Here is a 72,089-nt window from a genome sequence, read left to right as displayed (position 1 = left end):
CAGTCATTTTACCCTATGAGGGTATTTATGTCATTTTACCCTTCGGGGGTAATTTGATCATTTTACCTTTCGGGGGTAATTCGATCATTTTTCCCTTCGGGGGTAATTCGATCATTTTACCCTTTAAGGGTAATTCAATCATTTTACCCTTCGAGGGTAATTCAGTCATTTACTCATGATTCGCACGTTGGGCTTACCACTTGAGCGAACACATGCCCATGTGGTCTCGAATGCTGTGTTAACGGCCTTTCGATTTTTCACCAAACTACAGTTGCAGTGGGTGATTATACACCTATTTATGAAAACGCACAACGATCGACGAACACCCAAAATCTGCATTCAAACACGTTTTCCATTAGTCGCTAAACAAAAAGGGGGTATTCTTCTTCCTTTGCAACCTTAACCAAAAATTGAACAAATACTTGCCTTGACTCGCAATAGTGACTTAGCCTACCTAATCCACTGACAAAAGTTGACTGCACTCTTCTTGACGGATATCTATATTGCAGATGGATCCATTAAACAAGATTGCTTAATCACGTGGTTGAAATCCACACATGATAATTTTCAGAACCATAGGACATACGACATGCACCTAGAAAAAAGGCTAGCCCATCTACTTACCTTGATCGAGTGATGAGAGAGAGGTCTCGATGACTGTAATATCACTTGATACTCCTTCACTTTTCGTGGAAATTGAACTGTAAGAAAATAGTTGTCAAGTCATAACAAAATTGAATAGATGAAGAGGGAGAGAAAAGCAGTATTCAGCTAAGAGAGAAGAAGAAAGAAAGGTAATATTCGGCCGCAAGGGAAAGAGGAAAAAACCAAAGGCTATTCGGCCAAAACAAAAAGGGCATAAAGGGAAAGGTAGAAAAACAAAACGAACAAACCCGGGAGATACTTTGAAGTCTTTGCAAGGTTCGGCACCAAAAGAAAAAGGAGAAAACAAAAATGCTCACCCACACCGAAGAAGATAGAGAGAAAAATAAAATAAAATAAAAACCAAGAGTCTCTAAAAAGCCGAAAATGACCCCAAAACTCCCTCTAGTTGAATTTCCTACACTCAAATCTCCCCAAACGGCACAACTTCCCCCTCCTAATCAAGTTCCTTGATTTTCTCCACCAATTCTTCCTCAACTCCCTCTCTATGACCAGTTCAAACTCTCCACTACTGTGTTTCATTCCAACACTACTGCCTACACAGCTCAAGCAGCAAAATAATTACTTCCTTGCACATCACAGGACTGGAACCTCAAACTTCAAGGATACGTCACAAGTCACCTACCACTAGACCAATAGGCTCTTTGTGTGATAAAACAAGTATTAATATATAAAAGGCATAAGTGCCAGTGTCTAGATTCATTTAAGAGAAAAACTAAAAATTGTGCCAAAGCCAATACTTGAACCCAGGCTTCTCAAACACTCCCAAACACACCCAAATCACTTAACCACTGAAGCAACAAGTAGTTGTGTCAAAACATGCAAAAATTAGAGACTTGAATTTTAGGGTGTTAAACATTTTGCTTTGCGTGCAGAAATCATTCGAGGACAATAATACAAAGTATATTAATTGTACTCAATGAATTTCTTTTATTAATCAACCTGTTCAAGGGCACAAGATCCAACACACAATGTCTCTACCTAACCCTCAACATCCATGGTCCAACATTTATTTCAAAGTGCATTTTAAGATTAATGATAGAAGGGTTGAGTTTCTAAATGCTCAAGGTTTCACAAATATAGGTTCATCAAGAAAGGATAATTTGATGCTGAAAGTATGGGAACTAAGGATAACATAGCATCAAGGTTAGTTATTTAGGCTCTTGGCTAATCAAACAATGTCTTAGGTTATTCCTAAACATTTTATAAAGCACAATTTCCAACATGACTACATTTACCCAAATGAATAACAATTGATTCAAGCATTATTTATCTATAAGAATCTATGCAATATATATATCAATTGACACAAATTATACATATTTACATACATAATAATTACCTCTAGTCTATTTTGCAATTTAACTTATTGAACTAACTAACCTACTTTTAAAAGAACCAAATTATCTAACACCGATCAAAACTTTTATGCTCAAAATTTAATAATACATCATCCAATATCAACAACCAATAATGCCAATGTGAACATATTTCAAGAACCATACAAAGATTAAAAAAAATAAAAGAAAATTTTATAGATTTTTGAAATTCTTTTTTAAATAAAGCATAAAATGAGTAAACATAACACATAAATTAAAATTTTTATGTACACCCCCACACTTAAGTTACACATTGTCCTTAATGTGTCCCCTACTAAACATTAGTTTGAGAAAACTCCCTCGATTTAAGACAAGGTGCAGCAAAATGATGGATTAGTCCTCAAACTTTGTTAAAGCTCTCAACGTTGTGTAGCTCTCGGTGGGTAGACCTACATAGAAAAACAAAACAAACACAACAAAAGAAAAATATGCTATAATAAGAAAATGAAAACAAAATAATAACAAGCAGTAAGAACACTTATCAACTTTCAGGCGATTTGTATCCCCTCCATAGAACTTCCAAGAGGTCCTCGACACCTTGAAGTGACATTTGTTCTTCATAACTAAAATAAGGACCCTATTGTCATTTGAGTACATTATTGCCGTCTTATTTTTGATCTTCTAAACAGCCACATCATGGGCCTCTTTCTTCCAAAACCTAACCAACTCCAAAGCTCGTTCTGGGGGCACTATGGCTTTAAGCAAAATGAACTCAATGTCATGTAAAGTCATATTTCCCCAAACTGCAGTTTCTGCATCAAAAGAAAAATACATGTGATTGTAAAGTACGTTCATTGGCTCTTCCAAAATGATAATCGAAAAGTTTGTTGGATCCTTTACACTTTCATTGAATTTCAAGTTTAGCTCTTCATTTACTTCTAATTCTACTCCAACTCTTACTCCTATATTAATTAGAGTGATGACACTACCTTCGCTTATTACAATCTCATCACGATTTCCAACTCTAAACTCTTGTTAAACACCTATGTTCAACTCATCATGCTCAAAATGGTAGAGTGGCCCTCATTCTTGAGCTCGGGAATATCATGCTCAACCTTTTCCATCGAAGTGTTAATGGCAGCTCGGCCTTGGATGGCTTCCAATTTTTCCTCCAACATCTTTAACATGGAGGGCATAGTAGCTTAGCATGAAGACATGCTCTCCTCCAACATTCCAGCCTATGTAGCAAGGGATGGGTCTTACATGTACTTGTCACTCTCTAAATTGCTTTTCGGATAGTAATACGGAGAATATGAATCTTACTTCAAATAACTAGCCATTCGCATACCCACACGACCCATGAGGATGCTTGTATAAATATTTGTGCCATCTATGATCACCATAATAGCTCCAATGGCTTGTTGAATCTCCATTCGCCGAACCCAACTGCTCTTCATAGTTGTATTGGTCACCTGACCACTTATATCCAATGTTATTAAACATGATTAAGGAAAATTAAAATAAAAACAAAAAAAAATAAAACACTACACAGCGAAATAAAAAGCACTATCTAATTACCCTATCTTTCAACTAATATTGCCTCAAAAGTAACTAACTTGGTTGCACAATTACACTGTTATAATCCCCAACAACGGTGCCAAAAACTTTTTTGTGCCCCGACATACGAGCACCGAGGCTGAGAATCAACAGAAGAATAATCAATAATCTAGTGGTGTACTACAAGTGTGATTGGTCGAGTTGTAATATTTTTAGTGTCACAATGGAACATTCAAGAATTCCAAGGATTGAACCCAAAAGAGAGTTCGGGGACTAAGTGATTCCTAACTGAAAAACATGCAACAAAGAAGTCTAGCTAACTACTCATTAGGTTTTATATTACGGTAATTCATGATTAAGGTTAACTAAGTTAAATAAAAACCTAACACTTTTAAGGACTAAATTGTAAAATTTTACAACTAATATATTAACAATCCAATAAACTATAGTGTTTGATTGACTTCTATGTTGTTGATTAGTCTTTGGATTAAGGATCTAAAAAGCCTAAACTTCTAATTGGCTCAAATTTACCTTTCGGTCACCGTATTACCAAATTAGACGATTTAGTCTGATTTATCTCTCAATCTCACCAAACTAATTCGATATAAATAAATTTATGCTCAATAGGATCTCCTCTCAGTCTTAGCTATCTATTGTTCCCTTAGAGGCATCAATTCTAAGTTTTAAAGTTTATTCAATTTAGTCTAGTTTTTACAATTGAGTCCCTGTATCAAAAATTAACCAAGCAAGATTTTTATTAACCAACCACCATAAATTTAGTTACCTAACATGTAACGCCCCAGGTATTCTTTGTATATTTATTTTTGTATGTTTGAATATTTGTCAACTTTAGTGGTTATGTGTTCTGGAAGTGTTTGGGAGGTCCCAAGTTCAAGCCTTAGCTTGAGAAATTTTTTTGTTTTTAAATGAATAAACCTCTATCTCTAATTAGTAGGCTTTTAAATAAATGTTGATAAAATATGTCAGAATGGGCTTGCTTGATGCCGTATAGGTGTTTGTGTGTTAGTAAAAGTCTGATGCTAGTGGACGGTTATGAGAGTGGGGAAGTTATTTTAGGAGAAAAATGTGGGATTGGGGGAATATCTGATTTTAATTAATTCTTTTCCCAAATTCGGTTTCATCTTTTTCCCAGAGTCCTTCCAACAATTCTGACGTTACTCTATTCCTCTACCATTTTTCCCTTTTTTTTTCTGTCTCCATAGCCGAATTCTGTCCCCTTTTTTTTTCTTTTCCCCACATCTTTTGTTTCGTTTTCTCTTGACTACAATCTCCCTTTTCTTCTCTGTTGACGATTACTTCTCCTTGTTTATACCAAAACTCCCCCCTCATCCTCTATTTTTCGTTGATTTTTTCCTTAATCAGTCTTTTGTCTTTTCAACATTGGCTGCGTCGGTGGGTAAGTTTTTTGGTAAGAGAGTTATGCTTCAATTGATTTGGGAAATTTCATTTGTTTAATTGTGATACGTTCCTAACCCTCCATTGTGTCAAATTTTGATTTGACAACATCAAATCGCATCGAACTTGGTTTACTTACGGAATCGTAGGCTACATCTTGTTGGAGTTGTGGGGGTAAGCAACATAGATGAAGTTCGATTGTTGTTGTTTTAGTGGTATTAATTCTAAGTGTGACTAATGTTGGGCATGGAATTGCCATTTGTTTTAGGTGTGTTTATCTCAAGAGCGTTACGTACCAAAAATCGTGTCAGGTGTGAAACACAACTCCGAAATTGGAATTTAGCAAGAAGCCAAAATAGGTGAATGTCAACGTCACATGGGCGTGCGACCGCCTGTGTAGTAGATCGTATGACCGAACACGGGCGTGTGATTGACGTGGCTGGCCATACAAGGGCATTTGGGCCTACAAGGGTAAACCACTCGTGCATATGGAATATTTGGGCTAGGTCGTGTGCTCCACACGACCAAGGCCATTTTGGCCTATGTGGGCCCACAGGGGCTGACAATATTTGGGCTAGATTGTGAACCTATCGTAGGGTCAGTAAGCTTACCTAGACCCCTAATTGACTGAGATGACTGTATGATTGATACGATTATGCATGTTAATAAGCATGATGATGTCTCACTGGTTTGTTACTGTATGCCAAGACTTTATGCATGATATTATGTTTTAGCATGTCATATATGTATATTGCATTGAATTGGGGTGGGGGTATTTATTGTTTGAAAGAGGTGCACTGAAAGGCCTTGAGCCTAATTTACTGGCAGTTCAATTGCAAATCACTGTCTAGTGCCGCATTCGGTACTTTTTGGGAGTGTAGGGATGGGTGGATTGATTATATCCCCACACGAAGTGTAGGGTTGAACGAGGTTAGAGTATAGAGGCTAGCTGGGTAGGATTTGATATTGCATATCTGTTACTGTACTGAACATAGATACTATAATGGGCCAAGGCCCAAATGCATGACTGCTATTGTAATGTAATGGGCTAAGGCCCTAATTGAAACTGAAACTGTTACTGAAGTGAGCTTGGGCTCAGACTATGATTGCTTTCTATCTGCTTGCTTATAGGGGGATTACACATTGAGTTTTCGTGAACTCACCGTTTTATTTTATCTGTATAGGAGACCCCCAGACTTAGGCGGATCGGAGCAGTGGAGGACTCTGCAGTGGCCACACGACCCATTTTTACACTGTTTTGTACTTAAGTAAGTTTTTTTAAAGTTTTATTCGGGGTATTTACTGTAATAAAGGCCTCTATGGATTTTTGCCTAAAATTTGGACTTATATTGTTTTATGTTTTATATCTGCTAGAGGTAGAACAAATGCGAGTTTTAAAAGAAATGCATGTGTTTTAGTAAAATACCCACAAGGACACAAACTGTTTTAAAAAGCTTCCGCAACGCATAATGTTTTGAAAAACTAACGACTGAATAAGAATCACGATTTTAGAATTAATAATAGATATTGAGGAATTTTAAATAGAAAATATTTTTAACAAAGCTACGGTTTTCTAGCACACTATCATGTGACATCGCCAGATTCGACTATAACGTCTAGGTCAGGTTTAGGGTGTTACATTTAGTGGTATCAGAGCCAACTTGTGAAACTCGACTGTGGATGTGGGTTTTTAAGACGTGATTTCTAAGAACTAATTTTTAAATATTTTTATTGAAAGTGTGGTACACCGAGTCTCTGGCACTGGTCCAATAAGTTTTCTAAAACTATTTTTGATAGTGTATCCTAAAATTACTATAGGTGATATATACTGAGACTATTATAGATAGACTGTACTAAAAACACTTAAGTTAGTGTATACTAATACTGTAGTAAAATCGATAGACACTGATAGACACTGCGTTGTACGAAAACAAACGTTACATTTCTTATTCTGTTTTCATAAAATATCTGCTAGTAAACATCAGAACAGTGAACTGATGCATAAAATTATAAATACATATTAACGTGAATAGACAATGAGCATAAGAGATACTCGCGGATGGGGTACAAAAGGTTGAGGTAGAGGTCGTAGAGATGTTCGAGCTGAGTTTTCGTCATCTGGCAATCTGCCTAATTTAGATACTAGTGAGACACCGGCTTCACCTGTGATTGAGACTGGGTCTCATGATCGAGCGACTGGGGACAACGCATTGTCTCATGCCATGTTGAGGATTTTAGAGAGGGCCACTGAACCAAATTCTAGAGCTGGAGGCCGCGGGTCGGTTACAAAAAGACTTCAGTCTAACAGAGCTGAGCTTTTCAGGGGTATTGTTGGAGTTGCCCCTAATGTGGCCGAGTACTAGATGAAGGCCACAGAGAGGATTATGGATGATTTGGACTGTACTCCTGAGCAGAAATTAAAAGGGGTTGTATCGTTGCTACATGATGAGACATGTCAGTGGTGGCTCACTGTTAAGGAGGGTACTCAGCCCATTCATTGACCTAGGAGTTCTTTAAGACCGCTTTCCAAGGGAAATATGTAGGGGCCAGCTACGTGGATTCCCGTAGAAGGCTAAATCTGGCTTAAGGAGATAGATCAGTGGCTGAATTTCTGAGATTGAGCCACTATGCGCGAGGTATGGTGGCGACTGAGTATGAGTGATGTGTTCGCTTCGAGGATGGCCTCAGGGATTATTTCAGGGTTTTGATAGCTCCACAGAGGGAGCGAGACTTTGAGGCACTGATTGAGAAGATAAAGATCGTCGAAGAAGTAAAGTGTGCTGAGCACTAGAATCGAGAAAGAGAGGAATAAGAGGGATTCAGAGCCCTCAAGTTCCTTTTAGAGGCTTAAGAAAAAGGCCAAAGTTGATGGGTCGAACAGAGTTTGGGCTCCCATTGCGGCTACTGGACATTCGCTGTGTACTGACCGTGGTAGACGTTATCAGGACGAGTGTCGGAAAAGAACTGAGGCTTGTTTGAGGTGCGATTCTTTAGGGTACCGTATTAGATAGTGTCTGCAGAGGTCTGATCTGATGTAAGCTTCGGGTACTAGTACTGTACCACCACCAAGAATAGTTCAGCAGCAATCGAGAGGCCGTGGTCAGATCAGAGGTGGTAATGGGTTAGGCCGTGGTTAGAGAGCACCGGGCAGAGGTGCTAGACATACTGAGGAGAGGTAGCCGACTCTAGTTTATGCTACACGTTGCCGAAAAGATGGTGATGCTCCAGACGTTATTACGGGTACATTCTTTATTTATAATGTACCTTATACTACACTGATAGATATATGATCCATTCACTCCTATATAGCTGGTACCGTATCTAAAAACTTAGGTATACTGGTTGAGACCACTACGAGTGAGGCCACTGTACTTAGTCCACTGGGACAATCAGTAAAGGTAAATAAGTTGTTTAGAGACGTTCCTTTAGAGGTTCAAGGGGCTATTTTTTTGGCTGATCTGATGGAACTGTCTTTTGGAGAGTTTGATCTGATACTGGGAAGGACTGGTTGGTCAAACACCGAGTGAGTTTAGACTGTACCACGAAAAAGGTTGTACGGAGAATAGAGGAGGACAGTGGGGTAATCGTAATTGGGGAACACCAGAACTACTTATCAAATGTGATTTCTGCATTGAGGGCCGAGAAATTGGTTCGTAAGGGATGTGAGGCGTGTCTGGCCTACATCAGTGTTTCAGATTTTGGAGATTCTTCGATTAAAGATATCAGGACGGTTAAGGACTTTCCAGATGTTTTTCCTAAAGAGCTACCTGGGTTACCTCCGAATCGTGAATTAGAGTTTAGGATTGAGTTCCTTCCTGGTACAGCTCCGGTGTCTATCGCCCCTTATAAAATAGCACCAAAAGAGCTTGTGGAGCTTAAGGCCCAGATTCAAGAGTTATTGGATCGTGGGTTCATCCGCCCTAGTGTGTCTCTGTGGGGAGCACCAATTTTGTTTGTGAAAAGGAAGGATGTATCCATGCGTATTTGTATTGATTATCGACAATTGAACAAGTTGACTATAAAGAATAAGTATCCACTACCGAGGATAGACGATCTGGTTGATTAATTTTGAGGTGTTTCAATTTTCTCTAAGATTGATCTTCGATTGGGATATCATCTATTGAGGGTTAAGGAGATTGATGTGCACAAGACAACATTTAGGACTCGGTCATTATGAGTTCCTAATGATGCCTTTTGGACTGACGAATGCACCAGTAGCTTTTATGGATATGATAAACCGAGTGTTCCAGCCCTATCTAGATCGGTTCGTGGTGATATTTTTTGATGACATACTGGTGTATTCGAGAATTGAGGATGAGCACGGTGAACACCTCAGAGTGGTTCTACAGATTCTGTAAAAAAATAACTGTACGCCAAATTTAATAAATGTGAGTTCTGGTTACGTGAAGTAGCGTTTCTGGGACATGTAGTTTCTGCTGAGGGGATTAGATTCGATCCTCGAAAGATGGAAGCTGCCATAGATTGGAAGCAGCCTAAGACTGTATTTGAGATCTGTAGTTTTCTGACACTAGCAGGGTATTATCGGCATTTTGTGGAGGGGTTTTCTCTGATTGCTGTACCCTTGGCTAAACTACTACGTAAGGGTGTGCCGTTTAACTGGATTGATTCGTAGCAAGAGAGTTTTGAGAAGCTCAAGACTGTACTGATTGAGACCCCTATTCTAATACAGCCAGAGTCTGGAAAGAAGTTTACTGTTTACAGCAACTAATCACAGGTCGGTTTAGGATGTTTGTTGATGCAAGAGGGTAAGGTGGTAGCGTACGCGTCTCGTCAGCTTAAGACTCATGAAGCGAATTATCCGACACATGACTTGGAGTTGGCCGCAATGGTATTTGTATTGAAAATCTGGAGGCATTACTTGTATAGTGAGAAATGTATCATTTACACTGATCACAGGAGCCTCAAGTACCTTCTCACTCAAAAGGAGTTGAATCTTAGGCAGCGTAGATGGATTGAGCTGTTTAAGGACTACGACTGTACTGAGCGGTAGAGCTATGACTGACCTGATGGTGATGTTTGCTCACCTTAGTTTTTTTGATGATGGTAGTCTGTTGGCCGAACTTTAAGTTAAACTGATATGGATAGAGTAGATTAAGGGTAAACAGATAGATGATTAGTCGTTGGGTCTTCGTTTCAGACAGGTTGAGAGTGGGAATACTGAGGATTTTAGACTGAATAGTGAAGGGGTGCTCTATTTCTATGAGAGAATCTGTGTACCAAAGGATACAAAATTGAGGCAGTTGATACTGAGAAAGGCGCATAGTAGCCCTTATACTATGCATCATGGAGGAAAGAAGATGTACCGTGACCTTCGTGAGTTATACTGGTGGCCAGGTCTTAAGCGAGAGGTTACCGAATTTATGGCTGAGTGTCTGACCTGTCAGCAGGTTAAGGCTGAACATCAGTTACCTTCGGGATTGTTGTAGCCAGTCAAGATTTCACTTTAGAAGTGGGAGCGTGTAACTATGGATTTTGTTAGTGGGTTACCCCTCACACTCACTAAGAAAGATTCGGTGTGGGTCATCGTGGATCAATTGACCAAATCCGCCCACTTCATACTTGTTTGTACTGACTATTTTCTGCAGAAGCTGGCTAAATTGTATGTGTCTGAGATAGTGAGATTGTATGGGGTACCAGTTTCAATAATATTTGATAGGGATTCTCGCTTCACATCTCAGTTCTAGAAGAAGCTACATGAAGCTCTGGATAGGGTGATTCACATACTGGAGGACATGTTAAGGAGTTGTGTGATTAGTTTCTGAGGCAGTTGGGAGGATTACTTGCTGCTAGTATAATTTACTTATAACAACAGGTATCAGTCTAGCATTCAGATGGCATCCTACAATGCATTATATGGTCGTAAGTGTTGCACACCTTCATGTTGGACTGAGTTGGGCGAGCGGCGTGTTCTGGGCCTTAAACTAGTTTTTGATACCGAGGATAAAATTAGACTAATTTGGGACCGTCTGAAAGTGGCATCTGATAGGTAGAAGTCCTACACTGACCTAAAGTGATGTGAAATTGAGTATTCTGTGGGAGACCTCGTTTTCCTTACGGTCTCGCCATGGAAGAAGGTACTGAGATTTGGTCGTAAGGGCAAGTTGAGCCCTAGATTCATTGGGCCTTATTGTATCTTGAAGTGTGTAGGACCAGTTGCCTACCAGTTGGAATTACCTCCGGAGCTAAATCAGATTAATAATGTTTTCCATGCCTCGATGTTGAGACGCTATCACTTAGATCCCTCGCATATTATTCTTGTTGAGGAGATCGAGGTTAGGCCAGATCTGACCTTTGAGGAGGAGCCAATTCAAATATTGGAGCGAGATGTAAAGGTTTTAAGAAAAAATCCATCCCACTAGTTAAGGTTCTTTGGCATAATCATAGCTCTGAGGAGGCCACGTGGGAGCCTGAGGATGCGATGCGATAACAGTATCCTCATCTATTTTGATTAGGTAAAATTTCGAGGCTGAAATTTTCTTTTAGGGGGTAGAGTTGTAACACCATAAAAATCCCTTATATATTTATTTTTGTATGATTGTGACACAAATATTTGTCAGCTTTAGTGGTTATGTGTTCTGGGAGTGTTTGAGAGGTCCCAAGTTCAAGCCTTAGCTTGGGCAAATTTTTTGTTTTTAAATGAATAAACCCCTGTCTTTAATCAATATGCTTTTAAATAAATGTTGATAAAATATGTTAGAATGTGCCTATTGGTCTGGTGGTTAAGGCGTGAGTTGGCTTGTGGGAGAACTGGAGTTCAAGTCCCTGCACTAGCAAGGGGGATATATTTTTGCATGATACCGTATAGGTGTTTGTGTGTTAGTAAAAGTCTGATGCTAGTGGACAGTTATGGGAGTGGAAGAGTGATTTTAGGAGAAAAATATGGGATTGAGGGGATATCTGATTTTAATTAATTCTTTTCCCAAATTCGGTTTCATCTTTTTCCAAGAATCCTTTTTTTTCTGACGTTACACTCTTCCTCCTCTACCATCTTTCCTTTTTTTTTCTCTGCCTCCAAAGCCGAATTCTGTCCCCTTTTTTTTCTTTTCCCCACATCTTTTGTTTTGTTTTATCTTGACTACAATCTCCCTGTGCAGCTATTGAAATCCCTTTTCTTCTCTGTTGGCGATTGCTTCTCCTTGTTTCTACTGAAACAACCCCTCATCCTCTTCTTTCCGTCGATTTCTTCCTTAATCAGTCTTCTGTCTTTTAAACGTTAGCTGCGTCAGTAGGTAAGTCTTTTGGTAAGATGGTTATGCCTCAATTGATTTGGGAAAGTTCATTTGTTTAATTGTGATAAGTTTCTAACCCTCCGTTGTGTCAAATTTTGATTTGACAGCATCAAATCGCATCGAACTTGGTTTACTTGTAGAATCATAGGCTACATCTTGTTGGAACAGTGGGGGTAAGCAACATAAATGAAGTTCGATTGTTGTTGTTTTAGTGGTATTTATTCTAAGTGTGACTAATGTTGGTCATGCAATTGCCATTTGTTTTAGTTGTGTTTATCTCAGGAGCGTTACGTACCAAAAATCGTGTTAGGTGTGTAAACACAACTCCGAAATTGGAATTCGATAAAAAGCCAAGATAGGTGAATGTCGACGTCACATGGGCGTGCAACCGCCCGTGTGGTAGGCTGTGTGACTGAACACGGGCGTGTGATCGACGAGGCTGGCCATGTACGATTCATGGGCGGGGCTGAATTGGGCTGTGTGAGCCCACACGCCACCAGTCGTGCGTATAGGATATTTGGGCTAAGCTGTGTGCTCCACACGTCATAGGCCATTTTAGGCCGTGTGGGCCTACACGGGTCGTCAATATAGGGATGTGGGCCAGTGTTCACTATTTTGACGTTAAGGTTGCAAGGGTCGCCCGAGATGACTGTGAACCTACCGTAAGGTTGGTAAGCTTACCTAGACCCCTAATTGACTTAAATGGCAATATGACTAATACAATTATGCATGTTAATAAGCATGATGGTGTCCCACTAGTTTGATACTGTATACCACGACTTTATGCATGATATTATGTTTTAGCTTGTCATATATGTATATTGCATTGCATTGGGGGTAGGAGTTTAAATTGTTCGGAGGAAGTGCACTGAAAGGCCTCGAGCCTAATTTACTGGTAATTTAGCTGCAAATCAGTATCTAGTGCCTTATTCAGTACTTTTTGGGAGTGTAAGGATGGATGGGTTGATTATATCCCCACATAGAGTGTAGGGTTGGATGGAGTTAGAGTGTAGAGGCTGGCTGGGTAGGATTTGATATTGCATATCTGTTACTGTACTGAACATAGATACTGTAATGGGCCAATGACCAAATGTATGATTGCTATTCTATTGTAATGGGCTAAGGCCCTAATTAAAACTGAAACTGTTACTAAAGTGGGCTTAGGCCCAGACTATGATTGCTTTCTATCTTCTTGCTGATAGGGAGATTACACACTGAGTTTTCGTAAACTCACCCTTCTGTTTTATCTGTATAGGTGCCCCTAGACTTAGGTGGATCGGAGCAGCTGAGGACTCTGCGGTGGCCACAAGACCCCTTTTTGCACTGTTTCATACTTAAGTAAGTTTTTTTAAAGTTTTATTTGGGGTATTTACTGTAATAAAGGCCTCTATGGATTTTTGCTTAAAATTTGGACTTATATTGTTTTACGTTTTATATCTGCTAGAGGTAGGACAAATGCGGGTTTTAAAAGAAATACATGTGTTTTAGCAAAATACCCACAAGGACACAAACTGTTTTAAAAAGCTTCCGCAACGCATAATGTTTTGAAAAACTAACGACTGAATAAGAATCACGATTTTAGAATTAATAATAGATATTGAGGAATTCTAAACAGAAAATGTTTTAAACAAAGCTATGGTTTTTTAACACACTACCATGTGACATTGCCAGATTCGACCATAATTTCAAGGCCGAGTTTAGGGTGTTACATAACATGATTTCCATACAAACAACAACCCAATAAACATTTAAAGCATACATTAGATCAAGCACAAAAAGTAGGGATAATAAAGCTCAGTAGTTTCTTGATGGATGTTTGAAGGAAAAGATATAGGAAACAATGAAGGTGAGAAAAATAGAAAATAAGATAAGATTCTAAGCCTTTAAAAAGAAAATGAAGCTGAGCTATATTAAATCCCTTGGATGAAATTAAAAATACAAGCTAAAGTGTGAGTACTAAAATGTAAATAACACCAAGCTACAGTCACACTAACTAACTAACTAACATCTAAAAACCATAAAAGTGATAAAATAAAACCCTAAAGAGATGAAGAAACAATTGTTTAGCTAGAAAGATGATAAAAAAGTGTATGTAATGATGTTAAAGGTGGCTCTTTTAAAGTTATCAACCAACAATTAAATACAACCCTATTTTTTGACAAAAGTGCCCAAGACACTGAATTTTGATTGGGGTAAATGTTGGATAAAAACTACCCCTGCAGTGAATTTTCTCCTCGTCCAATAGCGGTATCACGAAACCTAGGCTTCGGTGTCACGATGCCCAAAACAATATCAAAATTTAGGGTCTTGGGGTTTCAATGTCGCGATACCATCCTCGATGTCGCGATATCACTAAAGTTGGCCTCAATTTTCTTCACTTCTACACTTTTAGGGGTATCACAACTTCCATGGTCTCAGTCTTACAATACTTACTCTGAATGATGATTTCCTTGAGCTCTGGCCATTATTGACTTCCTACAAAAACTCAATTACATTGTTAGGTCCCCCATGACACCATTTGGCCAATTTAGGTCTCAAAAGGGCATAAAACTAACAAAAACCATTTTGTAACACCCCTAAAATCGTTATGCTATAAAAGTAATATTAAGTGAGAATTGAGTACCATAGATTTCCCAGTAAAATAAAATAAGGAATATAATCGAAAAAAGAGAGAAGGTTAATGGATGGCAAAAGAGGTTGACTCAATAAGTATGTTATGGTATACTAACTTAAAGTAAGAATTACATCGTAAAGATGTAAAAAGTTCTGAGGTTCAAGTACAATTATTCAAAATTTGAGGGTTGAAGCATAAATATGAGAAATTTGAAGGACCAAAAGTGATAATAAACTAATTTCTTATGACATAAAATTAGTGTGCATGGACAACTTGAATAAGTGGAGAAATATGAAGGACTAAATTATAATTTTACCAAATTAAGTGATGGTTCAATGAAGGAATTATAGAGAATCTTTGAAAGGTAAAATAGTTATTTCTCAATTAAGATAATTATCGTGAAACATCATGATAACTATGAATATTGGTGTTAGATGTTGATTGGTTAAGATTATTTTAATATTATTTTAATATAAGATATTTTATTATTTAATTAATGGTTAAGAAAATAAAAAGAAGAGATAAATGAAAATTCTCCATATTTCTTTCAAGCTCATGTCCACCATTTTAAAGAAAAGGAAGTTTTGCTTTCTCTGTAATTTGGTGATTTTCCATCAAAATCCACCATTTTAACCTAGAAATTAAAAGAATTTCCATAACCACCAAGAGAGAAAAATGATAAGGAGGCTATGAAGTGTAAGAATATCAATTTAGATTCAAGAAAATAGAAGTTGAACGAGACAGAAAATAAGGTAAAGCTTGATTCCAAGAGAACAAGGTATGCATGTTAAGGTTTCATATTGTTTTCAAGTTTAATTTTGTTAGAAAAGTATAGAAAAGATGCTAAAGTGAATATTACTCATGAAAAGTTTTATGTTTTGATATGATGTTGAAGAAAGAGATTGAGAAAATGAATCAAGTGATGAAGAAAAGGAAGAGCAAGTGATTTGAAGTTTGAAAAGGTAAGTACCCATGAATTCTCTTGTTATTTAAAGATTAAAAGGTAGACTTGATGATGTTTTTGGCAAATTAGTAAAATAAAGTGTAAAATAATTTAATATGTGAATAAGGAAAATAAGATAAAAGTTTAATGAATGTGTTATGAGATGATGAAATATGCATAACCTATTGTAAAAGTGAAATTGTAGAAAAATATGGAATTTTTATGACGATAAAGACTAAATTGTCAAACTTGAGAAAATATGTAGATGAAATAATAGAAGTGAAATATATAGAAATTGATATGTGATACAAGATATTAATATAAATTATGTGATTAAAGTGTAACAAGAAAGAAAATTGATTTAATATGATTAATTAGTGAATATTGAACTTTTATAACAAAATGGACTAAATTGAAAAGTTATGAAAGTTTAGAAGAAACTATTTGATAAGTGAAGAATGTAGTTGAGAATGAAAAATACATGATTATTGTAATTCAAATTACAATTGCTTTTTAAGTTCTGGAAAGATAAGTATTGGATTGAAAAAGTGTAAAATTGTAGTTAAATTGTAAAATATAATATGGATAAATAAAATGTGTAAGAAAGTGCGATGAAATAGTATATGTATGAAAAGTGAGAGTGAGATCGAATTAAAAAGAATAGTGAATAATAGAAATAATTATTAAATTATATTTATTATGTTAATTATTTTAGTGAAATGAAAGAATTATGAAAAAATGAGTAAATTGCAAAATATGCAAAAGTGACATGTGAGAAATATGGTAAGTTGTAGCAGTGAATGATGGAGTTTTTATTAAGTAGTGAGATATGTTATATGTACTAAAGAAAGTTGGAAATTCTGTTTTTGAATTGTTACAGTGTGGACTAAATTGAAATAAGTCCTAAGTATTTAAATTTTGTTATGAAATAAGGAAATGCAATTGATTCTGATATAATTGCCTAAGTAGATGAGATGAGAACTAATAGGATATAATGGCATGCAATTAAGGAAAATTTAGCGTGCTCTTTGTTCTGAATATGCACTTTGGTGCATTGCTATACTATTTGCATGTATCCTATGCGTTCTATTAAGTCTAAGTTGGGCCTCTATTGAATAATAAAAGATAATGATACAATAAAAAGTTATGGTAAGCAAGTTCTGATGAAATGTTCTTGTTACACAATGAGATGACAAGTAAAGGATTCTGATAACAATTTCTGTTAAATTGTGAAGTGATAATGTAGTGAATTAGACTAGTAATTTTTTTTTCCTATCAATCCATGAAAAAGATAAAAGTGAATCCTATAAATACAACATGATCTGTTGATTGTTAAAATATATTCAGTTGATTATTAAGATATATTCAAGAATTGTAATAGTAATAATATTTTTAATACATAGAAATAAAGGTAAAATTGTGAGTCGATTTCTTGGGTACATACTAAGCTTTCACGAGCTTAACGCTTGTTTTAAACACGTAGGTGGAAGATCAAATTGAAGCTTTAGATTCAGGTTGGGATTTCAACGCATCTTATCTCATCACATCACCAAGGCATAAAGAAAGTATGAATTTGATATTTTGGTTATAGAATATAACATGTAGATAAGTTATTGCAAGTGTTTTGATATAATTTGAGTTTTATAATTATTAATTGATGTATAGTCGTCAAAATTGCTCTGGCAATGAATGTAACATTGCAGTGCTTTGACCTGATGTTCGGGTCGGGTATGGGGGTGTTACACATTTATTAATAACAAAAGCTAAAAATCGACAAAATTAAGAAAAAAACACCTAAATTGCTTGAGAATAAGCTTCTCTTGTGTAATGGAGAGCCTAATTTGATGTTTCAAATTACGACAAATCACTAGCCAAGGTCATACCAATGGACAAGGGGACCTTTCTTATAAATACCCTAGAAAACTATGAATAGGGGATCGTGTAATGCCCTAAAATTTCTAATTTCGTTATTGTGAAAATATGACATAAATATCTGTCAGCTTTAGTAGTTATGTGTTCTAGGAGTGTTTGGGAGGTACCAAGTTTGAGCCTTTGCTTGGGCAAATTTTGGTATTTTTAATGAATTAGGCCTTACTCTTATTCAGTAGGATTTTATTTGACTGTTGGGTAAATTAAATCAGAATGGGCCTATTGGTCTGGTGGTTAAATGGTGTGTTATTATGGTGGAGGTCTTGTGTTCAAATCCATATGCAAGCAAGGGTATTATTTTTTTGCTCAGATTTCGAGATAGAGTAGTGTAATATGGGGATTCTGAGCAGTGGATGTGAAGTGGGAATTAGGGGAGAAGATTAAAGAATTTTGGGGGATATCGTGATTTTTTTCCGATAACTGAATTTTGACTCTTTTTTCTAAAAAATTCTGCCGTCTATTCTTCTCCTTCTCCTCTTGCTAAAATTCTGTGAGTTTTTTCATCTTTCTCTTCTTTTTCTTCTTCTTGATTTTTCCCTAATCCATTTATTTTCCTTCGTTTTGGCACGCGGTTGCTTAGTTTCGGTAAGTGTTTCACTTTGTTTTTGTCATGAATCTCTTAGCGACTGAAGTGCCAATGTTTTTTCTCTACGATTTGGGCATAGGAGGAGGCTCGGACTGGTGAATTCAGTGTTCTCGTCTTAACAATAGTTAAACGGAGGGTTATCGTTGGTGGTAGGTTGAGTTTCTGTTCGCTCTTGGTTGTCAATTCGCTTGTAAATCCGTTAAATTAATGTTGAGTATCTTGATTATAGACTTTGGAGTGCTCGGGGACTGTTTTAGCATAAAAAAAACCAGGTGTGTACCCGAAATGCAAAAAAAAAGGGATTCGGCGAAAAGCCAAAATTGCTTGCTGTTTGGATAGCAGCAGTAGGCTAACTTTGAAAAATTGCCATAAATTGTGGAAATCGAATTAGAGGATGAAAAAAATATATAATTAAAGCTTATTGAGTCTAGTTTATCATAGAAGAAACGATGTAATTAAAGGAATTCTAAATCGTGAGGTATAATAAACTTTGTGAGACAAGGTCAGAATGAATTTGGGTTCCCCTGTTCTGACTTTGGAAAATCATCAAAAATTGGAGAAAAGTAATTTGGGGGTGAGTCTATTTTCAATAGAAATAAAAGGAAACATCATCAAAATATTGTACTAAGAGATAATTAATTTTTTGAAAAGAAGGGATAAAGCTGTCCGACAGCAGAATAGGAGTAGGTTTGAAGATTTTACTGTAATTATTTGTTGAACCAAAAATTCTGAAACTTTTATGGTAGAAAGGTATTTCAGTCTAGTTTCAAAAACATTAAGCGGATCATAATTCGGAATTCTGTAGCTTAAGATATAAATAATTTAGTAACAATGACTCAAGTAGACAGCTTCGAAGGAACATATAAATAAATAGTGAAAACATATATGAATAATTGACTAGCACGTGTTACATTAAAAATGGATCACGTGGCCAAGGCCAATTTGGGCCGAGTGGGCCATATGAGCGTGTGAGCCCATTTTTCTAAAAAGTTCTATAAGGTTGCACGGGTCGCCTAAGTCGACTGTGGACCTACTGTAGGGTCGGTAAGCTTTACTTAGACCCCTATGTGTGTGATCTGTCTGTCTGATTTCTATACCGAGCATGACTTATGATATCTGAATGTATCTACTATTAATTGTATAATGGCATGAAATATTTTGTATGTTACATTGCATCGGGGTAGGTTGATGATATTTTGAGGAAGTGTCTGAAAGGTTACTAAGCCTGTTATCTGGCAACTCAGCTGCAACCTTCTAATTATGTGCCGCATTTCGGTACAGCATGGTGTGTAGGGATGGGTGGGTTGATTTAATCCCCACATGGTGTGTAGGGTTGGACGGAGATGGTGTGTAGAAGCTGGTGGGTACGATTCTGATTTACTTTATCTGTATTCTGTAACTGATATGGGCCAAGGCCCTAATGTATTTCTGAGACTATATCTGAATGGGTTAAGGCCCAAACTGATTTTGTGATGGGCACAGGCCCCAAACTATATCTAACTGAATTGTATTGATTATCTGTATGCATGTTTTTTGTGGGGATTATAAACTGAGTTTACGGAAACTCACCATTTCTCTGTTTAATTTGTACAGGTAATCCTCAGACTTGACAGGTCAGTCAGCGGAGGACTCGATGGTGGCCACACGTAAATTTAAGACTGTTTTCCATTAATGCATAGAATTTATTACTTATTTGGGGTTTTTGATGTATCTTCTGGACTATGGATTGGTTGACTTTAAATTTGGGACTTCATACCATTTTTTATGGATTTTTTTAAAAAACTGAAAATTTACAAAACACGATTTTTTCTAAAAACTAAGGTTTTTCATAAATAGAAAGGATTTTTCCCTAAATTAATTGGTTACAAAAGCTTCCACTAAGTGACAAGTTTTAAAGCAAATCAACTAGTTTTTTTTAAATTAAATAAAAGATAACTTACGGTAACCATTTTTAAACTCGACAATCTTGTCTTCAAATTCGGTTCCATGACATCGCCAGATTCGACCATAATGTCTAGGTCAGGTTTGGGGTGTTACATTTAGTGGCATCAGAGCCAGCTACAAAGCTCGGCTGTGGATTTGGGTTTTAGAACTTGGTTTTCAGGAGATGTTTTTTTAAATAGTTTGAAATATTTTTGACTGAGTATGTGTTACACCGATTCTCTGTACGGTGAGAAGTGTATTATCTACACTGATCATAAGAGCCTCAAGTATCTTCTCACTCAGAAGGACTTAAATCTTAGGCAGCGTAGATGGGTTGAGTTGCTTAAGGATTATGATTGTACCATTGAGTATCATCCCAGCAAGGTCATTGTGGTGGTTGATGCGTTGAGCTGTAGGGCTATGACCTATCTGAGAGCGATGTTCGCTCGACTTAGCCTATTCGACAATGGAAGTCTACTGGCAGAACTTCAGGTCAAACTGATATGGATTGAACAGATTCGAGGTAAAAAGTTAGGGGATAAGCCTTTTAGGTTGCGTTTTCTTCAGGTTGAGAATGGTGGCACTATTGATTTTGGGATAAACAGTGATAGGGTACATAGTTTCCGCGGTCAAATTTGTGTACCGAATGATGAGGATTTAAGGCAGTCAATTCTGAGAGAGTCGCATGGTAGTCCCTATACTATGCATCCTAGCGGGAACAAGATGTATCGAGATCTTCGAGAATTGTACTGGTGGCTAGGGTTCAAGTGTGAGGTTACCAACTTTGCTACTCGCTATTTGACTTGTCAGGAGATTAAGGCTGAGTATCAGTTACCTTTGGGTTGTTGCAGCCGGTTAAGATACCGTTATGGACATGGGAGCGAGTAACGATGGACTTCACTGTTTGACTTCGTATGCAGATTTGAAGAGGCGTGAGATCGAGTATTCTATAGGGGATTTAGTTTTTCTCAGGGTCTCGCCATGGAAAAAAGTTCTAAGGTTTGATGGCAAGGGCAAGCTGAGCCCTCGGTTTATTGGACCTTACCACATTCTGAAACGTGTGGGAACTGTAGCTTGGGCAAATTTTGTCCAAGAGAAGGCTCAAACTTGAGCTGTCTATTCTTCTCCCTCTCCTCTTGCAAAAGTTCTTTGAGTTTTTCCATCTTTCTCTTCTTTTTCTTCTTATTGATTTCTCCCTAATCCATTTATTTTCCTTCGTTTTGGCACACGGTTAGTGCTCGCTTAGTTTCGGTAACTGTTTCTCTTCATTTCTGTCATGAATCTCTTAGCGGCTGAAGTGGTAATGTTTTTTCTCTGCGATTTGGGCGTAGGGGGAGGCTCGGACTAGTGAATTCAGTGTTCTCGTCTTAACAATAGTTAAACAGAGGGTTATCCTTGGTGGTAAGTTGGGTTTCTGTTCGTTCTTGGTTGTCAATTCTCTTGTAAATCCATTAAATTGATGTTGAGTATCTTGATTATAGACTTTGGAGTGCTCAGGGACTATTTTAGCATCAAACAAAACCAGGTGTGTACCCGAAATGCAAAAAAAGAAAGGATTCAGTGAAAAGCCAAAATTGCTTACTGTTTGGACAGCAGCAATAGGCTAACTTTGAAAAATTTCCATAAATTGTGGAAATCGAATTAGAGGATGAAAAAAATATGGAATTAAAGCTTATTGAGTCTAGTTTCTCATAGAAGAAACGGTGTAAGTAATGGAATTCTAAATCGTGAGGTATAATAAACTTTGTAAGACAAGGTCAGAATGAATTTGGGTTCACCTATTCTGACTTTGAAAAATCATCAAAAATTGGAGGAAAATAATTTGGGGGTGAGTCTATTTTCAATAGAAACAAAAGGAAATATCATCCAAATATATTACTAAGAGATGATTAATTTTTAGAAAAGAAGGGACGAAGTTGTCAGACAGCAGAAGAATAGTAGGTTTGAAGATTTTACTGTAATTATTGGCTAAACCAAAAATTCTGAAACTTTTATGGCAGAAAGGTATTTGAGTCTAGTTTCAAAGACATCAAGCGGATCTTAATTCGGAATTCTGTAGCTTAAGATATAAATAATTTAGTAATAATGACTTTGAAGTAAAATATAAGTAAATAGTGAAAACATATATGAATAATTAACTAGCACGGGGTTACATTAAAAATGGATCATGTGGCCAAGGCTAATTTGGGCCGAGTGGGCCACATGGGCATGTGAGCCCATTTTTCTAAAAAGTTCTGTAAGGTTGCACGGGTCGCCTAAGTCGACTGTGGACCTACTGTAGGGTCAGTAAGCTTTACTTAGACCCCTATGTGTGTGATCTGTCTGTTTGATTTCTATACCGAGCATGACTTATGATATCTGAATGTATGTACTATTAATTGTATAATGGCATGACATATTTTGTATGTTGCATTGCATCGGGGTGAGTTGATGATATTTGGAGGAAGTGTCTGAAAGGCTATTAAGCCTGTTATCTGGCAGCTCAGTTGCAACCTTCTAATTATGTGCCGCATTTCGGTACAGCATGGTGTGTAGGGATGAGTGGGTTGATTTAATCCCTACATGGTGTGTAGGGTTGGACGGAGATAGTGTGTAGAGGCTGGTGGGTAGGATTCTAATTTACTGTATCTGCATTCTTTAATTGATATGGGCCAAGGCCCTAATGTATTTCTGAGACTGTATCTGAATGGGCTAAGGCCCAAACTGATTCTATGATGGGCACAGGCCTTAGACTGTATCTAACTTGTAACACCCCGACCCATGTCCGTCACCGGATTAGAGTTACGAGGCATTACTAAACAAAGCACACATCTGAACAATTTACAAGTACACATAAACAAGTCTCTTAAATCAATCAAATTTTAAATCATAAAGTTAACATAAACTCTTTATGAATTATTCCATATTTTAAAACGAACATATATGTAGTCACATAAATCATATAATCACTTACATTTTCAAATCAAACATAATTTAAATACACCACATGTATATACAATATTTCTAAATACCTAATTATCACATAACATAATCTTAATTCAACTAACATCCAATATTAATCTTATTACCGAAACACATAACTAAATATCACCTTTTTATTCAACTTATATCACAAAGATTTAATATCTAACATAAACCAAATTTATCACATACATGTAACTTGAATATCTCATTCAAATGCAAGCTCAAATCATGATCAAATGTAGTCAAATTCAAGCATAAAAATTAAACACATCAAGCACCCATTCAAAAACGCATAAAACCCAATTTAAACAAAATGATCATGAACAAGCCATTTTAAAACCAAACCAAACACAAACATGGAAATTAAACCATTTTCGCATGGCTATTTATATATTATGATCCAAAACCAACCAAAAACATAATCAAGCCTATACATGCCATAAGATCGAGTTCAAACATTAACAAAATACCAAAAGAAGTCGATAGTGTGATAGACTATGATGATGATCCCCGAGCTCGTAACGCGACTCCAAAATCTATAAAACAGAGGTAAACAAAAACACATACAGTAAGCTATTAAAGCTTAGTAAGTCATAAGAAAAAATTCATATACATATATATACTAATACTTATTCCATCATTAAGTTAAAATAAACCAAATATCCTAATATTTTGTACCATATAACATTTTAATAAAAATCACATTGTATTTTCATATAAACAAACCATATGGCCAAATACACATAAATATTTAGCAAAGCCAAATTTTCAACAAATCATTATGCCAAAACATGCTTATATTCAAATGGTTAACTCATACTCTATATTTCATTTGAAACTATTATCAATTTAAAATAATCAACTTACCTTAACACTAATTAAGCAAATGGCTAACACATACCTGAATAATTTAGCTTTCTTAACACATTTATTTGCTTGTACTATTGCTCACATAAGATTTATAGAACATAGAACCTTGTATAAAACACCGGCATAAAGCCTGCTAGGCACAAAGCCTGATACATTTCATCGGCACAAAGCCTGCTAGACATAAAGTCTGAAGAAATTCAACGACATCAAGCCTGCTAGACATAAAGTCTGAAGTAATTCACCGACATCAAGTCTGCTAGGCATTAAGCCTGAAAATCTCAGATACAAGGATGATCTTTCGTATAATTCTTTATGTTTACATAAGCCTTACTAAATAGCTGTATCTCCATAAGAATTGAATTATATTCAATTCTTCATATCAAACAAACATTCGAACCACATATGTATAATTTACAACATTAAATTTCAGCTCAAAGAATTTGTAACCTATATTCGAACCACATATGTATGTAAAATTCATACATTAAATTCCGCTCAAAAACTTTGTAACCTATATTTGAACCACATATGTATATATATTTCATACATTAAATACAGCTCAAGAACTTTAAATATATATATTCGAACCATATGTGCATATATATATAATTCATAATATTATGTTCACTCAAAGAACTTATATCATACATTCAAACTTTATATATATATAATTCATAACTTTAAATTCAACTTAAGAAATTAAATCATACATTCTAACTACATATCCATGTAAATTTTACTATTAGTTTCATATCATTGGACTTAAAGCATACTTTAGCTAATATACATGTAATTTATACCATTAATATCAACCTCCCAAAATCAATTTCTATGTTCGGCTATCACATAGAAAAAAATCACTAAGTTATATTCAATTTATATACTTTTAGTTCCAGCTTACTAAATGTATGATAGATATATTTATATAAATTCCAATTTTATAACATTTAAATTGCTATTAGACTTACCTCGGACAGTGAAAAATTGAAATCGAATAATTAGTCGACGATTTTGGTTTTTCCCCGATCTAGCTCCGATTTCTTTGGTTCTTGATCTAAACATATTCAAAATGAGCTAGTTTAAATATTATTAACTTCAATTTAATCCAAAAACACATAAATGGAAAATTACAAATTTGCCCCTAACATTTTACATTTTTCACAATTTAGTTCGAATTACACAAAACACAAAACATTCAAATTTTGACCAATGATGGTTAGGCCGAAACTTCATTATACTCATACAAGTCCATGCATTTCATTTATTTAATATTTTAGTCCCTCAAAATTTTATTTTCACAATTTAGCCCTAAATACTCAAATTCATCAAAAATCCCAAGACAAAACATGTTAATCTAACACATATATTTCATATTTCATCAACTAACATCATAAAACTCAAACATCCATCAATGACACATTTCAAAATCATCATCAATTCACAAAATTGAAGCATGGGTTTTGAAGAACACAAAACAACGATATCAAAAACGTAAAAATTATCAAAAATCGAACAAAGAACTAACCTTAATCAAAATTCTAAATGGCCGAATGTAGCTAGGTTCTTCTTTCATTTTCTTTTGTTTAGTATCGGTCATAAAGATGAAGAAAGAAAAAAAATGAAATGATAATGGCTTATAATATTTTTATTATAACATAATAATATAATATACATAATTATAACCTTTATAATTAATATTAATAATATAAAACTATATACTATCACTTAATACCGTCCACTAGCATTTAAATGGATTAATTGCCACATAAAACCTCCATATTAAAAGAACATCCACTATTTAGCCCTTCTAAAAATAACCACAAAATTTTTATTTTACGCGATTTAATCCTTTTATTTAATCGGACACTTAAGCGACGAAATTAAATCATGAAATTTCAACACAAGTAAATTCACACATAAAAATTTCAAAAAATAATATTAAAATATTTTTAGGACCCGGATTTGTGGTCCGGAAACTACTATTTCGATTAGGGTTAAAATCGGGTTGTTACATAATTGAATTCTATTGATTATCTGTATGCATGTTTTCTGTGGGGATTACAGACTGAGTTTGCGAAAACTCACCCTTTCTCTGTTTAATCTGTACAGGTAATTCCCAGACTTGAAGGGTCAGTGCAGCGGAGGACTCGACGGTGGCCACACGTAAATTTTAGACTGTTTTCCATTAATGCATAGAATTTATTACTTATGTGGGGGTTTTTGATGTATCTTCTGGACTATGGACTTGTTGTCTTTAAATTTGGGACTTCATACTATTTAATATGGAATTTTTTTTAAAACTGCAACTTCACAAAACACGGTTTTTTTTCTAAAAACTAAGGTTTTTCGTAAATAGAAAGGATTTTTCCCTAAATTAATTGGTTACAAAAGCTTCCGCTAAGTGACAAGTTTTAAAGTAAATCAACTAGTTTTTTTTTCGAATTAAATAAAGATAACTTACGGTAATCGTTTTTAAACTCGACAATCTTGTCTTCAAATCCCGTTCCATGACATCGCCAGATTCGACCATAATGTCTAGGTCGCGTTTGGGGTGTTACAGATCGACCCTTAATCAACCTGTACTTTTGGCTTCTTAACCAACCTGTGCTCTTGTCCATGTTCCGGCTCTTCGCCTTTACAGTTGAACTATCCTCTATAGTGTCACTTTGACCTCTTCCTTTTCCTCATTGTCCTCTTCCCTTTTTGTATTTTGTATCAACAAAAATCTAGATCACTCTCCTCTAAGTTTCCCCTTGAAAATTTAGGATAAAAACCAAGTAACACACTTGATTTTACAGTCAATGCACTCCAAAGAAATGTTCCATCTCACGGTTTAGTCTATCGCCTATACAAGTCTCCTCAATTTATAAGGAATCAAGACTTGCTAACATAGTAGATCAATTACAAGCAATATCCCTATTAAAACAACAATATAATCAGGTTTGAGAATATTTTCAATAAGTTTAGGATAAGTCTTGAGTCTTCAGGATATGCTTCCAAGTTTACTTAATTCGATCTAATCTATTCAAAATAGGAAAGTCTATTTCCTTGATCAAATCCAAACCGAGCCTCAAGATAAATTGCTATAAACAGTTTGGATATCATAGATGAGTTTGCATATGTCCAAAGAATCAACAAAAGATTAAAGCTCAAGGATTTTGTTACCAAAATTTGCATATGGCAAGTTCATGAGTTTGAACAGTGTTAACATTGCTCCTTGGCACTCCTCATAAAACCATCTCAACAATTTTATTTTTATAATATTTTTTTCTTTGGCCCATTTAGTTTATAAATCTATTCAGTTTATATATATTGGAGTTTAGATATATAATACATATTGGGTTTATATATAATATATTAAGTTTGGGCTTGTAGATATAATTTATATAATATCATTAATTTTGGTCAATCGGTTAAATCGATTAATTACCCAGTTTGAATTGAATTAATTGATAATTGAATTTTTAAAAAATCATGAACTGACCTCTAACTAAATTAATTTTGGTGACCAACTGGTTAATCGAATTAATTCAGTGTGGTCAATTAATTCGTATGAAACCAAAAAATTCACACCCTTAAATGGAATTTGAACTCAAGACTCCATTCTATTCACTCCCTAATCCTCAACCATCTCAACCAAAATTATGTTTAATTTTCATGTTAATTTTTAATAACCTTATTACATAATTGTTTTCACACACATTGTAGATGTGCCATAAATATATGTTGATATAGTGTCTACAATTCCTCCTCAACTCTTAAATAGGAAGATAAACGAACTTCAACACACTCAAATCCATGTTTTCTTAAACTAACAAGAATACTAATATCAACCGAGCTAAGATTCAATCAACAAATGTACTATAATTTAATTATTATTGACATGTTGATGTAATTTAATATACCTTAATTTTTTAAAAATAATAACATATTCACGTAGTATAAGAAAAATATATTTACGTGTAACATACATAAATATGTATATTTACGTGTAAATTAATTAATTTTTTAAATTTAAAAATATGTTTTTTATAATTTTAAATTTTAAAATAATTTTATAATTTTTAAAAATTAACTAATTGTTAATATGGTGTCCAAATAGCAATTCAAGTATATACCATGTCAACGAAGTTAGCAAGCATTAGCTTTTTCATCCATTTTGAGTGATTTGACAAACAACGTGGTTAAAAGAGATGAAAATTATATGGATGATCAAAATGACTTTTATAAAGCTGGAGAGCTTAAAAAATCGTTACACCTTTTAGTTATTATCGATGAATTTAGAAAGGATTTGAATATTAATTTCAAATATTCATTTTATAACTCTGTTCTACTTCTATAGATAATGAATGATTTAAATTTACTTTATTTTTGTTGATAACAAATTTATATATCATAATTTATTATCTGCCTTACTTTAAAATTCTTTTTAAAAGAATTTAAGAATTTAACTGATCTACCTATGAACAATTAATTTTAATTTGAATAGTAATATTTGGATTTAATACGAATTCGATTTTATAAAGTAAACATGTGAATTAAGATATTACCAGAAAATATAGTAGATAACCGAACACCCAAGCAAAGAGCGTGACTCTGCCTAAACTTGATGACGTATCTCTGTCTCTAATTCTACCCATTTGCTAACATACCAATATATTGTACACATTGTTAGCTAAATTCTTACTGAGATCAAAGCCGGGCTTTGATTTGCCAATTACCACACTAGAGCTTATGACTTTATCAAAATTTGGGCGGGTATTTTACTAAAATATTACAAGAAAATAAAAACATACTAAAATAATATTAACTTTTTTATTTACCAAAATAAAACAAAAAAAAAACAGTGAAAAATGGGATACCACAGGCGGCACCAAAGGTGCCTGTGGCAGAGGCGGCACCACTTGTGTTATAAACCCAGCATCCGTCCAGCTGAAGGAAAAGAAGAAGAAAAAAGAAGAAGAAGAAGAAGAAGAAGAAGAAGAAGGAGGAGGAGGAGGAAGAGGAGGAGGTGCTGCCGGAAAAAGAGAGAAAAAGAAGAGAAAAAATAAGGTATTTTTTAAAAAAATAATGGATTATCTTGTTATTATGTTTTTTTTGTATAATTTTTATTATTTTTTGTTGTTAGTTTAGTTATTATTGTTAGTTATTAAGATTAATAAAACTCAAATTGATGGTTTTAGTTAGTATTATTATTGTTAGTTTTTAGGGTTTAGTTATTAATAATTATTGTTACTTAGTATTATTGTTAGTAAAAACTAATATTATTATTATGGTTAGTTATTAGGATTAGTAAAACCCTAATTATTATTTTAGTTAGTATGATTGTTAGTTTTACATTATATTATTGTTAGTTATTATTTTTAGTAAAACCCTAATTATTATGGTTAGTTAGTATTATTTTGAGTATAAAACTATTATTATTGTTATTGTGTTAGTTATTAGGATTAGTGGTTAAACGTTGTTCATCTACAAAATGATAACTGAAAAAGTATGAGCTTAAGGATGAAAAAATTGCATATTGAAACATTAAATTTTTTTAAGTAATTTATTTACCATTCGAGATTTTTTTTTAGATTTTGTTTATTTATTGACAGATTGAATATTGAAGATGCATGATAAGTTTTTTGTATGCGTTTATTTCGATGGACTCATCTTGACAACAAGTGTTGGATGTATATTTGAATGTCGGCAACAAATAGCAATGAGATTTAATAGAAATGCCTCGTTGGATGATATGAAGGGAAGGATTAATGCAAAAATTCTTAGACGTTGTGGGAGAAGGATATCAAAAATTTTCTACAAGTTTTCAGTTTCGACAAATCCGATCAAATTCACCGTAATGGAACTTGTAGACGACGAAGACGTGGAGACAATGGCCGCTCTTTATTGTGGGAATGGGAGTGACAAGAATGCACCGATTCACTTATTTGCTGAGTTAGCCAGTATGGAGGAAAATGAAGATGTCAATGCATATGGTGAAGAACACGGAGCTCAAGAACCGTGGATGGTGGCTCCAATATCGTATGTTGATAGTGAATCGGCTATAGGTGGGATCAGTATCGATCTGAATATTACACCCGATATTGATGTGGTTGGTGGTGAAGAAGAAGGTGGTAACGATAATTGTGATGAAGAGGTCGATAGTGACAGTGATCCCGATGTGGACAATGTACCAGATAATATTGACGATGAAGATGTGAATAACGATGGAAACATTAACGCTTTTTCGGTCGGGAATCAGATGCGACGTATTTTGTTACACAATAATCCTGGGCCACACATATCGCTCATAGACCCGGATACAGCGTATGTAGCTGAGTTCCCGAAGTACCCTAAAATAGTTCATCCTCACCGATTGGCCATAAATTCTGATCATGAGGAGTTATTCATAGGCCAGAGATTTGAAAGTAAAGATGAGTGCACACTAGCTATAAAACGGTATAACATGAACATATCAGTAGATTATAAAGTCGCAGTGTCTACTTCGACAATATTTATTGGGGAGTGTTGGAAGGCAGCGGAAGGCTACAATTGGTGGGTACGAGCTACATTCATTAAAAGTTCACAGATGTGGGAGATACGAAAATTTATTGGTCCTCATACATGCACATCAACACGTATGACAGAAGATCATGCAAGACTTGATTCGCAAACTATCTGTACGTGTATCATGCCAATGGTGAAGGACATGCCGACCATTAAAGTTTCGGTACTGATTGCCAAAATGCAAGCACAATTCCAGTATCGAGTATCATATCGAAAGGCGTGGATAGCTAAACAGATGACATTTGAGCAATTGTATGGGGATTATGATTCGTCATATAACGAGCTATAAGGATGGATAGCTGCTATGCGGGAGTACGTACCGGGGACTGTGATTGAGTTAAAGCCTTATTACAGCCCGAACGACCAGTTACAGCCGGGAAAAAGGATTTTCCATTGGATGTTTTGGACGTTTGATCCATGTGTGCGGGCATTTCCCTACTACAAGCCATTTGTGCAGGTGGATGGGACCTGGCTATATGGAAAATATATACAGATCCTACTTCTTGCGGTTGCACAAGACGGTAATAGAAACGTGCTCCCGATAGCAATTGCCATGTAGATAAGGAGAACTTGGAATCTTGGAAATTCTTTCTCACTAACCTGCGGAGGTATGTTATTAGCAACGATAACATTTGCATCATCTCCGATAGAGGGAAACGTTTAATTGAAGCAATTAGGCGTTCCGGTGTGCCATGGAGATCCGTTTACTGCATCCTTCACATTGCGTCTAACTTCCATAAAGATTATAAGAATGCAGACTAGAAGAGACAAGTCATGGCAATGGGTAAATGATAACCTTATCTTTTCAATATAAGTTGTAATGTTTTATGTTATCGAGTTACTGGAACTTATTTTTTCTTAATACGTATTCAGCGTACGAGTTAGAGCCACATATTTTCCGCCAAAGAATGATTCGACTTGAGAGTGACATGGAAGGGTAAACAAACACATCTTTTCGACAATGGTTGGGTACAATGGAGCTGTGGCAATGGGCTCAAAGTTTTGACGATGGCTTTTGTTATGGAAAAATGACCACAAACTTAGTGGAGGGGGTCAACGCTGTATTGTTGAAAACACGTCATCTTCCGATTGCATCTATCTTCTCTGCTACATTCTACAGGTTGGCTACCTTGATGCCAAGAATGGGTCAGCAACAAGTCTACCAGATGGAGGCGAAACACGTGTTTGTCGAAGATGTCAAGGATGCAATGGTTGCAAACCGTCGGATGGCGAGGTCCATGAATGTAGAAATATATTCACGACGTCTGGAAACGTTTCGAGTTACTGAGACCACCGGCCATCGACCTGGTATACCACCTAGGTCTTATGGAGTTGATCTCCGAAACAGACGGTGCGAGTGTAGGAGGCTCGAAACACTTCATTATCCATGTGCGCATGTCATGGCAGCGTGTGCTAAAGTGAACCTTAATGTTGAACAATATGTCAATGATGTGTACACGCTCGGGCACACATTGCGTGTTTGGGAAAATGAGTTCCCCGTCCTGCCTGACCTGTCTATGTGGGAGGTGCCTCCGACGACTTTCGAGCTTCTCCTAGACAGAGGGCTACGCAAGAATCCAAGAGGTCGTCCGCAATCAACCAGAATCCGTAATGAAATGGACATTAGGGAGAGATTTGACGATAAGCGTTGTGGATTATGCAGGTTAAGTGGTCATAGTCGGAATAAATGCCCTCAGCGAAACTATCATGTTGGACAGTCATCAGGATCGGGTCGGAATTGACCTAATGCTGTCAAATTGTTATGTGTAATGTTGTAAAAAGTATAATTCATTTGGAATAATTAAAATTATTCAGCTTATGCTTATGCTTAAATTGTATTCAAATTAAGTAAGTTATAAAAAATATAATTCATTTGGAATAATTAAAATTATTCAGTTTATACTTATGCTTAAATTGTATCCAAATTAAGTTATAAAAGTATAATTCATTTGGAATAATTAAAATTATTCAACAGATGCTTATGCTTAAATTGTATCCAAATTAAGTTATAAAAGTATAATTCATTTGGAATAATTAAAATTATTCGGTTTATGCTTATGCTTAAATTGTATCCAAATTAAGTTATAAAAATATAATTCATTTGGAAAAATTAAAACTATTTAGCTTATGTTTATGCTTAAATTGTATCCAAATTAAGTTATAAAAGTATAATTCATTTGGAATAATTAAAATTATTCATTTATGCTTATGCTTAAATTGTATCCAAATTAAGTTATAAAAGTATAATTCATTTGGAATAATTAAAATTATTTAGCTTATGCTTATGCTTAAATTGTATCCAAATTAAGTTATAAAAAGTAAAATTCATTTGGAATAATTAAAATGATATAAAAAATGGAGCCATTTAACCTTAAAGTTAGCTTTAATATAATGCAAAAAGGGAAGAAAAGTTTCGTAGTAAGCATACCTAAAATTAGAGTAATTAAATTTATACAATAAGTACAAACTTTGTAATGTACAAAAAAGTGCAATAAACCCCTAAAACTGATGGTTCGATGGTGTGGTCCTAGGGGTATACCTATGCGGAGGTCGACGGTCACGTCTGGGTGTTGGCGACGACCAACGTCCTCATTTAGCATAGGTGGGGGTGTGGTAAACATAGAGGAAAAATCATGTGGCTCAATCGGCATCGACGAACTTGAACCGGAAGGAGTCCTATGATGCTGTGGGTACGGGCCGGGAGTGCCGTACTGCAGTGGGTAGGATCCAAAGAGATTAAACTCGTATGCGTATTCGCCCCCAGAGAAGCTCGGAACATAGTCATCGCCCGCCAAATCCGGATGATAGGATTGTGAATTCCTATGTGAATGTGATTGCCAGATCGCTCGGGCTCGACTCGGTTACGCTCGGGCTCGTTCGGGATCATGATCGCCGAGCTCGCCTCTCGGGGCACGCTGGTACGATCCCCTAGGTCGCTGCATGTGCGAGGGGACTACAGTTGACTGGCCTCCAAGTATATATGGCTTTCTGCAACTATAGTACCATTGTATGTACTCTAATGATGGTTGCAATGAATATGCCATAACCATCTGAGGTCTTCGACCCATCCGATCATTCCACAGCGCAACAAATTTTTGGTGCTTAACCCTCCAATCCAACTGCAGTTTTCCTCTCTTATTGATGCCGTGAACCGCCCCCACCTCGCATGGCTGATCCGGGATATATTGGATGCAAACAAACTGTCGTAGCACTCGATCCCCGTGATACCACTCGACTACATTGAAATTTATAATTGGTGCGTTAGTGCACCACATTTCAAAATGAACGTATGCAGACGAGGGTATCACAGTTATAATTTCGGGGCGACGATATGGCATCCATATAAACTGCATGATTAATAACATGGTTATAATTTAACACGGTGTGAGTAAGATATAGAAAGTAAACGAACTAATATTAGAATAGCTTACCCCTTCCCCGACATGCTGTTCGATCATGAGTCGGTATATCGGGACAGTGTGCGACCTCTCGATACCCGGATAAATACTCCACCTACAAAAAAAATTAGGGTTTAGGGTTGGTAACATTAGTCAATATACTATGACTACAAATAATGACAAGTTATATTTTATCACCTGTTCACTAGTGGATAAACGTATGGTTGGTGAGTAACCGATGCCAAAAATGGCATCCAATCGAGCGCCCAGGACTGCAGCAATGTAAGGCATCCGCCCATGTCTACAACAGAAGGCTTTGTTGTCCGACAAAGCTCCCGATATAACACTGCTAGAACGGCGGAGCCCTAGCTATACGAGCGAACATTGGACAAATCAGCTAATAGAGGCAAGTACATCATATGCACCTTGTTGTTGTTTGCATCGGGCATCAGTACTCCCCCTAGGATATGCATGATGTATGCTCGAGCAGCACACATCAACTCACCTTCAGTGGCATTCGCTGATAACTGTCCAAATTTGGCTTTCAGCCATGTAAATTTCAAGCTCGTAAAATTTTCCTCATCGTCATTTGGCGAGTCTCCTAGTAGCTAATTACATAGTGCAACCGGATCAGTAAATGAACTTACTCTCGTTACAAGACTCCCGTCGATTAGGAGCCCAAGCTGCAGCGCAACATCCTCTAAGGTCACCATGCACTCCACACATGAAAAATGAAAAGTGTGGGTCTCCGGGCGCCACCTCTCCACTAGCGCAGATAATCAATCATACAGCAAGTTGAACGTCCGGATCAATGCTACTGACCCAAATCCGGCTTGCTCCAAGTATGACATCAACCGTGAATCCGGAGGATGCTTTAAGCCATTCACCCGGCCCCTTATTACTCGGTACGAGTCCCGATAGTGTTAAATTACAGAAAACAATATTAGGATAATATGATTTATTTCTATATATTACGTATATCCTTTTTTAATAGAACCCGTGATTAACAAATAATAATATATTTCTATCTCATTAGCTGCATCAGATATGTGTGTGTCCCTATTAATCAATGAAGCCATTGCGATGCCTGCAACTTTAAAAAAAAAATTAGTAAAAAACCCTTATTTCGGCCCTTTGTTCGTATTTTTTCCCCGAATTTTATTACTTTAAAAAATAGACTATTTTCTAATTTTATTATTTTACATTATTTTAGTACATTATGTTTGAAATTTAAATAAATTTAGTGTGTTTTTTAAATAAATTTAAAAAACTCTTATTTCGCCCTTTACTCGTATTTTTCCCGAATTTTATTACTTTCAATAAAAATATATTTTATTGAAATTTAAATAAAATATATTTTTCCTGAAAATAATATTATTTTCGTATTTTATTATTTTACTTTATCTTAGTACATTATGTTTGAAATGTATTAATTAATTCTTTTTTTAAAATTACTAAAAACTTTTATTCGTATTTTTTCTCCGCCTTTTATTACTTTAAAAATATCATATTTTCTAATTTTATTATTTTACATTATTTTAGTACATTATGTTTGAAATTTAAATAAATTTAGTGTGTTTTTAAATAAATTAAAAAACTCTTTTTTCGGCACTTTGCTCGTATTTTTCCTAATTTTATTACTTTCAATAAAAATATATTATTTCGTATTTTATTATTTTACTTTATCTTAGTACATTATGTTAGAAATTTATTAATTAATTCTATTTTTTAAAATTTAGTAAAAACCCTTATTTCGCCCTTTGTTCGTATTTTTCCCTAATTTTATTACTTTTAAAAATATACTATTTTCTAATTTTATTATTTTACATTATTTTAGTATATTATGTTTGAAATTTAAATAAATTTAGTGTGTTTTTAAATAAATTTAAAAAAACCCTCATTTCGACCCTTTGCTCGTATTTTTTCCCTATTTTACTACTTTCAATAAAAATATATTATTTTCGTATTTTATTTTTTACATTATTTTAGTACATTATGTTTTAAATGTATTAATTATTTCTATTTTTTAAATTTAGTAAAAACCTTTACTTGACCATTTGTTCGTATTTTTTCTCTGCATTTTATTACTTTAAAAATATCATATTTTTGAATTTTATTATTTTACATTATTTTAGTACATTATGTTTGAAATTTATTAATTTAGTGTGTTTTTAAATATATAATTTTTTCAGATTTTATTACTTTGGTGAATATACAATTTCTTTTTTTTCTTTTCGTATTTTATGTTTTCTTAAACATATTTTTTATCATTTTATTTTTAATGTTATTTTCCTAAAAAACTAATTACAACATCCTAAATAAATTTCATAAAAAAATTCTAATCAACATAGAATGTACATAACATGATTTTTTATGCTAAATAAATTTTATAAAATATATATGCTAAATAAAATAATAAAACACATACAATGTACATAACATAGATTTTTATATACAAATATTATAAAAAAATTAAATTAATACAAAAAAAAATTACCTTTAGTTCTTTTTTTTCTTTTCGTTTTCCTTCCTTCCCTCTTCTTCTTCTCCTTTCTTTTTCTTTTTTTCTTCTCCTTTCCTTTCCTTTTCTTTCTTTCTTTTTCTTTCTTTCTTTCCTCTCCTTTCCCTCTCCATTTCTTCTCCACCCACAAGCCGAATGGTCCTCCATCATAAGGTGAGTGGTGCAGCCTGTGGCAGTGGCACCATCGGTGCTGCCTCTGCCACTGGCACCACTGGTGCTGCCTATGGCAGCCCCTCCACCAGGGTGCTGTCACATCCCTGCAGTTTTTTTTGATTTTTTTGTTTTTTTTTGTATTATTTTGGTAAATAAAAAAAAGTTAATATTATTTTGGTATTTTTATTTTTATTTTTTTGTAATATTTTAGTAAAATACCTAAATTTGGGCAATTGACATTGATAGAATTTCATGGGGGTTTAGTAGAAATACAATTGTAGAAATACTTGTATTTATCTCATAACCATAGAACTGGTCACCCTTCATTCAAAAATTGAAACAATATGAGAAAGCAAGCATGCAAAGGAGATTTTATTCAGTCCATCAAGCCACAGTTGTTGATTACCACCTTTGCGTAGGGACGATTGAAGCTTCTTTCTGCCACAACAGCTCTTTTATCGCCTATTAGCTTGGCCACTCTGCTCACCAAACACAAAGCATCTATTTTTAGTCTAAATGGTCCCAACTCCCAAAGAAATGTTGAATCAACCTCTCTGAGGCAGATCACATTCAATTAATAAAATCAAATTGCCATGAGTCGGAAAGCATACCTGAAATAAGGAGAAGCAGTGTTCTCTTGAACAGTCTTGACTTGTCCAATTCTCTTTACAACCTCCATTCCATCCAACACTTGTCCAATTACAAGAGCAGAAGCGTCCAGTTCTGGTGAATCCATGATAGAAATCACAAACTCTGTGCCATTAGGATCGGTTCCAATCTCCTCTTCATCAATCTCCAGCTTCCCCTTTCGTGCAACCAGCTTTAGCTTGGGAGGCGGCTTGGAGGGATCCCTCACCAGTATGCTCACCGTTCCAGCCAAGTTCTTAACTCCTGGACACTTTTCATACTCTCTCTCCCACTCCTCTCGCAATTTTTCAACGGCCAGATTGCTTCCACTTCTCTTGGCAAGCTCAGCATCAACACCATATGATCTCAACCCACCATGTTGCACGTAGTTTGGCATAATCTTAACGAACTCTTTTCGTCTGTAGCTAATTCCAGCAGCTCCACTAACTATACTACCAAACCTGGCTGCCCCTACCGGAACATCATCTCCATATAGTCCAATAACAATGCGGCCAACGGGCTCTCCATCAATTGCTATATCAAGAAAAGCTCGTTTGGTAGGAACTTTGTTGCTGCAGTTAGGATTAGGGGTAGCAACATTCTCTTCTTTCTGTTGATTGTCGTTGGGTGAACTTTCTTCAGCCTTTGCCTTAGACTCAAGGGCTTGAGAACCTAAGAGAAGAAGCAGTGAGGAGTTGCTACAAATTGTAAGCTCTCGCCGGGAGATTTTGAACTGTTTCAGAATGGGAAAACAAGTGGAATGGAGCTGTGGGAGAGGGGCAGCTGAAGTTGGAGGTTGAAGTAGCTGTGGGGTGGATTGTAAGAATTTAAGATTCTGTAACATATCTCTTTATTCACTGCTTTGGGCTCCTTTCTTTGAGGGGGTTGATTTTGCTTCACTGCCTCAGCAGAGAAGAACTCTTCTACTACTTACAAAATTCTAATTGATTTATTGTTTAAAATAATATGATATGCTCTCCTTGCATAGATTCTTGAGGATAAGGAAAATGCTAAGTCAATCCATCTAATATGCAAATGCTTTATTTTTTGTGGTGCCTATTCCACAAGCTACCAATTATATGGTTGTTCACGTTAAGCCTGATATCGCTATGGGCCATTTTTTTTTAACTATTTTAAGCCTACTCATACTTTATTTGTTTATTTTTATTACAAGGAGGCAACAGGAAATAAAAAATCTTAACATTTTTCTCTTCTTCTTTTTTTCCGTGTGATAACTATTGTTGCTTGTTTATTTAAAATGAAAATGGTAATGGAAGTGCTAAATTGCAGTGGTCACTATAACTCATTACTGCGAAAATTGTGTTGTAACAGTCCGTTTTTCAGTGGTGTTGGAAACAGTAGTTTACGGATCACAAATTTGATGAGAGAATCCACAAATATTATTATTTAATATTTACGAGTCAAATATAGTATTATAGTAAATTTTGAATTGAAATTTTTAGTTAATTGAATGATTAGTTAAGTCAAGTGGTTTTAGAAAATGAGATATCGAGACCTCGTTTCTATAAACCAAGCCCGTAAATATTTTTATTAAATATTTACAGAGTGATTATATAGGTGTATTAAAATTTGGTTAGGTAATTTTGGCGTTTAGTTAGTTAATTAAAGAAAAGAACTAAATCGTAAGGGTTACGAAAGTTAGTATTTATTAGTTAAAAGTGTTAAATAGCTATTAAACTTTAAAGTTGTGGCTTTAAATGATAATTATACCTATTCTAATTGTAGTGGACGGCTAAGGGTTAGATGTTTGTTAAATTTGCATGTTCTATTAAAAGGGCAAGTAAGTAATTTATTAAATAAAACTTAACTTTAATATATGTAAGAATAGTATCATCTTCCTTAATGGAATTCTCCACCTAAATATCAAATATCGAATAGAAACACCATTGAAGGTGTTTGGTTTTGGCTGGATTAAAATCTAATTGCATGGTGTGTAAATTCTTGTCCGATTTTGATAATTTTATGTTTTTGAGATCATTGTAATTTAATATAGCTAGTACAATGACTAATTTGTGAAATTAGCAAAGTATAGAAAATAGACCATTGGTAAGTTTAAATGATTTGTATGTTAATTGGTAGAATATGATATTTGGGTGTTTAATAGAAATATTTTGTTAAGTGATTTTGTATAATTTTCAAGTTTAAGGGTTTAATTGAAAATGAAATAAATTAGACATGATTTTCTTGTGAAATTTTAGCATGTGACAACCAATTTGGGATATTTGTAATTTTGTTATAATGGGTATAAAGTTTAATTATGTGAAATAAGCTTGTTTTGGTCTTAAAGACCAAATTGAATAAAATGTAAATGTTTGGGCTCTAATGTGAAAAATTGTAAATAAAAAGTTGTATGTATTAAATTGAATAGTATATGAAATTGAGGCTAATAATTGAAATAAATTATATCATAGATCAAGAACAAGTAGATAACTGAGGAGAAGGGAAAGTAGCTAAATAGTCCCTGAATCTTTACCGTTAGTACAATTTATCCCTGATAAGTTCGTTTGGTTTATTTTGATATATTTTACAATATGAATTAAATGAGAATTTAGTTGTTGATTGTTAAATTAAATATTTCGATATTAAATTAGCATGAATGAGAATACTAAATTATTAGACTTGGTTTAGCGGTAATATCTTCTGAGCCGATGAACGTAGGATAGAGTACGATTGACATGCCAATAGGTTATAGTACGTGTTGTTCAGGATTGGTTTGAGATGAGATGATGATTCATGTTTATTTCCTATTCACTGAATATACCAAAGTCCAGCATTTGTTACGGACTATCATGTTATATTTACACTGTTTCTGGTGTGTTATCGAGTGCGGATGAAAAGCCTTCGGGATTGGCAATTGGTGCCGAGGCGTGTTATGGGAGAGATGTTAGGCTACGGGCTAGGCACTTGGTGCCGAGGCATGTTATCGGTTGGATTGGCTCTTTGGAGCATTTGGCGTGTTTCAGATGGATAACTGTGTACTCATATTTGTTTATCGTTCATCAGGAAATGTTTCTTGTGTTATATGTCTTGTTATTGAATTGTTGAATGATTATTCATGAATCTCCTCATAGCATTGTGGCTTGATAGTGAATGATCTCGTACTTGTTTATGTATAAACTCACCTGTTGTGGATTGTGGTTGACAGGAGACTTTAACTTTTAATATTGTTATTAAAATTATTATATTTAATTTGATAAGCTTTATCGTTTTAACCCATTGAACTTACTAAGCTCTAGTGAAACTTACTTGTGTTCTTTTATGTTCCTTGTAGATAACGTTTTGTGGAGTTAGGCGATCGGTCAACTTGAAGATCAAACTACCCATATATATTTTGTTAGATTTTGATATATTTATTTTGGGTTATATGGCATGTAATAGGTGTTTTTGTATAGATTTAGATACTTATTACAAATGTTATGTTTTAAGCTTGGTATAAGCTTACTTGTGCATGTGCCTTTAATCTTGGTGTGAATATGTTCATATAAAGTTGTTTTGGTAATGTGATATTAACCTTATTTAAGTGTTTGAATCATGGTATGAATGAATGTGAATGATCAAGAAGAAATGATAAGTTTGACATGAGTTTTATATATGAACTTATGAATTTGAATGCAAATTAACAGATGTGTCATGTGAATTGAGGTTAATAATTGAATTGTGCTGTCAATGAGGACACATTGATTATACACTTATGTTGATTGTTTTAACATGTTTTAGGCTTGTTTAAATGTGTTTTTGTAGTATATAAATGGTTGATTTTGATTTGACTTGGAACCTAAGTCTTGGATGAAAGTTTTGTATCGTTTTGGAAGCTTTTTAAGGTGCACATGACCTGGGCTATGCCAGATGGCCACGTATCTTATTTAATTTTTAGGTGCAAGATTTTTCACATAGTTAAAGTTATTTACACGGCCTAACCACACGGACGTGTGGGGAAGTCACACGACCATATGTGAAGTCACACGGCCTGGGCTATTCCACATGGCCTGGCTACACGGCCTTGTGACCCCTATTTTTAAAATTTTTAAATTTTTGCATGTTTTTCTGTTTTGATTCTAATTAATCCTTGATTGTTCCTAAACATTTTTAGGGCCGTAAGCTCAGTTTAAAGCTGGTAAGTGTACTTTACCCTAATTTTTATAAGATATTGATTGTTATCATTTATTTTATATTTTTGTTTCTGTTTGATGATAAATGTCCTGATTTGTACTGTAACACTCCGTAACCCTAATATGATAGTAGAGACATGTTAGGGGTGTTACATTTAGTAGTATCAGAGCTACGATTTAGTCAATTCTTGGACTGAACATAGTGTGTTTGAAGTGTAGAAATTAAATGCCATATAAACTTGTGATAGTGTGATATTATTGATCCGATCTAACCCTAGTTTTTCGTATAGATTATAAAGATGCCGACATAATCTGATCGTACTAACACTGATGAAGTTAACAGTAATGTTTCAACTAATGAACAAGAAATGAGTCGTGGTTTACTGATTCCACCAATGTTAAAAAATAAAGTTAAAAATATTTTGTTCGATTTAATGGGTCAGTGGTTCACAAAATTCATGCGAACCAAACTTGTGGCTCAACAACCTCCACCCCTTGTTGTACCTCTTGTGGTACCTCCACCTTCTCAAACAACTGAAACAAGTAAACAGATTCCTGTTAATAAAATCTGAAAGAGTGGGGCTGGAGAATTTAAAGGTAGAAGCGATGATGATCCAACTAAAGATGAGTATTGGCTCAAAAATATTCAACGAGTTTTTGATGAACTTGCCTGATCCCCTAATGATCCAACTAAAGTTTGTGGACCACGTTGACAATAGTAGTATCGACAGATAGAATTACTTGGGATTTCTTCCAATCTGAGTTTAGAAAGAATATGTCAGCAAAGAATATTTAAATCAAAAAAAGAAAAAATTTCTTGAATTGAAGCAAGGAAATAAATTAGTATTTGAATATGAGATAGAGTTTGTGTATCTCAGTAAGTATGCCTATGAAATTGTGCCGAATGAAGAAGAAATATTCATTCGTTTTGAAGATGGACTAAATGATGAAATTAAAATGTTGATTGAAGGAATTGAGATTCGAGAATTTGCTGTTTTATCTGATCATGCTCAAAATATGGAAGAAGTTTATATTTCCTAAGAAGTTGAGAGATAGAAAAGCTCGGGATTTTAGTAAAATAAGTTTTCCTAAATCATGTTCATATAAAGTTGTTTTAGTTATATGATATAAACCTTATTTAAGTGTTTGAATCATGGTATGAATGAATGTGAATGATTAAGAAGAAATGATAAGTTCAGCATGATTTTTATATATGAACTTATGAATTTGAATGCAAATTAGTTGATGTGTCATGTGAATTGAGGTTGATAATTGAATTGTGGTGTTAATGAGGACACATTGGTTAGACACTTAGGTTGATTGTTTTGGCATGTTTTAAGCTTGTTTAAATGTGTTTTTGAAGTATGAAAATGGTTGATTTTGATTTGGCTTGGAACCTAAGTGTTGGATGAAAGTTTTGCCTTGTTTTGGAAGCTTTTTAAGGTACACACGGCCTGGGATATGCCACACGGCCTGGCCACATGGCCATGTGTGTTCTTAATTTTTAGGTGTAGGATTTTTCACATGGTCACTGTTTGTTACATGGCCTAACCACACGGCCTGAGCTATTCCAGACGGCCTGGCCATACGGCCGTGTGACCCCTGCTTCTAAAATTATTAAATTTTTGCATATTTTTCTTTTTTGATTCAAATTAGTCATTGATTGTTCCCAAACCATTTTTAGGGCCACGTAAGCTCAATTTAAGGCCCATAAGTGTATTTTACCCTGATTTTGAGAAAGATGAGTATATGTTACGTTCTTACCTTATTCAATTATTGCTTGAACTTTATTTGAGGTGCCTATGAATGGTATATTTGATGTGAATGGATAATTTAAATGTGGTGTCAATGAGGGCACATTGGTTAGGCACTTAAGATGTTTGTTTTGTTATGTTTTGAACATGTTTTAATGTGTTTTGATGTTGTTTAAAGTCCCTTTTAAAGTGTACTTAGGAAGGTTGGATGGTTATGCTTGTAATGGTTTTGGAAGAGCTTGTTTCTAGGTGAATTTTTGTCCACACGGACTGGTGACACGGCCGTGTGTCCCCTGTAGGTTCCTTTGCATGCAAGTCAGATAGTTACACGCCTAGCACACAGCCTGCCACATGGGCGTGTGGCTTGGCTGTGTGACCCTACTCAGAGAGTTACACGGGCAAGGACACAAGCTGGGACACGCCGTGTGTCACCAGTTCGAATGTTACATGGCCTGGCCACACGGTCGTGTAACCCCTGTAGTCAAAATTTTGTAGCTTTTTCTTAAACTTTCCAAATGATTTCAAATAGATCTTGAATTGTTTCGAACGTATTTTTAAGACCACGAAGGCTTGATTTAGGGATAATATGCATATAAATGATTGAATTATAATCTCTTTATGATTATATATATGAAATGTATGTTAAATGTTTCGATAGTACAGTAACACTCTGTAACCCTAATCCAGCGAAGAATACGGGTTAGGGGTGTTATAGTAATAGCGAATACTATAACAATTTGTCCCTCACTTGGTTCAAAGAAGAGTTTTAAAGTGACTCTTCTTAAAACTTGACTTCGCGAGATGAGAGATCACTGAAGGAGAAACTTATTACGTACACTTTTTGCTTTAACTTGTCACATACACTTCGCCACATGTTGAGAAGTAATACAATTGTACATAGCTAATTGTGCTTTTATTCTCAGATACATGAATCGTTAAAGTTTAAAACCCTTTTAAAATGAGGTTACCTTAACCTTAAAAATTAAAAAGTTTGAATTTGAGATTTTAGAGGAGGAGCTAGTATTGAGAAGAAAAATTTTAGAGGTAATTTTCTTAAAATTCCCATCATTCTTGTGACTTTTTCCTAAGCTTATTCTAACACAATGGTTAGGGCGAGAGGAAGTGTGTAACATCCCGATTTCGGGCCTAGTCGGAACAGTGGTTTCGGGACCACAAATCTGATGAGGAAAAAATTATTTTATTATATTTTTATGGTCTATAATTTCATGGAATGATTTCGTGAAAATTTCGTTCAAAAATTTCGACGTTTGGGCACTCAATTTAGTCAAAAGAACTAAATTGTAAAAAGTGCAAAAGTTGAGTTCTACATGTTAGAGGTGTCCAATTGTTATAAAATTTTAAAATGGAGGTCTTTATATGGTAATTAGACCATTTTTTAAGTTATGGAAAAAAATGGACATGAGATAAGTGAAATAGAAAAATTTTAAGTTAGGGGCATTTTGGTAATTTGGTAATTAAAATGAATTAAAAGGAAAAAGATGGCAAATTGTGCTCATCTTCTTCATTTGGCCAAAATTAGCAAGGGGGAAGCCATATTTAGGGTTTTCAAGCTTCCAAGCTCCATAATAAGTGATCCCAAGCCTCATTTTTAATGTTCTTTACATTTTTGGAGTCCCGGTAACTTGATTTAGCTTATTCTAGCAATAATTTAACCTAAGGTTCATATTTGGAAAAATACCCATAGGTGAAATGTGTTTATTTTGATGTTTTATGGTAGAATATGAAGCTTGGAATTATGTTAAACAACTTTTGCTAAGCGATTTTAAGTGAAAACCAGTAAAACGACACAATCGATAAAAATACCTAATGGTCATAAGTAAGTGTTAGAGTGGGAATTTGATGTTGCCATAGAAGGAAAAAATGTTCAGCATGTCATAAAACATAAGAATAAGGGATGAAGTTTAATTTTCGAGCTTTGGCGAAAAAGTGTAATTATGCAAAAGTTTAGGGGCAAAATTGTAATTTTTCCAAAGTTCGAGTCAAGGACTGTTTTGATAAATGTGAGTATTAAATAAATTAAATTTGCTATTATAGATCAAGAAGAACAAAATTCGGGGTTAGACCGAGGAAAGAAAAAGGTTGAAGACTAAGTTGATAGATTTAGACATATTTTGTACTAAGGTAAGTTTACGGTAAATAAATGTAATATTTCAATAATTATTATTAATGCTGCTATTTTTCAGCAACTATGAATTTATTTTATGAAATTATTTAATGTTGACTCAAGTATGAGACGACAGAGAATTAGTATCAAAAAAGTCCCGTTGAAACATTAGGAATGTATCGGATACAAATGTCATGACATTTGGGTAAAGAGATCCCATGTAAGACCATGTCTGGGACATGGCATTGGCACCGAGATGAGAGGTCCCCCGTAAGACCATGTCTGGGACATGGCATGGGCACCGGTATGAGAACTCCCATGTAAGACCATATCTAGGATATGACATTGGCAGTACAGAAAACATCTCATATAAGACTATGTCTGGGACTTAGCTTTGGCATGTATTATTAGACAAGAGACCTGAGTATCCTTAGTATTCCAAGTGATTCAACGGGCTAGTAAATAGACCATGTTACATGAAAGTTTAGATAAAAGCATAATAATAAATTCAGGTGAGTTATAAGGATTGAGAATATCCCAGTTATCAGTTGAGAAAGAAATTTCAGCAAGGAGGGAGTAAGTTATAATCATGAGTTATTTAAGTAAGCAAGTAAGTAAACAAGTAAGTGAGTAAGTAAAGAAGCGAGTAAAGATTCTAACGTTTGATGAAATTTATGAGTATGATTATTTATGATAAATGTTGTTATTTATTTACTTATAAACTTACTAAGATTTATGCTTAATTATTTTATTTTCCTTCTTTTATAGTATTGCAAAGCTAATTCGGGGATCTTAAAGACGTCGGAGAGCGCTTACACTATCAACAACAACAACTTGGTATTTTATGATGATCAATGTTTGAGCTATGGCATGTATAAAGACTTAGTCATTTTGACTGTATGTCCTTATGATATTGCTAAAGGATGATGTGTAAATATGTGTTAATGTTTAGCTATTAAAATGGTTAAGTAAGAATATGTTTGGTATTATGAATGCCTAGGTGATAGTTTATACCTAGAAATTATGAAAGAGTAAAAAAATTTGCAATGAAACAGTTTTAGAATAGCAGCAGTGACGTGATTTTGAAAAATCACCAAAGATAGTATAAAATGAATTAGAGAGTAAATGATATATAGAATTAAAGCTTATCGAGTCTATTTTCATAAGAAAATAACGGTGTGGGTAAAGGAATTTTATATTCTGAGATATTTAAATTTTGGTTAGACAGGGTCAGAATGGTTTTAGAGTTCCTATTCTGAATTTAGAAAATCATTAAAATTGTAAAATAATAATTATGAGTTATAATTTATATGTCTAGATTCCTTAGTGAGTCTATTTTTAGTAGAAACAAGTGAGAACATCATATGAAAATCATACGTGAGAAAATTGATTTTTAGTGAATAAAGGTTAGAATCGTCAGATAGTGAAACATGGGAGACTTTAATGAATAGAATGTACTAATTTGCTAAACCAAAAATTCTAAAAATTTTATGGTAAGTTAATATATGAGTCTAGTTTCAGGGAAAATTTATGGATCTAAATTTCGAGTTTTGTAACTCGATTTATAGTTAAATTAGTGACTGCTGCGCAGGTGCACAACATTATGGTGAACAGTGAAATAAATTTTAAAAGCAAATTTTTATGCCCCGAATTAATAAGTTAAGTCAAGTAACACCCCATGCTCAACTCCGGAAACGGTCTCAGGTAAGGGGTGTTACAAAGTGGTCATCTTATTCAGGGCATCTATTCACAACACTGTGAAGTAGATTCTCCAGTGGAGGCAAAAGCTTATGTTTGCAACCCCAAAGAAGAAGAAATGAGTCGTGTTTTGGTTGGTCGGGGAATTCAACTACCTAATTTCACTTACGACTTCTCAGTCGCTGAAGGATCAAACCAGTTAAGGGGCACCACCTATGTAAGTTTCTAATACGAACTCATCTCGTGGGTTGTGATTCTAGTAGTAGATGTGCCCGATCGTAAAATGGAGAAGCTTTTTTCAATTCAGAATTTGAAGGAATTTGGCTAAATGAAATGGATGGAAATGACTAAGTGAATGATGGTGAAAATTCAACTAAGGTTTGAAGTAAACAAATTAGAATGTTGGATAGAATGGATAGTTGAGCTTAAGGACAAGAGTGAACCAATACTATTAAGACTATTGAACCGAAACTTATAAATCACTTAAGATGCTGGAAAAGAAACAAAGGACCTTGACCCGTTAACTATAGAGAGTTAGGAACGAAAGGTATCAAAATGGGTGAACGCTATACTCAGGTTTGAGTGATAAGTTCAAAGAAACAAGGAAGACACCACTAGCTATGCTTGATAAGTCAGCTTGAGTCTTAAACGAATTTAGAGAGTTGAATAAACTCAAAAATGAATTAAAATTCATAAAATGTCAAAGTGTATTGTCTAAAAAAATAATGTCTTCTTACAATCTATTTGTAGGCATTTTTATGACTGTTCAAATGCCTATTTGTGACCTTTCACCTTCAGTATTTAACTAAAGTTATTAAAATATTTAAATTCGGTTATAACTCTTAATGGACAGCCAAAGAGTCATGTCTTTTCACTTGATTCATGCATAGCTGAAAAGTCATGCCTTTTCACTTGATGAAGGCTTAATGGTCCTTTAAATGTGTTGCTTGATGTCCCTTCATTTTCCCCTTAACCAAATGCCTTAATGCTTGTAAATTCATCTCTTTAATTGGCACCATAATTGGCTTTGAGTGCATGAAACCGATCAGACTTGAAGAGTCACTCTTGGTCCATTTGAAAAGTCACCATAATGAGCTTTGAGTGCTTCAATATCCCTAAAAAATGTTCCAAATATGCACCAACAATTAAGTGACCAAATGGACACTCTTTTATGCCAAAACTGGACAGCCAATTGAATGTGACAGCATTTGATTCTTCTTGGCAAACGAACAGCCCTATTGTAGCTTTAAACATGTGACCAGCCTTTTGGACTTTCCTACAACAATCACACAATCAATTTATTTAAGAAAAATCAAACACACTATAACTTATGCATTAAAAAAAGTAACAGTCAAATTAAATATAAACAAAATCAAACATATTTAACAACTAAGATGCTTAAATGCTTGGTTTAATTAAGATGTAAACTAAATGAACAATGAATTACTTAATGCATGACTTCATTAAAAAAAATGCAAACTTTAACTAACATGGGAGTTACATAATGCATGACATAATTTATGATGCAATCTTAACTAACATGAGAGTAACATAATGCATGACTTTATTAAAAGCAAAACACATAATGCATGTCATAATTAAAAGATGTAGATCAATAATGCAAGACATTAATTAAAGATGCATTGAATAAACAAGACCTTGAATACTCATATTATAATAACTAAAGTAACTAAAATAAATAAATCAAAGTCCTTATTCCAGCAACCAAATTAACAAACTAAAATTAAAAGCTTCATTTTGCACTTAGGCCCCTCGAGTTTGGGCCAATCTCAGTGGCATCGAGTTGTGTCGTAACATTATGTGGCCGGGATCACATCATACCCTCCCTTTTGAAGATGATTTATCCTCAAATCGGGCCATTTGCTCGAGAAAAATATTTCAAGGTCACGAACCCTTTTGCTCATGAACCTGACAGATTTGTTTCCAAAAACCTGAGAACCACAAATGGTCCAAAAAGGAAACATGTTATTTTCATGCCCTTCCTTTTTATGAGGAAACCATTCCAAAGTGTCACCAACACAAGAATGAAATAGGTTAGTGACACTCAAAATTATAAACTCAAAAGAATTTTCTAAAATCTCATTCAAAAATTGAACAATAATCACCGGGATAAAAAATGAGGTTTTCTCTTACCATTTCACTTTGACTTGAAAGTTTCTTGACCGACATTATAGAAAGAACATGAAGCAATGGAAAGTCATAACCATGCAAAACAAGCTCAAATCCTTTAAACCATAATATAGTACAACCTCCGGAATCAAAGATTTGATTTTGACTTCGCAGGCCATCAGGATTCACATGCTTTGTTTTCGAACATAATGATAAAATTCGGAGCAAATGAAAGGTTTTAACACATTTATCCAGAATAAATTCATGATGCTTAGCTTCATTTATCAACAACTTATGAAAACATGCTCTGGGCTTAAAAACTTGGTTTCGATCACAGTACAACAAGTATGTCGCTGTCATTAATAAATTGCACATGCCAAATAAATAAGATTTAGGGATACATAAATTCAAACAATCAAACATCTTAAAATTCATCCAAACAGGCATGCACATACTTGAGGATTTCGCACAAAGATGTAACGATTTCACATAACCATTACAATCAATTAAATCAAGCTTTTTAAGTGAATAATTGCTATCACGTAGGTCCAAAGTTTGCATAGGCTGAATTAATCCAATGTCATTAACAGATTTTTCAATGTAAATCACATCAAGTAAACAACTCTTCATGCCTCCACTTAAAACGAAATTGTCAAAAACAAACAGAGAAAGACAATTAGCCAAACCAAAATAAGGAGGTCTTTTGAAAACTATGTCACCAGAAATTTTCTCAACAACATTCAACTTTAATTGTCGTGGTTCAAAAACATCAATGAGCCTTACCTTCTAATGATGAATTAAGAAATTTATAACCAGCAACATAGAATGAACAAGGAACGATTTTAAATTATTATCAGAATCTCTAAATTTCGTTTCCTAAGTCAATGGCCAAACAATAAATAAACATAAATGATTCGTACAAAATTTAGATTGCTTGAGTTCCCCACATATTGAACTAAAATAACAAATTTCGTGTTTGAACACACGAGCTTGGTCAGTCGATTCATCATGCAACAAGAGTTTCTTGGTTTCCACTGTCCTATTCATGTTAATCAAAGAAGATGTGTTTAAGCAATCATTCAAACAGTCATAAAACTCAAGTCTCACTAGATCAAACTTACACAAGCATGCAGAATTTACACAACAAAGCAGAAACGTTACACCTCCATCACAATCAAATGAACTACGCATTTTACATGTCAATGTTTTATCATACAAGCGAATCAAAGGGAATTTAGGCATGCATATTTTCAAGCATTCATACGTCACAAGCCTCATTCGAACAGCCTTGTACACGCATGTGGGTTTCGCACAACAGATCAAAGGATGCACATTATAACCATTTGAACCAAAAAAATCATTACTATTCAAAGAAGAACAATTTCCCACGTCAAAGTACGATTGTTTTTCTAAGACCAAATCATCAACAATATTTTGATCAATAATCAAATGATGCTTATGTGACTGGAAAACTTCAAAACCCATACCTTACTTACCTTTGGCATAGGTGAACTAGGGTCGTCTACATCTTGAACTTTCTCGATCAATCGGAATCGTCTCTCATCAGAAAGGTATTGAAGTTGAAATTTGTCTATGGAATTTCGAGGAACCTGAAAAGAAGAAACAATACAAAGAGGACTCACAGGATGGTTAGTAAGAATACTCCTCACTTTTTCTTACTCACTTTCTTCCTTTTCACTCGTTTCTTTCTCAAACTCTTTTTCAAATCCTCTCTCTTTTTCCACAACACTCGTTTCTTTTACATTCTCATTTTTAAACTCTTGTTCTTTTTCCACAGTGTCTTTTATTTTTGAAAACTCGATGACACTCGCTTCTCGTTCATTTTTTTTCTTTCACCAAACTCACTTTCTTTTTCAATTTTCTTTTCTTTTACACATTTTGTTTCGACTTCATTACAATAGGAAGAATACAAGAAGGAATCAAAATGAGAAACTTTTCGTTGAGAATAAGAAGGGGATCTTCATACAGACGACGATCATCTCTTTGAGATTGATTCTTCATGGATGAATACTTTGAGGCACTTGAAGGGAAATTTTTACGTTCTCGCTTGACACCTTGAAAGGTTTCAAACTCAGAACTCACCTTATTTCACCTCAAATTCCTTAATGAATAGGAATCACGATAAGAATCTCTTTTCGAATAGTCATTGGATGTGTGCTTTCCTGATGATCTTATCTCCATCCCTCGACTCTACGAAATTTGCTTTCTTCGGGCTCTTTCCTCCACTCGGTCCAATCGTTCATGTAATTTGTCAAATTTAGATTTCACCATTCCACGCATCTCTTGCATCACATATTGGAATTCCGATTCTGAAAACTCTTCTCGAAACGTGATTTATTGCTGAAAAGAAAAGTGATTAAAACAAAACAGAAAGTAAATACCTCACCAAAAAACCTCACGTTTCACTCACAAAGAAAAATATTAGATGACACTCACACTTGTGTTTGCACTCGTTAAATGGCTTTGTCTACACTTGAATGCTCTCTCAACACTCTTGCCTTTTACTGCTCGCTTCACCTCTCAAAATTCGTAATCGACTCGTTTAGACTTACAAGCGAATCTAGGGGTTGGCTTCAAGTGGGTTTTTACAAGGGTAATGATGAATAGGTGCTGGCTGAAAGAAACAATTTGGTGATGGTGTGTGGCGTATCGGTGTTTAATGATGGTAGAAGAGGATTTTGATGGATTGGGAAATCAAAAAAAAAAAAATACACACTTCAACACTTCTTTTTTTTTTATAACTTCGAATGTCTCATTTTTCTTTTTTCTTTTTCAAGATGAATACATTCAAAAACACTTTTACAATCACTTATACATGAAATAATACTTTTTTTTTGAATTTTTTGATTTCTTTTTCAAATACTTACTCTGGCACTTCACGAACTTCCATACTCCTCGATTTTAGCTAGTTCTGATACCAAATGATACGAATTCGTCTCGTGGGTTGTGATTCGAGTCGTAGATGTGCCCGATCGTAAAATGGAGAAGCTTCGTTCAGTTCAGAATTTAAAGGAATTTGGCTAAATGAAATAATGATGGAAATGACTAAGTGAATGATGGTGAAAATTCAACTAAGGTTTGAAGTAAACAAATCAGAATGTTAGATAGAATGGATAGTTGAGCTTAAGGACAAGAGTGAACCAATACTATTAAGAGTATTGACTCGAAACTTATAAATCACTTAAGATGCTGGAAAAGAAACAAAGGACCTTGACCTGCTAACTATAGAGAGTTAGGAACCAAAGGTATCAAAATGGGTGAATGCCACACTCGGGTTTGAGTGATAAGTTCAAAGAAACAAGGAAGACGCCACTAGCTATGCTAGATAAGTCAGCTTGAGTCTTAAACAAATTTAGAGAGTCGAATAAACTCACAAATCAATTAAAATTCATAAAATGTCAAAGTGTATTGTCTAAAAAAATAATGTCTTCTTACAATCTATTTATAGGCACTATTATAACTGTTCAAATGCCTACTTGTGACCTTTCACCTTCAGTATTTAACTAAAGTTATTAAAACATTTAAATTCATTTAAGATTCAAGCTGACTTATGTAGCATAGCTAGTGGCATCTTTCTTGTTTCCTTGAACATATCACTCAATCTGAGTGTGGCGTTCACCTCATTGATACCTTTGGTTCCTATTTTCCTAAATAGCGAGTCAATGTCCTATTTCAATCACCTATCCACCTTTAAGTGCCCTATAAGTCTCAGGTCAATACTCGCTTTAGTATTGGTTCATTCTTGACTCTTAAACTCTATCTCCATTCCACCCTCAACTATCCACTTAATTACCTTGTTACTTGTCCACCAAAACTTCATCATCCATTTCCTTAACCATTTTCATTGTTTTGCCGAATTCCATACTTAAACCTATTTTCTCCATCTAACCTTAACCTTTATACCTATTCGAAACCTTTTTTTTAAAGCCTATACTTAGCCAAATTCTATCAAATTCTAAATTAAACGGGACTTCTCCATTTTACAATTGGGCAATCTAAACGACTCGAATCAGCACTAAGGCGAGTTCGTATCAGTGTCCTACTTCCATTACACATGATAGAAACGGGTTTCCATTCACCACTCCACCCCTTATTCGTCCATCTTTTCAAAAAATACAGGATAGCCTCGGGGCAGTTATTTGGATTTTTGTGCTGGGTCATAATGTCATATTTTGTTGAATGTAGTCGATGAGAGGAAATGCCATTGATTGTCTTTTTCCAGAATTTTTACAAATTGAAAGCATGCAATTGAGGAGGTTTGGTGGGTCTTATTTTATTTTTCTCCTCGCGAAAATTTAGAATCAATAATTTCAAACTGGTCTTCGAACCTTCACCTAACCTAAACCGCTGTAAAGACATACGGGTGAAGTACAATTTTGGAATTGGTGTTGATTTTCCAAATGGATTGTCAATACCTAGTAAGAGCATGTGCCTAACAAAACGAGAGATTATATTTGAAGTAGGGTGGGGTCAGTATTACAGACTTCGCAAAGGTCGCATACTTTATTTAGAGGAAGTGTTGACTATTATGAATGTGTTTCAGCACTGCCTCTTAAATATGAGTCCTAATGGATGGCAACCCATTGATCATAATAATGGTGTGAACACCATGAGGGTATTGCCTTTTGTAAACTGAAGCCTCATCTATGGTCCTCTAAACTTTCAAGGAATCGATAAAGTGGTGCAAACCCACTTATGATAATTGTTGGTGCTGATGATGCACTTGTTAGTGATGCTGTCATAGTTTGCACTGTTGAGGAGAGCTTAGAATAATCTAGAAGTTTATCGATGGAGATCGACGAATACAGGGACGTTTGGTCATTTATGAAAAATGTACGAGGTGGTCTCTCTAGTACTTCTACTGGGGAAGGAAGTGCAAGTACTAGGAAGAAACAAAAAAAAATACTACTAGAGCTGCCAATATTGTTCTGAGCAGCAAAGACGAAGGTAGCCCTACAAGAGAGCTTCATCAAAATAAAGGGAAATATCATGCTACATCTGGCAATCTGACCCCCACTGCTACGATCCCTGCTGTGATTCTTTCTTCTTCTGGCTTTCTTGCTGAACTTCCACCACCACTAAGAACACCTATTGAAGATACATTCGAGGTAATTGTTGATTATGGTCCTCTTGTTGATTCAATGAATTTTATGTCTTCTGGGGGGAGACACATACATTATTTCCATGGCACAAGCACCTCACCATACATTATTTCCATGCCTTAAGAAACCAAAAAGCATGTTTGTCCATTTGCATCCTCGAGCTATGTAAAGAAACCTTCCTTAAAGGATATTATATTGTCTCTTTAAATAACCTTGGCTGAAGCTAGTATGGTCAGCATAAGGCTTGTTGATGGTATTGTAGAACAGGAAATAAAAAAGGTAGAACGTGAAAATACATATCAGTCTACCATGGAAGTATTGGAAAGGGCTTGTGAACTACATAAGCATTTAGAGGAAGAAACTATAAACTTAGTGGAACAAAATAAGAGGTTACAAGAGCATCTTTCTATCACTGAAAAAGATAAGAAAAGCTTCATGGAGAGATCGCAAGTGAGCAAGCTAATAAGACCATTTTGGAAGCGACCATGAAAGGCATGGAGTAGCGACAAAAGCTTGCCTTGGCTCACCTGGTAAAGAATCATGAAGAGGCTTTGGAAAAGTATAAAGCTGATACCATGCAAAGTTTTCAAGATTACTTACCAGATTTAAAATATAACTTACTATTGCACACTCAAGTAATTGGTGGTCCATTTGATGCTCGCAGGGTGAAATTTGATGCTTTCATCGACCTCAAAGGTATTTAACTAGATTTTGATGTGTACTTTCTTTTTGGAGATGCTTGGGTTAAATTTGTAGAGGAATGGAAGAACTCCGGCAGACTTTACTTAGTTTACAATTCCTGGTAATTCTTCTAACTAGTCCCTTTTGGCCTTATCAACCTTTTTCTTTAGAGCTATTAGAATATTCTTATTCATTGCTTCTACTTGACCATTTGTTATGGGAGTTTTTACAAAGCTTTGAGTGAGAACAATCTATGGGTCCTTGCAAATTTTTTTGAATTTTCTTTGGAATTGGGTTCCATTATCTGTTATAATCAGAAGTGGAATATCAAACCTACAAACAATGGATTTCCAAAGAAAAAAAATTCCATTTGTCTATCTGTGATTGTAGCCAGAGCTTCAGCTTCTATCCACTAAGTGAAATAGTCCATAGCTACAACTATGAATTTCTTCTGAGCTATGGCTATTAAAATGGACCCAAAATGTAATACCCTCAACCCGATTGATTCACCATGTACGGATCTCGGGTGCCAAATGATACAAAAAATTTAACAAAACAATTTGCAATTTCTCATTTATTTAAAACCTATTATTTGAAGTTCCAAAAAAAACCTTAACATTTGGAAATTTAAAGTAAAATATATAATAAATAAATTATTACATCAGATTTGATACAAATCTTTACAAGTTAGAAATTATTTTAAGATAGACTTAAATGGCGTATTCAAGACTACACCATAAATCCACTATATACATAATATCCCACTCCACCACCAACTTGGCGTACTCCTGGTGTTGTCCCTCCAGGCGAAACGTCTTCTCATTATACTTGAAAAATAATAAAAAATTTTGTAAGTAAAAGAGTACTTAGTGAACCCACTATAACCATATATTTATGGATACTTTGCAATCTTGTATAAATTGCTATGAGTCAACCATATTCTGAATCATTTATTTCGATTGATGCCAACACAGTGTTATCATTCTTTAATACGCTAGTTATCATGCCCTTATCATACTTAATCTTTCATATCTTGTTAACTGAGTAATCCTTCCAATCATTTCATAGATCTCTTATCCCATAATACTTACTTAAAAAAGCGTACCCTTAGTAACCACTTCAAACAATCCATACCTTAACCTATACTCTTTTTTCAAACAATTGCTTACTGGCATTATCTTAGCGAATATATATATTTAGCAGATTCTTACATAGAATTTCTTACTATTGGTTCATATTCAGACATACTTTAATTCAGTTCTGTATACATATCCGTAATGATGATTCACTGCATATAACATCTAGATGAACTCCACATCACGCTATATTAGAATCTCATAGTTCAAAATAACATTGACTCATATTTAGAATAATTTTAGAAGAAGATGCAATACCACTTACTTTTCATATTTACATTTCATTGTGGCGGATACCCTTCTCAACATACAAATACACATTTCTTTTTCAAAGAAACCTTACGACTTTATTAAACTCTTATCCCAGAGCATATGAATACCTTATATTGGTCATACTTATTAAAAAACTGCTAGAATTTACTCACATCTTACCATAAAAATAGACATTCAAATACATAGCTTACCAGATATTCCTAATAGTTCACGCAACATAGGCCTAACAAAACACACCATACAAGTAATCATATAGAGTATGCCACCAAGGCATTCCATTCAAAATTTTCCACAAAGGCATTCCTTTCGGAGTTTGATAAAAGAACTATTCTTTCAAAGTTCGACACAAAAACTACTTTTAGTTGTCGTGTTTATGATATAGATTTGCCTAAACTCACATTACGTGAAGTTTGTCCATCATTGTCCTGGGATAAGTAGAGAACCCCATTGGGTAATCACCATTCCGTAGTTCTTATTCAGAGGGTGTCATGGCCATGGACCTTTCCTTCAAAGTACATATCAAAGTTCATGTTTTTAGTCTCGACGGACTCTATCGACACCACCATGGTGAACAGACACATATTCTCTTGACAGACTCTTCATGCATTAACAAAATCTAAATTCAACATTTAACTTCACTAACATACACCCAATCAGAACACACATCTTATAGTATGCATTTAAGACATAAATGTACTCAGCCAAACTTTAATGTTTCAAAACTTGTACACCAATCATCACATACTTGAAATTATCAGATCCACTACTTATATACATACTATACTTTTCATAGTTTTATATTTATAGTTCAATCAATTTCCTATATGTATCTCTTAATATAAATAGTATACATGCAGGAGTCAACATAGACCTCACCTGATTCTCACTAATGATAGTTTAAAATTCCAAATTTGGATATCCATCTCGAACCAGCAGAAACCATTTCTTTTAGAACATAAGATCTTTATTAAGACTCATTCGTATACAATTTACCATCGATTTGAGCACTGACAACTATCATGCAAAGCCTTATACTTACATCTTACTATTCATGCGTCTCTTACAGACTTATTCTTTCAGAATTTAACATGCAGAATAGTAATTCTTACCTAAGAACAAAATAGCCACTGATCATGACATAACCTTAGCTTCTAGATTATAGATAAAGAGCTACATCCAGACTTAAGGAAGATATCTGTAAATTCCACTTAAGAAAGAGGAAGAAGAACCCCTTTTATAACACACTTTCATATATAAATATGACTCGTCTTACTTAGTGGAATTTAACAAGTATCATACGTATCAGAACTGGCCTTCCTATTGGCCTATGATTTCTATGAAAAATATAAATAAGTCCCTTCATAAAACTTATCAGGCTAAACTATATAGTTGGTTTCTAACTATATTATTTAAAGTCTAACTAACACAATATTCCATAGAAACCAGTTGTACTATACGTTTGGCGAATACTCATCCCATATTTCTCCTTTATCCCTTAACATGAACGTCTCCATAATATAATAGAATATCATGAAACAAAATCCTTACTAACTCAAGTGTCGGTTATTATACACCCACACATATGAACCAAAATGATTATTTGGTCAGATAACACCGTGCCAGACATACTATTTACTGTTATAAGCCCAAACCTTTAGATCCGCTAGAATTAGGGTGTTACACAAAATATTTATTCCCTAAGTTGCAAACAACCAAGGGCTATACATTATTTGCAGATGCTCAGCTGGTGATTGTTGCACTTAAGCATGTTTCTTGACACAAGTACGCACCATATGGTGTGCATCTCTTTATACAGTTGGTCAGTAATACCCTTGCCTATGAACCTTCTGTGCTAACAACCTCCCACCTAGATGACCGATGCATATCCGCTCATGTATTTCTCTCATAACATACTCAGCTTCTGTGGGAATGAGACATCTCAAATGTGGCTGGGAGTAGCCTTTTTTATAAAGCATTCCTTCCTGCAGCTTTATGCTGAATTTTGGCGAGCTCATTTGTGTTTAAGTGGTAAGTTTCCCCTCTTAGAACTTGTACAATGGGGGTCATCCACATTTCTTCCTAGTTTAGATTGAGCAGTTGATGAGTGTCACAGATTGGGGTGACTCTATGCTCTAATAGAATTTTTCCTCTTTGCTCGATAGTAATAGAGGACGCTAACTTAGATAAAACATCAATTTTGGTGTTCTCTATCCTGGATAGTTGTCTAACTTATGTTTTATCAAACTGAGTGAGCAACTGGTCAGCTATGGCATAATACTTCCTTAGGCTTGCTCTTTTACTTCATACTCCTCATTCGTTTGCTTCGCTACCAGTTGAGAATCAGTGTATATTATCAATTCCCTTGCCCCTAGTTGTAGAGCCAATGGTAGTCCTAAAATTAATGCCTCATACTCGACAGCATTGGTAAAAGCTTGGAAGCCAAAGGAAAATCCATACTACCATTCATTCTCGCCAGCGTCTACAAGGAGAAGATCTGACCTTACTCTTGTCTTCGCTATTAAGCCATCTACATAGGCAGTCCAACACTTTGGTTTCGTAGTTGAGTTTGTTTGTCCCCGTGATGAGCTAACTAATATATCTTGTATAATCAACAAAAATTTTTTTAGAACAAAATGCATATTTATAATGAAATATCATGAAATAAGATGATTATTCGTCAAGTAAAGTTCCAAAAATTTGTATGACATGCTATTGTATTGGAAACACAAAAATAAATAGACTTTTTTAGCACATTTTAAGCTCTAATTCATGCAGTTTCGTAATCAATTTTGTCGAAATTAAAACCTTAGTAATGAAATAATTAATTTTCACTTAAAGTATTAACATATTGAATTTTAACTATTTTTATAATAATTTTTACAAATTTGGCTTATTTTCGATAGTTTTGCACAAAGGTGAAAATTCGCTCGGTAGACACCTTGAAAGGCATGAACCGTTGGAGGAATTTTTGCATCGAGTGAACCAAGAGCAAGGCTGAATCTTTTTCCAGCCAAGGAAGATCCAAATTATGATTATTTTATACACTTTATATTTAATTTTTTATCCAAAGTTAATTGGGTTAAAAATAAATATAAAGCTTGAAGGAGAAAGTGGCCCAATTGTGCTAATAAAAGAAGATTGATCCAACAAGAGAAATGGCAGCCCAAAACCGTCCAATAAGCTGACCCAATCAGCTAAATTTTTCTGAATTTTATGCTTGCAAAATAGCCCTCAAATTTTTCTTAAACTCCATTCAAACCCATCCACTTTTTGTGCATTTGAAGATTTGCCCCTAACTTAAAATAACAAGTTTGAAACATTCAAACTAGCTTATTGTACGGCTGGCCAAGGAAGAGTGTGTGGCTACTAATTATTTTCTATTTTTAGTAGTCATTCACACCTATAAATACCCACATTTTCTACCTCATTCAACACAACATTCATTCCCACACATCTCTTTCTTTCACTTGCTTTTCTCTCTTCCATTCCCTTCGTTATTTTCCCGTTTCCCTTGCCGATTTCCCTCTTGAAAAAAAGAATTCTTCCACCTTGGCATAGAATCATTCAATTGTTCATAGAGGCTTTGTTTCAACACAACGAGTAGAGAAGAAGTAGAGCGCACTAGTCTGGCTCCAAAGAAATACTAGATTTATTTCCTAGCTCCTTTCTCTTTAAGTTTCTTGTTTATGTTGTGATCATGAATATGAATAATTGTTTTTTTGTTTTTCTTGTTCTAATTAAAATGGATTAAATTCATTCGTGTTATATTGGTTGCATTTTGTCCACTTGAATTATTAAAATCGTGTTTGTGTTGTTATAGGCCTTGATGAGTTGTTCAATTAAATAAAATCATGCTTAGGTTATACTTGCATTATAAAATGTAAGGAAACGAATGAATTAAGTATTAAACGTATTGAAATTATGATTAATCTTCTAAGGTAGCTAAAGGTTAAATTAGTGAAGGTATTAAATGGTACATTAGCCTTGCATAACTTGCAAGATTATTGTGATTAAATTATTTCAATATAGAAATATATTGTTACCTCACTTAATCTTACATGTGGTTATTAAGATTGATTGATTGTTTGAATTGGCATTGAAAAATGTTCAAGAGATTGGTTAATATAGTAAGTATGTATTTATAGTAGTTAACAAATTACCAAGTTGCCGTGAAAATATTCGTAACAACATGAACATAGGTTTAGTAATTCTATGTTAAGGAATGTAATCGATCTAGCACAATTATTCCATATTGATTAAAACTCCTCTTTTGAAATCGTGCTTTGAAATTTTTACTTTTTATTTCTATTACTTAGTTAATTTTTAGTTTTTAAATCACTTCTTCAAAACAAAATATTTTTCCCATCACCAAAGTGTTTGATTTACATTTCATTAATATTTTTCATTCACAGTCCCTGTAGGTACGATAACTCGACATTTACTTGTCACTTCATTACTTGTTGCAATTGTGTACACTTGCACAATTTCGTCCTTCCATGTATCACTTGTGTGAGTGATAGTAATTGAAATTAAAAGTTACATGTAGGGTCTAGTGATCTGTCAAAAGAGCATCCCATCATGAAATTGGCTAAGATTTGAGCTCTGATCATTGTCCTTGGGGCTTATTCTACTCCAAATTTTTTCAATTCAATACCTCATTTGGTCATTCGACTTGAAGTGTCTACTTTAGACAAAATATCTTTGATGGGTTGATTTGTCATGACAATCACGTGATGAGCTTGAAAGTAGGGTCTCAACTTGCGAGCTTCCACTATTAAAGCGAATATGAACTTTTATATCTTTGAGTACCTTTGTTTATCATTCTGAAGCACTTTGCTAACATAATACACTAGAAATTGGCGAACCCTTTCTGTTTTGATCAAAACTGCTTCTATCATTTCTTTAGAGGTAGCAAGATAAAGATAAAGAGTCTCCACCACTCGAGGTGACATAAAAAGTGGTGGAGACGTTAGATACAATTTGAGCTTCTCAAAAGTAGCTTGGCATTCCTCTATCTAACTAAAAGAAGTTCTTAAGGCTCTAAAGAATGGTAAATACTTATCTTCCATCCTAGAGACGAACTTGTTTAGAGCGACCACCCTCCCCATTAAGCGTTGAATGTCTTTAATAGTCTTCGAGTGAGGCATATCTAGAATGGCCTAGATCTTTTCAGGGTTCGCTCTATACCTCTCTCTAAAACTAGGAAACCTAAGAATGTTTCTACTCTCACACCAAAAGTGCACTTCTCTAGATTTAACTTCATGTTATAGGCTTGTAGAACAGCAAAAGCTTCGGACAAATCTTGAATATGCCCCCTCAAAGTAGAGCTATTCACCAACATGTCATCAACATAGACCTCAACATTGTGACTAATTTGATTTCTTAAAATCTTATTAACCAATCTCTGGTAGGTTGCACCTGCATTCTTAAACCTAAAAGGCATAACTCGATAGCAAAACAAGCCTTCTTCTATGACAAAGGTTGTTTTATCTTGATCTTGTGGAGCCATAGAAATTTGGTTATAACCCGAGAATGCATCCATAAAATTCATGAATTTATGGCCTAAGGATTTATCTACCATCCTGCCTATCGAGGGTAAAGGAAAACTATCCTTCAAGCAAGCTTTGTTAAGACTGGTGAAATCAATGCACATTCTCCACTTTCCATTGGCCTTCTTTACCATCACAGCATTTGATACCCAGTCTAGGTACACTACTTCCCTGATGAATCTCGCTGAAAGAAGCTTTCCAACCTCCTATCTAATGGCCTCTACAACTTGTGGAGCAAGCCTTCTTTTTCTTGACCTTGGGAGACGCGTTTAACTGATAAGTAATCACTTGAGGATCCACACCAGGCATGTCTACAGCTGACCCTGCAAAAATGTTTAAATTCTCTCTTAAACACTGAACCAAGTATTTTTCTTCTTCTTCTGCCAACGCTAATGAAATCCTTACCAACTTATCTGTGTTATCATAAAACAACTGCAAAGTTTCTGTGACATTTGCTATTTCTAGCTTACGAATTCTCTCCTCACTTCTAACATCCAAACTATCCAAAACTAAAACTTGACTAGCCACTTCTGTCTATTGTGAACTCTAACCCTATGATACCTATTCACGTGTTTATTTAACTAACAACATATGACACTGTCTAATTATTCGCAGGTCAGATTTCATGAAACTTATCTATATCCTAGTAGGGAACTTAATCTTCATACAAAAACTTGCAACCATTATTTTAGTCATTGTCATAATTGGACGCCCAAAGATAGCATTGTAAGCCATTGTATTGTCTATCACAAAGAACTGAACATACTCTGTGGTGGAGTGCTCGCCTTCCCCCAGGGTAACAGGTTAGGTAATACATCCTTTTACCTTAACTGGATGGTTCGCAAAACCATACAAAGGGTTTGCTTTCTTCAAAGCTTGTTCATTCAGCCCCATCTTCTAGTATGCGTCCCAAGTCAATGCCTCAACAACGCTTCTACTGTTAACAAAGATTCTCTTCACCTCAAATCTTGCTACAGTTGCTGACACGACCATTGGATCATTCCCTTCCTCATCACACACCGAATCCTCATCCTCATCATTAAAGTCTACCTTCCACTTTTTTGTTGACATAACCTCTTCGATGAACTAACTGACATTACACTTCTAAGATGAGCCTTTCCCTTCGTGCTAGAGGTCGCCCACTCTTCATCGGTACCAATTATTACATGTATTGTGTCTCTAACCTTTTATTTTCTCTTATCAGTGCTCTGAGAACTCTAACTTGATGTCAAAGTATCCTAAACCACAAAATCCTTCAACTCGCCATTTCTAATTTCCTCCTCTATAGCATCTTTCAAAGTGAAACAATCTTTAATCTTGTGGTCTTCTTCATTATGAACGTTACACCTATCCATCGAGTTGGATCTTGACTGGTTGCACCACATGGGTGGAGGGCTTGGTAAAATACCCAAACTCTTGACTGGTTGCACCACATGTGTATTTATATGATATGATTATTGTTCATGGATGTGATGTTGTAGGTAAGTCCCCATGCATGCCGACACATACCGTACTCTAGGGTTAACATGTGTTTTCTAGATGTGAGTTCGCCTACATGGTAGTGTGAACCCACATCATGTGGTTTCATAGAATGGTGAGAACACCTCATATGTGAACTTAAAGTGTGAACCGCGAAAAGTATGGGTCAAGACCCAATCGGGTAATCGAGCATTGGGTAGGTAATAGCAACTACTCTAACAAGTACTTATATTTGAATGGTAATTTAGATTAATTTTTCTTCCCATGAAAAGGTGTATGCATAACTACTAGAAGATCGGTTAGAGAAGTTGTGAAATGAGCTGAATATTAATAGGGGTGGTTCTGGGGAAAAGTGGGCTTGAGTTGTATGAGAACTGAAACAAAATGTCTAATGAGGAAGGATTTTTAACATGTTATGGGTGTTCTTCAAGTGATTGTTCTTCAAGTTGCATAGATGTTTAATCTTTGCATGTTATGTTTTACTGGGCAATTAACATTGTGGTTCGAGATATATATATATATATATATATTCAGAAAAACTTCATTTAAGAAAGTACAAAAATAAAAACTCAAAATTAATAGTACTTTTAGATTTCCACTGCCGAGAGTGGAGCAATGATTATTATTATTATTTTTTATAAAAGAGGATTTGAAAATAAGTGATGTCCAAGTTGAAGTGCGGGTGTATGCGCTCTGCTTGATTCTTTAGCAGCAGGAAGAACATCTAATTAGATTGTACGCCGTTATATGATCACTTTAGCCTCGATAAATTTCTTGACTGGCATAATTTTATTAGGCCATGCCTAAAACTACGCCATCCTAACGATCGGAAGATGCACCGTCAGATTTGGTGGCGGCTTTGCCCTTATGATCACTACAATTTACTCGGCAAAGATTTCATCTCTTGCCACATGTGGTTTCTTAACGTCTTTGCTGGAGCTTTGAACCAATTTCAGCATCACTTCCAATTACTTCAAAGAATCGAAGTTATAATCTCCACCTTCAACATAGTGAGTCATTAGTCAATCACGTTAAAATGCATGTGAACTGAAACTTCTCAGGAAGCATAAAAATTGAAAAAAAGAAAAGGATGATGAGGTGAAGTTGGCACCTCCAAACGTTGGTTTCCGGAGATTTCCGCTTTGAAGCCGGTTCCACCTGTCGACTTCACCATACTGTATGATCCATTTATTTCAATAAATAATTTCCTATCTCATCTATTTTCATAAAAATTTTCCTATTCCATATATATGAAAAAAAAAACTAAAGTACTACAAAATTAAATAAATTTGAATTTTTATAAAAATTATGTTTGAATTTAATTAAAATAAAGTATATTAAATTATATTTGATTCAATTATATATTAACTTTTAGATGAATTTATTAAATTATTATTAGGAAAAATTATTTATTTATTATTATTTAGATTGTTTTAATGTAAAAGAAATTGATTAAAATATAAAATAAAAATAAATTTATCTCAATGTTAATATATGTAATTAAATTAAAATTTATAATTTTAACATGTATTTTCATAAAAATATTAAAAAGAAACAAAAATACAAGTGAAAATAAAAATAATTATAATTACTAACAAATTTATAAAATAAAATTACAAACAAGGAGTCTTTATCTCAATAACAAGGATAAGGCCGAAGGAACTTTAAGATTCCAAGTTTGTGATTTGCTATATGTAAATCATGTGTTGTTTTCAATCTTTATTTCATCTAGTTTATGTCCCACCAAATGCGGGAATTGTATACATTTAATTTAGTTTAAGTATAGTTATTCATATGTATCATTTTTAATACTAACTTAAGAGAGGTAAATTCATTTGCGTTCAAGTTTGGAACATCAGCCAACTTGCCACGTAGTTTGAATAGGATCTAAATTTTTTTTAATTTAATTATCTTCTTTTGGACCGAAAATTTGTCTTTTAGCTTCGCAACTATTTTACCAACTCAGTCTGGAGGCTTTGTTTAATGATTGCTTTGCTACTCTTGTTTGGTCTTATACAAAGAAAAAACACTTCAAAAATTTTAAAGTGAAATGATTCCAACATAAACCATAATAAACAAATAAAAGATGCAATAGGTCTAAAATTAAACGCGGTATGCAACCTAAAAAAACAACTACATAAAAATGAAAAATGAAAAATACTTAACCACGAAGATGTCTCTCCGTCAACACTTTTGTTTATCTAGACGTTCTTAAATGTTATTTCGCTCTAGAAATGTTCTAATAATACATTGATTTAGTAAAGTCTAACATTAAGCACAAATTTAAAGTCGAGAAAATTTTGAAGCATTGATTCCCCTTCACCATTTTTTAACCAATCATTCTCACACTCAATTATAATTCCAATATAATAAAATTACATGATTGGGTTGAAGGGATGGTGGTTGTTTAACATAATCCGTAGAAAGTGCAAAATTATTAAAAGTGAATCGAGCATTAAAACGAAAAAAATTGGTGGGAGAAATTCTAGCACTCTCGGTTTTTCGTTAGGCTCAAAGCTATTTGGAGCAAAGATAAAATCAATATGTATAGACTCAACAAATAGCTATCATCTTGCACTATTATGTTATCCTTAACCTCTTCCTTCATGATTGTATTTTCTATTTGCTCTTCGACTTTGCGAAATTCTCAAGAATTTCCTCCTCTTCCTCTTTAGATTCGACAAATCTTTCTAGGAAAAGAGGTTTCATCACAAACAACTTTGGTTCATCGATATTAGGTTAGTTAGTTGATTCCTTGGAAGCAACCACCTCTTTTCAATGCTTTCTTGAGATTTTAATATACTCTCTATAGTCACCGGTTGACTGACCTGTCTCTCTAGGTTCTGAATGCTCACTCTTGTCTCCTATTGAAATTACCTTGTCTTTTGTTGAAATTATTGTGTTAGTAACAAGTGATTTAACAACATCCTTAAGAGACATAGCTTGCTTAAAAGACGATGGTTGCATTGGAGCATTCAACCTTAGTTCATAACCAAAATCTAGATTATCCATCCATCCATGATTATAAGTGTTGGCATAGGGATCATATCTCCATAGTGGCCAACCAAGAAATCCTCTAATTTCAGTGGCACGCTCATACAGATCTTCTTGAAATGTGGGACACATATTAGTATAATAACCATAATCAACATAAATCCCACAAGCTTTCACTTGTTGAGAATTTCCTACAACCAATTGTTGAACAAGAGAGATTAGTTTAGAAATAGGATTATCAAGAAAATAAACATTTACCTTATCCATTCTTCTTGTGCTGCTTTGTCTAAATTCGAAGTGTTGTGAATATGCAGCCATGACCAAAGGCTAAGGATATTAAAAATAGGGGTGAGCAAAACTCGATTCGACTCGAAAAAATAAAAAAAATCGAATTTCGAGTTAAACGAATCGAGTTATTCGAATAAACTCAAATTTAGTTTTTGAATTTCGAGTTCAAATCGAGTTGAGTTTTCGAATTCGAATAACTCGAATAATTCGAATTCCAAACTATAATATTTTACATTTTTACCCCAAACTCTCAAACCTTTTTACTTTTCCCTCAAAACTTTTACTCCTTCCCACTTTCCCCCCAAAACTTCTACTCCCCTCCCAACCCCCCAATCTACCCAAAATCCATTTCCCACCAAAATTTTACTCTCCCATTTATTTTTTCTCAAAATTTTACTCCCAAAAACCCTCAAAATCTTTTATTTTCCCCCAAAATTTTTACTCCCTCCCACTTTTCCCCTAAAACTTTTATTCACTTCCCATCCCACCTCCCATCTATCCCCAACCCTCCCCCCTCCAATTTTTTTTTAATATTTTCCCTCCAAAATTTTACTCCCCCCTATTTACTTTCCCTTAAACTTTTATTCCCCAAAAATTTTTATTTTTCCCCTAAACTTTTACTTCTCACCCTTTACTCTCAAATAAAAATCAAAATTATCCAAAAAATCACTAAACATAAATAGTAATAATTTTATTTATATCTACTATTTATATTATTAAATTAAATTTCACATTTTATATTATTTATATTATTGAATTGTTTAGTCATATTGAATATTTATATTGAAATTGAATTATTAATTATGCCATAAAATATTCGTGTTAAAATTTTATATTGGTATCAATTTCACATTTTATTTTTAAAATAAATTTTATTAAAAATCATATTTTTACATTTAATATATTTTTAATTCTAAAATACATAGTGACAAGAATCAAGATAATTGAAACAACTAAGCAAGCAAAGAAGCTAACCAAGATATAAAAATTAATAAATAAATTATGAAGTGATGAAAGCTAATAAAAATTTGATTAAGGTGGACAAATTTATTACGATGGGTGACAATGGTTACAAGGACCCAAAATTATTTTTAAAATTTAACTCGAACAAATATATTCGATTCGATTCGATTCAATTCCATCTCACTCGACTCGATTCGAGAAAACTTCAAATAAAGTTAGGATGATAAAATGAGATTCGAAAACTCGATTAACTCTAAAATTTTTTATTCGATTCGATTCGATTCGATCGAATGCTCACCCCTAATTAAAAAGAAATGAAATTATTGACACCAATCTTCAGCAACAATACTAAAATTTCATGGGTGTCAAAATCTCACAGAGAATATTTATAAATTTATTTCTTTAAATAAAACAAGTAAAATAAAATTAAGAAGGTGTTGAATATTAAAAAAAAGAACTAACTTAAAACTATAACAAGATCAAATATAAGAAAAAATAATAAGATGAAGATTTAGTCAAAGGTAAAATCTTAGGTTTGATTTAAGACTTTGATCATCGATGCAAAGATAATTTCAGTGTTCTTTTATAAATTAGCTATAGTTGTTAACCTTGCACCTATCAACTAATCTCTTCTTACCTTGTCGTTAACTAAGAGGAAGCTCATTGAAATTATTTCCCTTATTAATAAACAACCTATAACTTCACACTTAGGAATTAGCTTACCGATAACATTAAGAACATGAGACACATAATTCTAATCAACAAACACACACAAGTGAGGTTTGTTTAGATTAGATCGCATGTCCACATAATATGAATTGCATACGTAGATTATACCTAGTCATGCTATATTCGTCACAAGAATTAGAATCAATTAAACAATTACTGATTTAATTATTCTAATTGACAATATAAATATTCTAAGCAATTGAATATGGTACTAATATTTAAAAAACTTGAATATTTTTAGTTAAAATAAAAGACATGCAAATAATAAATAGCAAAGAAAAGATGAAGAGCAATTAAATCTCACAAACTTTTAGAATCACAACGTCAAAATCGCTTTGACTAGAAAAGAAGAGTTTAGGAACTCATAAAGAAAAGAAAACAAAAAAGTAACACCAAGTTGGTTATGTCTAGTTCTGCTGCTATTAACCTAATAGTGTCTATTTATAGGGCAAAATTCACATAATGGAGAAAATAAAAGAGTGTTATTAATTAAACAACGGATTTTTGTAGATTTATTGGTAGATTTTCGCTCAAACTCCTAGGCCCTTTTTAGACATCTTCCCAACATTTTGGGGGCTTGAGTTGAAAATAATTTCTATTAGATCTTTTAATTTCATTTGAAGCGGTATATTATAGGCCGAAGTTAGAGTTTTGTAGTTCAAGTTATAATCAAAATAATGTTGCAATATTATATTGAAAGTCTAAATCGTTTTCTCTAAGTGTTTTCTCAAAACCATTCACTTATAAACCAAATGTTATTTTTATGTCTAAGTTTTAGAGTTTTATGTTAGAAATTTATTAAGAGATTAAATATTTAAATAGTTTTAGAAGTTTATATTTGTTTTAAACTTTTTATGTAACTACTTGAAAAAAGGCTCAACTAGTAATTTGACAAAATCGAATAAAGTTAAAGTTTTGTTTTAACTTTGAGTAAAAATAATAATTTGAGAGCTTAGTGATTTTTTGTTATTTAATTTTGAGATTGCTGTTGTTAGGAGTTGTGTGACCCAAATTACTATTAAAAATAAAATACAAGCGGCAAGATAGTTACAGTACTACACAAGTAAAATCCGTATAGAAGTTTACTTCTTCTATTTGATATTGATTAGAATAATGTATTTTAATCTTACTGCATTACTTCTATTTGACTTTGATTAGAATAATGTTTTTAAACCTATAAATATACGTAATTGTCTCTCCTCTTATATCATTTGAATTCGACATAGTGAATTTTTTCTTCTCTGCCCGTGGTTTTTTCCCGAAAAGATTTTCACATCAAATTCTGTGTGTTCTATTTTATCTCTTTCTTTACGATTCATTATCATTATCGACGTTCAATTTTTCACCGTTGTCTTCAAATCTTTTAAAGAATTACGATCTTTTAAGATATAATAGAGAATCCGTTAAATTATTAACATTTTTAATCCAAGTTAATTAAAGTTTCCATAGGATAAATTATTTATCTATCACTTTTATTTCCTTTACAAATTATTTAAAGATGTTTGAGTTTCTGCATCATTTGTAATTTTAATTGTGACTGTTGGTTTAACTTAAAATATTGCCATCAGTCTTTGAGTTTTAACATCTTCTTCAGTTCTAACATTTAAGAAAGTGCGATAACTAGTTGTTTTAAAAAATTATAAAAATATTTAAAATGTGTAGAAAAAATAAAAAAATTATAATTTCAAGACCATACTTGAAACTTTTATAATTTCAAAACCATACTTGAAACTTTTATAATTTCAAAATTTTGCCATTAATTTCAAAACCATACCACTTTACCTAAACACAACTGAAACTTGATTCTGCCTTACGGTCTTCTTCTTCCATGGCAGCCCGAGTTGCAACGTTGCGAGTCTCATCGCCTTCAGTGAACACCTTGCTGGTCAAGCGCCCGTCCAAGCTTTTATCTGGGCATTTTTCTTTCTTCCATATTTTCTCTTCTTTTTCTTAATATACAAACAGAAAAGCAACAATTTTTCTAACTCTAAAAGTTTAAATTTCTTCTTTTTAATATTCACCAATGATTAGTTTTGAAGTAACCATATTATTAATATACCCTTGACATTTGTAGAGAATCACTTCTGGAAACAATTCCAACCAATTTTGGCACTTTAACAGTGCTTTGTTAGTTGTTGGAATATTATCAATAGATTACGAATGATTTTGTTTGAACCTACAAAATTGCGTTAGTTGCTTACCTGTTGCAAGAACAGTAATCTTCCTTGTGCAGCATCTGGAGGTAAAACCTTGACCGCAAGTAGAGTATGATCAAGAAAACGCTTATAAACTACCTTCTCTAATCTTTCGAGACTAAGCAAAGTTCTCGGTGGCTTCTTCGATTTTATAAACTGACATAAAGTACTTCACCTTCTTTGAAGATGGATGTTTGAGGGTGTTCCATTTGGTGTTCTTTTCATATAGTTTAAGGTTCAGCTTGATCTACTAGGCGATTGTGTAGTGAAAGCCAAACTGAAGATATCAAATAATAAACAACACTGGCGTGGATTGATTTGAGTAACATCTTTTAAAGCCATGAGAGCACCCAAACATCCCAAAACCTCAGTGCTCTACCAGAATTACTCAAATTTAAAATAAAACACACAATATGGATATGCCCTTAGAATAAAATCACAAGGGTGCTGTCAAATCCTGCAGTTGAAACCAAGTTTCAAAACCATACCTAAACATATATGTTTTGTTAGCTATGGCTTCGATACTTGTCCCGGGCATAACATTGAGATGATCGATTAAACCCAATCATATTTTTTTATAATTTCTAGTTTTTTTATAATTTTTAATACTTATTTATAAATGTTATAATTTATACGGTTTTATATATATATATATTTTTTAACTTTTCATGTATATTTTACAATTCACATTTAAGATTTACGGTTGTTCCTTATAACACCTTTTACCTGAATCGAATCGATAACTCGAACGAGGGATGCCACATTTATCCAACTTAACTTAATAATAATTGTATTACAATCATTTGAAGTATTTAAATCCATTTTCAGTCTTTCTATGCAATTTGACTATATTTAGATGTTATACAAGTTTGTATTAGGTGAAATGGAAAAAAAGTTTCTACTTTATCGAATAGTATGTCATGTCGTGACATTGACAACTCAAGTCGCGACGTCCCTAGCTCAATGTCGCGGTGCCAATTATTAAAAATGCAAATGCAAGAGACATTATATTCCACACACTCCCAAAACTTTAAATCTCTTGTTGAAAACTTTAAAATGCACCAAATTATATCTGAACTTTATAAAACTAAATGTTCCCATCAAAAGTATCAATTTCACAAGGTCCAAAATGATATCAAACATGCTTGACATGATTTCGAAACCACCAAACTAGATTATTATATACATACAAATGGTTCAAACATGTACATGCCATATTAATACCCAGATATAGAAATTCATACTCTTCAAGTTCTTCAGTGATGAGATGCGAATGAAAATGACAACTCCAAAAGATCTCCTCAAAAACGATCCTTTACCAAAAGATATCTTTAATGATTTAATAATGATATAATATAAAATATTATAATACAATAATAATAAAATCTGTCCATTATCTTGTAGTCAATAACTAAGATTTGTTCTCTATTTCCCATAAAACTAATGATCTCTTTTACGACAATATTTGTCCTTTTTATATATAATTTCTCAATTTCATGAACATCCAAATTTTGAGAATAACTTTTTGCCCTTATAAATCTCTAAAATTTTTATTTTGAG

At 34.2% G+C, this 72,089-nt stretch overlaps 3 protein-coding genes across 3 annotated transcripts; 1 reads left to right on the top strand and 2 right to left on the bottom strand.

Moving 5' to 3' along the window:
* The first annotated feature begins 20,620 nt into the window (after nucleotides 1–20,620).
* Nucleotides 20,621–21,088, top strand: LOC128034226 (uncharacterized). Its single transcript, XM_052622963.1, has one exon. It carries the CDS (start codon nucleotides 20,621–20,623, stop codon nucleotides 21,086–21,088), a length of 468 nt encoding a protein of 155 aa, XP_052478923.1.
* A 12,356-nt stretch (nucleotides 21,089–33,444) lies between these two features.
* LOC105789664 (serine/threonine-protein phosphatase 7 long form homolog) lies at nucleotides 33,445–35,256 on the bottom strand. The gene is made up of 3 exons (XM_012617030.2): nucleotides 34,180–35,256; nucleotides 34,015–34,096; nucleotides 33,445–33,930 (listed from the first exon to the last, which is right to left on the bottom strand). The coding sequence occupies exons 1-3, from the start codon at nucleotides 34,278–34,280 to the stop codon at nucleotides 33,445–33,447; spliced, it is 669 nt and encodes a 222-aa protein (XP_012472484.2). The 5' UTR covers nucleotides 34,281–35,256.
* Nucleotides 35,257–36,879: 1,623 nt separating this feature from the next.
* Nucleotides 36,880–38,290, bottom strand: LOC105788621 (peptidyl-prolyl cis-trans isomerase CYP26-2, chloroplastic). The gene is made up of 2 exons (XM_012615585.2): nucleotides 37,267–38,290; nucleotides 36,880–37,134 (listed from the first exon to the last, which is right to left on the bottom strand). Exons 1-2 carry the CDS (start codon nucleotides 38,124–38,126, stop codon nucleotides 37,032–37,034), a joined length of 963 nt encoding a protein of 320 aa, XP_012471039.1. The 5' UTR covers nucleotides 38,127–38,290; the 3' UTR covers nucleotides 36,880–37,031.
* Nucleotides 38,291–72,089: the final 33,799 nt, after the last annotated feature.

Source organism: Gossypium raimondii, chromosome 2 (assembly GCF_025698545.1).
Source record: "Gossypium raimondii isolate GPD5lz chromosome 2, ASM2569854v1, whole genome shotgun sequence".
Taxonomy (NCBI): Eukaryota; Viridiplantae; Streptophyta; class Magnoliopsida; order Malvales; family Malvaceae; genus Gossypium; species Gossypium raimondii.
This window is presented reverse-complemented; position numbering and strand designations above follow the sequence as displayed.

Bases quoted from the DNA above. Each gene is read 5' to 3' on its own strand.
- LOC128034226 (XM_052622963.1), top strand. From the start codon at position 20,621: ATGACCTATCTGAGAGCGATGTTCGCTCGACTTAGCCTATTCGACAAT.
- LOC105789664 (XM_012617030.2), bottom strand. From the start codon at position 34,280: ATGGGCGGATGCCTTACATTGCTGCAGTCCTGGGCGCTCGATTGGATG. The intron at 34,097-34,179 runs GTGATAAAATAT...TTTTTTTTGTAG, and splicing joins GTTTATCCACTAGTGAACAG to GTGGAGTATTTATCCGGGTA. The intron at 33,931-34,014 runs GTAAGCTATTCT...TTAATCATGCAG, and splicing joins AACAGCATGTCGGGGAAGGG to TTTATATGGATGCCATATCG.
- LOC105788621 (XM_012615585.2), bottom strand. From the start codon at position 38,126: ATGTTACAGAATCTTAAATTCTTACAATCCACCCCACAGCTACTTCAA. The intron at 37,135-37,266 runs GTATGCTTTCCG...TTTGGTGAGCAG, and splicing joins ACTGCTTCTCCTTATTTCAG to AGTGGCCAAGCTAATAGGCG.